The 72089-nt window shown below is 38.4% G+C and overlaps 1 protein-coding gene and 1 pseudogene across 1 annotated transcript; both read left to right on the top strand.

Annotated features, from left to right (window-relative positions):
- Window positions 1-2104: 2104 nt before the first annotated feature.
- Window positions 2105-3032, top strand: LOC126080722 (olfactory receptor 4C16-like; annotated as a pseudogene).
- A 20469-nt stretch (window positions 3033-23501) lies between these two features.
- On the top strand, window positions 23502-44110 carry LOC126080380 (olfactory receptor 4C16-like). The gene is made up of 2 exons (XM_049891615.1): window positions 23502-24374; window positions 43826-44110. The coding sequence occupies exons 1-2, from the start codon at window positions 23502-23504 to the stop codon at window positions 44108-44110; spliced, it is 1158 nt and encodes a 385-aa protein (XP_049747572.1).
- The last annotated feature ends 27979 nt before the right edge of the window (window positions 44111-72089 follow it).

Here is a 72089-nt window from a genome sequence, read left to right as displayed (position 1 = left end):
TCTCATTATGACTAAACAGTTTTTTGATATATTTATTTTAAATAGAATTTCAACTCTAGATATCAAGCATGAAGATTATTCCACTGTTATTTTTTTCAAAGAGATGTGTTTATTATTTTGATAGAGAATTGGTGTTTTTCCTGTATGCCGTCATGAGTTCAGAAACTCAAGAACTTTCCTTCAAATATTGATTGGAATTGAGAGATAACATGTACGTGAGTTCCTTCCCTTTTTTTCCCTTCCATTCCCTTTCCTTTTCTTCTCATCTTTCCTTTCTTTTTTTGCATACCTGAATCCATTAAAAGCTGTCTCTTTGAATATCTGTTGAATCTACTCTTAAAATAATATTTTACCATGAATACACGGAAAATATGACTGATTGTTAAGTATATTTTATAATCTTTAGGTTCTTCTAATTTTGGTCACAGCTTGGAATTTTTATTAGTTTACAAGTCAAAGTAAAGAGAACTGTTCTAATGGAAAACTGGCTCCTAACTTGGGGCTGTTTGTTGCTGGGACAAGTGGCTAAGGGAAACTGTGGAAGGCTTTTTACTCTACTTCAAATAAAACAGAGATGTTAAAAAGCTCTGTATATTTGAAAACATTATCAAATGATTGAATATGAAAAACAATAAGCAAAAAAATAGTAATGATCAAAATATTAATTGAAAATTTTGATTAATTAATAATCAATTTAGTAAAGCTCTTGATTGATATAGATTGATTTTTTAGTGGCTGAAAGATTTCATGAAGACTATACTTCCTCATTTACAGATGAGGAAATAGATGCCAACAGAGTAATCATAATAGTGCCGACCGACCGACCGACCGACCGACCGACCGACCGACCGACCGACCGACCGACCGACCGACCGACCGACCGACCGACCGACCGACCGACCGACCGACCGACCGACCGACCGACCGACCGACCGACCGACCGACCGACCGACCGACCGACCGACCGACCGACCGACCGACCGACCGACCGACCGACCGACCGACCGACCGACCGACCGACCGACCGACCGACCGACCTATGTGGTTGTTGCTGTTGCTGTTAGGTTCCATGAAGCCTGTTCCTACTCATAACCACCCTATGCACAACAGAAGGAAACACTGGTTTCTTTATCTCCAATATCTCCCTGTAGTGTAATAGGGGCCAGAACTACATGAACCTGAAATTCAAATAGTGAAAATTCATGGAATATAATGGTTAGAGAATAGCATCTGTATATACATTTACTAAAGAAATAGAGGAAACAATACGATAACTAAGAAAGAAAAAGTTATGTAAAAGTTCACTGTTGGATTGTGGTTTTGTTTTATTTTGTGTAATTTCTTTCATCATGTAATACATTCTCCTTAAACCATATTAAAATTAATAAATTTTTAATTAACTTTATTAAAGAACTTATAATATAGCCTCCCAATAGAGGAATCACAATGTTTATAACACTAAAATTCCCTTTGGTCATTACGTCCTTTCTTCCCCAGAGGTGAAAATTTCCTTCTACATCGTTTTCGGTGGATTTATAAGCACACAGGTACACACAGGAACTATCTAGCATTCCATATTCTTTTGTTCCAACATATACTGCGGTTATTTTTGTGCAATTTATTAATCTTTAAAGTCATCAATATATCTCAGTGACTTATCCATGTTAGATGTTCATATAGACCCAATATTTAAACTTCTGCCTAATTTTCAGTAGGAGGGACATATTTCACGTTGTCTGCATACTATTAGTGTTAGCTATCTAAATCATTTCCAGTTATCCCAATTCTTAGCAAGGCTGCAATGTACAGCCTTTTGAATTTTTCTTTAGAATAATTCACTAGATTTCATGCCGATTTCCTAAATCATCAGCAAAATATGATGTGGTCTGCTTTTTACAAAACTTAGGAGTATCTCATTTTTAATTGGTATTTCCCTGATTTTAATGATATTGAGTATTTTTATATATGCTCATTGGCCAGTTCATGTGTGTATTGCTTATTCAAACTCTTTGCTCTTTTGTAAAATTATGTGGTGATGGTTGTTGTATTTGTTTTTTTCAGATAAACCATTTCATACTTGTACCTTCTCCTCATTCACGAAACCATGCTGCTGAATAATAATGTGACTGAGTTCATTCTTTTTGGGTTGACACAAGATCCTGTTAAAAGGAAAATAGTGTTTGTTTTTCTTGCTTTTCTACTTAGAGACATTGTTGGGTAACTCACTAATAATTGTTACCATCAAGACCAGCTGGGCACTTGAGAGTCCAATGTACTTCTTCCTTTTCTACTTATCTTTATCTGACACCTGCTTCTCTACTTCCATAGCCCCTAAAATGATTGTAGATGCCCTTCTGAAGAATAGCACTATCTCTTTCAGTGAGTGCATTATCCAAGTCTTTTCACTTCATTTCTTTGGCTGCCTGGCAATCTTGATCCTTATCCTGATGGCCGTTGACCGCTATGTGGCCATCTGTAAACCCCTGCACTACATGAGCATCATGAACCAGCGGGTCTGCAGTGTGTTGGTAGCTATAGCCTGGGTAGGGTCTTGTGTGCATTCTTCAGTTCAGATTTTTCTGACTTTGAGTTTGCCTTTCTGTGGTCCCAATGTGCTTGATCACTATGTATGTGACTTGCAACCCTTGTTGAAACTTGCCTGTACAGACACCTATATGACCAACCTGCTACTGGTGTCCAATAGCAGGGCCATTTGTATAGTGAGTTTTGTATTGCTGATGTTCTCCTATGTTGGCATTTTGTATTCTCTGAGAAACCACAGTGCTGAAGGAAGGAAAAAGGCTCTTTCCACCTGCATCTCCCATATCGTTGTAGTCATTTTGTTCTTTGTTCCTTGTATATTTATATACACACGCCCAGCAACCACCTTCCCCATGGATAAAATAACTGTGTTTTATACAATTGGAACACCTTTGCTTAACCCTCTGATTTATACCCTGAGAAATGCTGAGGTGAAAAATGCCATGAGGAAGCTGTGGAGCAAGAGACTGATTTCAGAAGACCAAAGATAAATGGAAATTCCAAATCCTTCTTCATAGTTTGCATTGACCTACCATAATTCAAGAAAGCATATTATCTTCTTATTGTGGATTTTATAGAATCCTATTTTGTGGGAAAAGTGCTACTTCCTTCAGGAAAATGGGTAGTATAAACACACACACTGGTTAGTGCTGAGTCAGTTTTAAGTAGAGGAAGAGACAAAAGCAGGTACAAACAGGTATGTCTGGCCAACTGCTTTTTATTTTTTACTGTTGTCTCTCTAACTCTCTTGGACAACTAGAACCACTTGCAGTTTTGATCTAGTGTTTTTCTGTCCTTCTTCATGTTGATTTCTGGCGTCACTCCACCACTAATTTAAAGGTTTACGTTCAAATACATTCAATAGCACTACAGAAGAAAGGCCTGGTAATCACTTTCATAAAGAGTACAGCCAAAAAACCCTATGGAAAAATTCTCCTCGGTAACAAATGACGTTGACATGAGTGGTATAAACTTCGTGATTATGGATTTTGTTGCTGTTGTTGTTGGTTTGTTGTTTTTATTATGATTTCAGTTAGCCGTTTATATGCTTAAATTCCTATCCTGGGAAATTTTCAAAAATGAAAGTGATAATCCAGAGGAGGAATTTGAGGCTTTGAAACAGAAATATCTTCTGTCAGAGATAAAAATTTAGTGAGTTTTCAGTATAATCCAGAGAAGAGAATAGTAGAAAGGACTGAAAAGTGAATATGAAATGTATGTTTCTACAGTGAGTTTGGATACCAACGTTTGTCACTATCCACCTGACCCACAGTCTCTAATTACATAATCATTAAGAACCTAATTTCAAATTAATTTATTGTTTTTATTTTTATCCATACAGAAATTTTTATTTAAGAATACTTTATTTTTGTAGTAAATTGTATTAAAGTTACTAAATTTGTATCAATTTTATGTACCAAGAGCTATGACATTTCTTTAGCTTGAGAAAAAGGGTATCTATTTTTCTGTGTAGATACGGAACTGTGGATTCTATGATGAAATGGTGACATAAGCATCACATTTTTTTATTTTTAGTTTCTGTGAATTTCAAGGCAAAATCCATTCCAAGTAGTTTACCACTGACTACAGAAGCTACAGTTTGATTCTGCTATTGTAAGATTTGCATAGTAGTAGTTTCCTGTTGCCTCAGTTTTTGCTGATATCTTCTTGTATTTCAAGATAAGGAAAAGATAAAAAGAGTGCATGCATTTAATCCAATGTAAGGGTCTCCTCAGAAACACTCCATTTATTATGTCTCCTGGAAATGCAGAAATTTTGCTGTAGCTAAGAGTTAGAATTTTATAATAACCAGGGCAGAACTGTAAAGAAGACCGAAGGTGCAGCCTCAGCAGACTTCCTTTGTTGGAACCAGTGTCCTGATAGGGAAGGAATAGGACTCTGGGAGCTAAAATTTTGTGGAGAAAAGTGACAACCACGAATCCAAAAGTTTTTCTGCAGCTCCTTGGTAGGCTTCCCCATGTGAAAAAATAGTCTTTCCTTGCCTTGATCCCATGCAATTACCTCATCTGAAGTAGTTGTCATACAGTGATATTTTTTCTCCCCCAGAGCTCCCTCCTATATCGCATTACTTCCACACATTAACCGGGGTAGGTCTCAGGAAAGCCAAAGCAGTGAAGTATAATTCTTACTCTTTCAGAAATGATTTACATGGGGAATTGCAGTACCCAGCTAATTTACATGGTGACAAATGAAGATTACTATGGGAGAAGATCTTGAAGGTGTTAGCATAGGGGACAGAGTGTAAGTCTGGAAAATGAAAAATTTTTGACATAAGGATTTGGTGTTCTGGCAAGGACATATGGAGCTGACTCTATATGTTTTAAGGTCTTGTGTTAGTTTTCTACTTCTGTTGTAACATATTGCCACAAGTGTAGTGGCTTATAACAACACAAATTTATTGTCTTAACCCATCTAGGTTGGAATTCTGACATAGGTATCACTGGGCTAAAATAAAGGTGTCAGTATGGTTGTGTTTCTTTTGGAGGCTCTAGAATTTTCCAGTTTCTAGAAGCCGCCGACATTCCTTGGCTCATGACCCCTTTCCTAAATCTTCAAAGTCAGCCACATTGCATATATTTGATGATTGTTGCATTATCACAACCCCATGTTTCTCTTCTGCCTCTCTCTTCCCCTTTAAATGATACTTGTGATTTCATTCATTTTACCTGGATAATACATGATAATACCCCTATGATTAGCAACCTTAATTTTGTCTGTAACCTTAATTATAAATACTTAATGGAAATTATTTCTTCAGATATGGATTGCAATGATAAATACTTCAGATATAGGTTGTGCCTTCTGCCTTCGCAGTGCCTCCAACTGTGAATGAGTCTTATAGACTAAGTCATCAATTGACATGGTATTCCATAAACATTGCCTGGGACATAACACCCATTAGTGAACAACAGAAGTGTGAGATTGTTCTTGTGATCTCAGTCTTTGTAGATATTTTCATGTATACCATCACCCATAAGCAGCCAACCTGACAGAAAACAGTAGAGATAGATAGATAACTACTGTTGAATCAACTCCACTCATAGAGATATTATACACAACAGAACAAAATATTGACTAGTCCTGCAACATCCTCAAAATTGCAGGTATGTTCAAGTCAATTTTTTGTGATGATTATGCCAATTCATCTCATTAAGGGTCTTCTTCATCCTTGCTGGCCATCTGATTCACCAAGTATGATGTTCTCTTCCAGTGACTGAACCCTCCTAATGACATGTTCAAAACATGTGAGTCAGACAATACTCTGTTGTAATCCATAAGGTGTTCATTGGCCAATTTTCAGGAATAGATCACCTTTCTTCCCAGTCTTAGTCTATGAGCTCTGCTGACACCTGTTCATCATGGGTAGAAGGGATGTCTCCTGGCTGTGTAGAATACAGACAGTCTCAGGATTACAAAGGAGTTCCATTCCTATATCTGTTTTTAGGTCAAATTTGTAAATAAGTTGGAACGGTTAGGCACAGTTTGTATCCAACATCAGTTACTCAAAAGTTTGTCTTAGTATACAGTGTATAGTGTACTTTTCTAAGCATAAAAAAAGGAAACTCTTCCAAATACCCTAAAACATTTTTAAAAGAATAGTACATTAATAATAAGAATGTTTTGATATTCATTACACAATAGTGCCCACATGTTATTGTGAGCCATTTTACGTACCTCAAATTTTTAATATAATTAGCTTTACCTGGGTTCGTTCATAAGTACTGGTCGTATGTAAGTCCAGTGCCCATAACTCTGGGACCACCTGTATAGCCTAGAAATAAAATAACCCTCCAGTAATCCAGTGTAAGTTTCACCTCTACATTCTGTGAAACATGATGCTTCAAGCATGTAACATCTCAGGAGCTTTCCAGGTGAACTAACTTGCTTCTTTTTTTCTATCCTTCCTCAAGTGCTTGTATCTTCCTCTGTTCTGCTAAGTCAGTTACCTACCATTATGCTTTGAAAAATGCGTGACACTCTTTCAGCAACTAGTATGTCCTGTTTAGTTTTTTTTTTTTTTTTGGTCATTTCCTTCTTCACTTTCATTTCAGTGAGAGTTTAGATGAGAAAGGAAATAAATTTTTATGGATAGCCTTCATGTTTAACAGAAAAGCTGTTTTTTTTTTTTAAATATGAACTTATGGTTTCCTTTTGTATAATACAATGGCATAAAAAGATGAAAACATAGTGTATAATTTCACCATCTGGATGACTCTGTTGACATGAAAATATGAAGTAATGCATGCATAATTTTTGAAAATCCAAACATTTCAAAAATGTACAAAATGCAAAAAAATCTAATTATCTCTTTCTCATCCTTTTGTAAAAAGGTAATCACTATGAATTGCTTATTTCTTCCATTAAGAAAGAACCATATACTTATAGTCATAGGTGGAGTCCCTGGGTGGTGCAAACAGTTAAATGTCTGGTTATTACCAAAAGATCACAGGTTTGAATGCATCCAGAGGAGCCTTGGAGGAAAAGCCTGGCGATCTACTTCCAAAAGATCACAGTCATTGAAACCAATTGTACTGTGGAACACCGGGGGTCATCATGAATCAGAATTGATTCAAGGGCAAAATTTATTTTATAATCATTAGTAGATAAGAATCGAGCTAGAAAATTTCTGAGATAACTGTGGGGGAATATCAGGAAGTGTGCAGCTGCATATACAAGGATTAAGTAAAAGTCTACATAATGAACTGTGGGGTCCTTTCCTCTACCTCCTCCCAAAATTCCAGCCTCCAGGCACACATGACATCACTAATCCACCTCTAGCATGTGCATATCCCAGGTAGCAGATGGGAAGGTGTTGAGGGGCAGGTGAGGTTTTTTTTTTTTCAGGGGAAAATATTTGACCTATATTGCACTACCTGATTATCTGAAAGTTATCTCCCAAAATATACAAATCCTGCCCACAGATTTAGTGATTCCAAAGAGCTTTTTCATTTCTTCACTTTTAAATACAACTTGAGACTTTCTGTTTCTAGGTAGGATGGCAGGATTAGTGAACTGGAAGAAAGGTCAACAGAAATATGTCTTTGAATTTCAATTGAAATTCAGAGTGACTCTTCTGTTTTTCTTAGCAATCAAGGCTAAACTTAAAACTTCAGGCTTTCTATTCCTATTGTTAGTAGACATTTAGCCCTGGTGGTGCAGTGGTTAAGTGCTCAGCTGCTAACTGAAAATTCATTGGTTGAAATCTACCAAGCTGTGGCAGTCTGCTTTCATAAAGATCAAAGCCTTGGAAACCCTGTAGAGCAGTTTTACTCTGTCTTATAGGGTTGCTGTCTATAGAAATCAACTCAACAGCAATGGATTAGTTTTTCTTTTCTTTTTTTTTTTTTTGGTTAGGTTCTCAAAGGTTCTCACCTTAGCTTTCTAAGCAAACTAATGTTATATTTAGGCCTACCACTTATTGTAACCCCCACTTGTCTGTCAATTTGTCATATGTGGGGCTTGCATGTTGCTGTGAGGCTGAAAGCTTTGCAGCCATTATTCAATAACACACAAGCTTAGCCATCACAGTCACCATATTGGAAAGGTTTCAGCTGAGCTTCCAGGCTAAGACAAACTAGGAAGAAGGTCCTGGTGATCTACTTCTGAAAAAAATCAGCCAGTGAAAACTTTATGAAATGTGATGAAACACTGTCTGATATAGTTCTTGAAGTTGAGTTTGTTTGCCTATTTTATTGACTATGCAAAGGCATTAAGCTGGGTGGATCAGAACAAATTATGGATAACATTGCAAAGAATAGAAATTCAGGAACTCTTTACAGTGCTCACATGCTTACCTGCACAAAGAACAAGAAGCAGGTGTTCGAACAGAACAAGGGGACACTGAATGTTTTAATGCCAATAAAGTTGTGCATCAAGTTGTATCATTTGACCATATTTTATTCAATCTGTATGTTGAGCAAATAATCAGAGAAGGTGGAATACATGAAGAAGGAAGGGGCATCTGGTAACAACCTATGTTACGCAGATGACACAACCTTGCTTGCTGAAAGTGAAGAGGACTTCAAGCACTTACTAATGAAGATCAAGGACTATAGACTTCAGTAAGGATTATACCTCAACATAAATAAAACAAAAATCCTCACAACTGGACCAATGATCAACACCATGATAAATGGAGAAAATACTGATGTTTTCAAGGATTTCATTACTTGGATCCACAATCAACACCCATAGAAGCAGCAGTCAAGAAATCAAAAGATGTATGGTGTTGGGCAAGTCTGCCGCAAAAGACCTCTTTAAAGCATTAAAAAGCAAAGACGTCACTTCAAGGGCCAAGATGTGCCTGACCCAATCCATGGTGTTTTCAATCACCTCATATGCATGTGAAAGTTGGACAATGAATAAGGAAGGGTGAAGAATAATTGATGCCTTTGAATTATGGTGTTGGTGAAGAATATTGAATATACCATGCACTTCCAAAAGAAGACAAGTCTTGTGAGAAGTACAGCTAGAATGCCCCTTAGAGGCAAGGGTGGTGAGACTTTATCTCACTTACTTTGGACACCATGCTTGGTAAAGTGGAGTGTCAACGAAAGAGAGGAAGACCATCAACGAGATGGATTGGCACAATGGCTGGAACAACGGGGTCAAGCATAACATCAATTGTGATGATGGTGCAGGGCCGGGCAGTGTTTCCTTCTGTTGTACATAGGGTCACTATGAGTCCAAACTGACTTGAGGGCAACTAACAACAACAAGAATAACTTATTATATAGTTTTCCACTCATTTGCTACTAAAAGTTCATCTCCTATATGCTCTTCATCATGAAAGAATGGTGGGATCAATTAGTTGTTTCACTTCTTGCATGTCATAATAGAATTATAATTGGTATTTTGGAGATCATTTTTACTCTCTACTATGTTCTTTGGAAACCCTGGTGGCGTAGTGGTTAAGTGCTACAGCTGCTAACCAAAGGGTCAGCAGTTTGAATCTGCCAGGTGCTCCTTGGAAACTCTATGGGGCAGTTCTACTCTGTCCTATAGGGTCGCTTTGAGCCAGAATCGAATCAATGGCACTGGGTTTGGTTTGGGTTTTGGGTACTATGTTCTCTGTTTTCTCAAAATGTCTGCTTGCATGTACCTTTGGTTTTCAAGACAAAGGATCTACTTTCATGTATTCTACAAACTTTTATCTCTTCCATCCAACCTGTCAGGTTACCTAGTCAGAATGTCAAAGAGGAAACTTGAATAAGCTTGCTCTTATAATTGAGTAGAGTAGACTAAATTTAGGCGATTGGCCATTTTATGGAGTGTCTGCTCTAGGTCAGAATCCATCCCTGGTACAAACCACTGTGATGAGAAGGGAGGAGGAAAAGGGTAATAGAATCCAAAATGTGACAAACCGGAATATTTGTTTAGCATTGACTCTTAACAGCTAAACATTCTGAAAATATTTCATTAGTTAATCAAAAAAAATTCCCCACATGTCTGTCAGTTTGTGGTAATGTGGTTGCTTTCGTGTTGCTGTGAGGTTGGAAGCTATGCCACAAGTATTCAAATACCAGTAGAGTCACCCTAGGTGGACAGGTTTCAGCTGAGTTTCCAGACTAAGGCAGGCTTAGAAGGACTTGGAAATCTACTTCTGATATACACTTTCCTAATAACCACTCTTTTGTGGAGTAGTGGTTAAGTGCTCCAGCTGCTAACCAAAGGGTTGACAGTTCGAATGCGCCAGGCGCTCATTGGAAACTCTATGGGGCAGTTCTACTCCATCCTATAGGGTCACTATGAGTCGGAATCGACTCAAGGGCACTGGGGGTGGGTTTAGTAACCACCCTTTTTCCCCCACCTTTGGCCTCCTCTGCTCCGCACCAGCCACAGTGTCTTGGTAGGGAGGCAATTACTTCAGTCTGGAGCGCTTGGATTCAGCCTGCCCACACTGGCCAGTTCCCTGATTGCCAGGTGTCTGTTGATGATCTTGCTTTTTGCCATTTATTTTGGTTTCTACTGTGCCTTCCACCACCACACCCTCCTTTCTCTTGAACACCTGGCTCCACATACCAGCTTTGCTTCTTGAAAGGCTGTGAAGTACAGCCCGAACGGGAACCAGTCCCCCTGTCCGTGACACCACACTGGTGGGATTCCTGGGCCTTTTTTTTTTATCTTTGTTTTGTTTTTCTTTTCATGGCGTAGGAGCCCTTTCTAGCTGTGTTGCACTGTATGGCTTAGGAGCCACTTCCCCAGTCTGTGCAGCCCCTGGGAGCATTTATTTTTTCTCTCTTTTTTCCTTTCTGCCTGTCTTCATTTCTCAGTTCTGGTCTTTCTATACATACCTTCTTTTCCTGTGTCCCAAATAACCAGCACTGTGTGACATCTATACTCCCTCCTAGCCAGGCTATACTGTGCAGCCTAGGAGCCACTTCTTCAGTCTTTTCAGCTGCACTAGTGGGACACCTGGGGGCTTTTCTTTATTTTTTTCCATACTTTTTAGTTACTTATTTTTTTCTATTTCCCTTTTTCTTTTCTTTCCTTTTTGTTTTTCTCCACTTTTCAGTTTCTCATCTCTCCACTCTAACAGCAAGCTCCCTCACCACATTTTTTTGTTTGTTTCTTTCTTTCTTTTTGGCTCCTGTTTCTCTTTCCTCTCTCCTCTTTCCCATACCCATATTAACTCACATCAAAAACTCCCCCTTCCTTTCTTCCTACCTACACCATGTGCTAAAAATAACACCCCTACCAGCACAGGCATGGGCTACTGGAACCTGCCCAGCACTGATTCCTGTCCTGAATTGTGGCCCTAGTACATGCCACAAACAACCCATCCCAGCACCTACGTTTCAGCTGGACCTTACCCGATGTACTGTAGCTGAGCAGTTGGCCCTGGCTATTGGAAAAGGGGGTGAAAACTATCATGACCACAGACAAGGAAACAACAAAGAAGCACAGCTCACCTCAGACACAACCTAATAAAACAAAAAAAAAAAGTAGGATGAAACAAACAGATCTACAATCCCTAAATGAAGAAAATAATTACTGAATGTCCTGAAGACAGCAGACATCAAAACATAAAAAAAAAAAAAAAGGACAGAATGGTACCAGTAGGCATCAAAAATAAAACACAGGATGACTTTCCAGTAGAAGAAAAGGCACTAGAAATACCTGACAGGGAATTCAAATCTCTAATATTCAGAGCTATCCAAGAGTTGAACAAGATGCAGACAAAAATGAAGAAAAAATACACAAATTTTTGGAAAAGGCAGGAAAATTCATGGAAAATACAGACAAAAAATTAAAGAATTCAGGAAAATTATATAGGAACCAAATGCCAAAATAAATTTACAACTAGAAATCATACAAAAGCAACAATTAGAATTCCAAAGGATAAACAGCAAAATTTCTGAAATGGACAGTGTCGTAGAAGGGCTAGGAGTAGGTTTTAAATGATGAAAGGTGGAATCAGTGAAATTGAAGAAATCCTGAGAATTATGTGAGGTGTAATCCAAAGCAAAAATTTGGGAGGGATCGGAGTTCCAGAACAGGAGGAGAAAATGGAAAACACCGAAAGGACCCATGAAGAATTGCTGACAGAAAACCTCCTTAATATCAGGAAAGATGAAAAGCTGACCATTTGAGAAGCTCAACGAACCCTACACAGGCTAGACCTTAAAAGAAAATCACCAGGGCAAATCATAATCATACTCGCTAAAACCCAAAACAAAGAAAATAACCTGAGAGCAGCTCGAGAAAAATAAAAAGTCACGTACAGAGGAGAAACAATAAGACCAAGCTCTGATTATTTGGCAGAGACCATGCAGACAAGAGGGCAATGGGAAGACATATATAAAGCCTTGAAAGAAAAAAAAACAAATGCCAACCAAGAATAATATATCCCACAAACTCTCACTCACATATGATGGTGAAATGGGGACATTTCTGGATAACAGAAATTAGGGGAATACATAAAAACCAAACAAAAGAATTACTGAAGGGAATCCTTCAGTCTGAGAACAAACAATATCAGACTACAGCCTGTATCTAGGATGCAAGATTGTACCAGCCAGATAACAACCTAGGAAATGAACTTTCAAGGACTACCCCAAACCAAAAGAATTGCAAAAGGGAACCAGAGAGGTTAATCTGTAAATGACAACAACGTCAGAACAATAAAAGAGGGAATAAACGGTATAGGTATAGAGCTGTCTAATGGAGAGGAAGGCAAGGTGATACCAAGTAACAATAAACTGGTTCAAACCTAGGAAGATAAGGGTCAATACAAGGTAACCACAAAGAAAGTTAACAAATATACTCATCAAAATAAGGAAGAAAACATAAAATCTCGATAAAAACAAAATCTACAAAAAGAAATCCACAAACAAAGGGAAATCAGCACAGAAGAGTAACAGGAAGAAAGAAAATGTGAGCATCACAAAAAAAGCATTACAAAATGACAGCAATAAACCTACACCTATCAACAATTACACTGAATATAAATGGTCTAAATGCACACATAAAGAGACAGAGGGTGACAGAATGGATTAAAAAACAGGATCTATCAATATGGGTCTACAAGAGACACCTTAGAAACAAAGACGTAAATTTATTAAAAATCAAACGACGGAAAAATATATATCAAAAAAATAACTACCAAAAGGAAGCAGGAGTGGCAATACTAATTTCAGATAAAATAGGCTTAAAAACAAAATTCACCATAAAAGAGAAAGAAGGGCACTCACTATATGAGTAAAGGAATGATCCATCATGAAGACTTAACCATGATAAATGTCTGTGCACCCAATGACAAGGCTCCAAAATACAACAAACTCTAACAGCACTGAAAAGGGAAATTGACAGTTCCACAATAAAAGTAGGAGATTACATCACACCACTCTCAGTAAAGGACAGAACATCTAGAAAGAAACTCAACAAAGATACAGAAGAGCTAAAGGGTACAATCAGCCACCATAACCTCATAGACATATATAGAACAATCTACCCAACAGCTGCAAAGTACACACTCTTTTCCAACGCACATGGAACATTCTCCAGATTAGTTAGACCACATCTTAGGCCACAGAACAACCCTCAACAAAATCCAAAAAATTGAAATAATGCAAATTATCTTCTCTGACCACAGCACCATTGAAGTAGAAATTAGCAACAGGAAAAGCAAGGAAAAAAAAAATTCGATTACATAGAAACTGAATAACATTCGGCTTAAAAACCACTGGTTTTTTAATTGATGAAATAAGAGATGGAATCAAAAAAATTCCTAGAGTCAAACTACAATGAAAACACATCGTACCAACACCTTTGGGAAACAGCAAAGGGAGTCCAGAGAGGTCAGTTTATAGCAATAGATGCACATGTCAAAAAAGAAGAAAGGAATGAAAACAAAGCATTATCTATACAGCTTGAAAAAAATAGAAGGAGAACATCAAAAGAAGCCCACAGCCACTAGAAGAAAGGAAATAACAAAGATCAGAGTGGAAATAAATAGAGAATAGGAAAACAATAGAAAGAATCAACAAAACCAAAAGTTGGTTCTTTGAAAGGATCAATAAAATTGACAAACCACTGGCCAACTGACAAAAGAAAAACAAAAGAGGATGCAAATAACCCAAATAATAAATGAAATGGGGCAGGGTGGAGGGAGGTATTACAACTCACCCAACTGAAATACAAAGGATCGTAACAGAGTATTATGAAAACCTGTACTCCAAAATTTTTGAAACCAAGAGGAAATGGATGAATTTCTAGAAACATACTACCTACCCAAACTAACACAAAGTGATGTTGAAAATCTGAACAGACCCATAACAAGAGAAGAAATTGAAAAGATAATACCCGCCCCCCCACGCCACCACCCCAAAAAAAAGCCGCGGCCCAGATGGCTTCACTGGAGAATTCTACCAAATATTCAAAGAAGCACTTATACCAGTACTGCTCAAACTCTTTCAGAATATAGAAAAGGAAGCAATACTTCTGAATTCATTCTATGAAACCAGCATAACCCTAACACCAAAGCCAGGCAAAGATGCCACAAAAAAGAAAAATTATAGACCAATATGTCTCATGAGTGCAGTTGTGAAAGTTCTCAATAAAACTCTAAGCAATAGAACTCAGTTTATTATCAAAAAAATAAGACACCATGACTAAGTAAGGTTCATACCAGGTGCAAGTATGGTTCAACATTAGAAATTCAACCAACACAATCCACCACATAAATCAAAGGAAAGAAAAGAATCACCTGATCATCTCAATCCAGGCAGAAAAGGCATTCGACAAAATCCAACACCAATTCCTGATAAACACTCTCAATAAAATGGGTATAGAAGAGAAATTTCTCAACATAATAAAGGGCATCTATGCAGTGGCCAACATCATTCTTAATGGAGAGAGGGTGAAAACATTCCCCCTGAGAACAGGAACAAGACAAGGACGCTCTTTATCACCACTTCTATTGAACATTATGCTGGATGTCCTAGCTAGAGTAATAAGGCAACAAAATGAAATAAAGGACATCCAAATTGGTAATGAAGAAGTTAAACTGTCCCTATTTGTGGGTGATATGATACTATACATAGAAACTCAAAAGAGTCCACAACTACTGGAACTAATAGAAAGATTCAGTAGAGGAGCAGGATACAAGAAAAACATACAAAATCAGCTGGATTCCTATACACCAATAGAGAATGATGAAAAGGAAATAAGGAACTTCATACCATGTATAGTAGCCCCTAAGAAAACAAAATACTTCGGAATAAATCTAACCAGGAATGTAAAAGACCTATACAAAGAAAACTACCAAACACTACTGCAAGAAACCAAAAGAGATCTGCATAAATGGAAGAAGATACCATGCTCATGGACAGGCAGACATAACATTGTGAAAATGACAATTCTACCCAAAGCAATTTACAAATACAATGCAATCCCGATCCAAATACTGACAGCATTCTTTAAAAGAGTTGGAAAAATTTATCATTAACTTCATATGGAAAGGGAAGTAGCCCTGGATAATTAAAGCACTATTGAAGAATAAAGTAAGAGGACTCATACTACATGACCTCAGAACCTACTATACAGCTATGGTATTCAAAACAGCATGGTACCGGTACAACGACAGATGCATTGACCAATGGAACAGAATTGAGAACCCAGATGTAAATCCATTCTCCTATGGTCACCTGATCTTCAACAAGGGTTCAAAATCCATTGAATGGGGAAAAGACATCCTTTTTAACAAATGATGCTGGCAAAACTGGATGTCCATCTGCAGAAAAATGAAACAGGGCCCATATCTCACACCATATACAAAAACTAATTCAAAATGGATCAAAAACCCAAATATAAAGCCAAAAACTATGAAGTTCATAGAAGAAAAAATAGGTCCTATGCTAGAGGCCCTAATACACAACATTAACAGGATGTTAACCAATAACACATGAACTCCAGATGATAAGCTAAATAACTGCATCTTCTAAAAATTAAACACTCATGCTCATCAAAAGACTTCACCAAAAGAGTAAAAAGAGAACCTACAGACTGGGGAAAAAAAAAAATTGGCTATTACAAATGGGACAAAGGTCTAATCTCTAAAATCTACAAGAAAATCCAACACCTCTACAACAAAAAGACAATAATCCAATTAAAAAATGGGCAAAGGAAATGAACAGGCATTTCACCAAAGAAGACATTCAAGCAGCCAACAGACACATGAGAAAATGCTAGCAATCACTAGCCATTAGAGAAAAACAAATCAAACCCGCAATGAGACAGCATCTTACCCTGGCCTTACATGAATCAAAGAAACAGGAAATAACAAATGTTGGAGAGATTGCAGGGAGATTGGAACTCTTATGCATTGCTGGTGGGAATGAAAAATGATACAACGGTTTTGGAAAACAATATGGCACTTCCTTAGAAAGCTAGAAATAGAAATACCATATGATCCAGAAATATATCTTAGAGAAATAAGAGTCGTCACACGAATAGACATATGGGCACTCATGTTCATTGCAGCATCGTTCACAATAGCAAAAAGATGGAAACATCCTAGATGCCCATCAATAGTTGAATGGATAAACAAACTGTGGTACATACACACAACAGAGTATTACACAACGATATAGAGCAACATTGAATCTGTCAAATCTGGAGGTCATTATGCTGAGTGAAATAAGTCAATCACAAAAGACAAATATTTTGAGACTACTTCTGTAAAAACTCATGAAAACGTTTACACACAAAATAAACAATTTTTTATGATTACAAGGGAGGGGAGGGGCGGGTATGGAAAAATAGCTAATACACAGTAGGTAAGTGCTAACTTTGGCGAAGGGTAAGACAGTACACAATACTGGGGAAGCCAGCACAACTTGTACAAGGCAAGGTCATAGAAGTTTCGTAGACACATCCAAATTCCCTGAGGGACTGATTTGCTGGACTGGGGGCTGTGGGGACCATGGTCTCAGGGAATATCTAGCTCAGTTGACATAATATGGTTTATACAGAAAATGTTCTACATTCTACTTTGGTAAGTAGTGTCCAGGGTCTTAAAAGCCTATGAGTGGTCATCTAGGATACTCCACCGGTCTCCCCCTTTCAGAAGCAAAGGAAGAATGAAGACAACTAAAGACACAAAGGAAAGATTAGTCCAAAGGACTAATGGGGCCACATCTAGCGCAGCCTCCACCAGACTGAGTCCAGTACAACCAGATGGTGCCCGGTTACCACCACTGAATTCTCTGACAGGGATCACAATAGAGGGTTCTGGACAGAGCTGGAGAAAAATGTAGAACAAAATTCTAACTCAAAATGAAAGACCAGACTTGCTGGCCTGACAGAGACTGGAGAATCCCTGAGAGTTTGGCCCCCAGACACACTTTCAGCTCAGTAATGAAGTCACTCCTGTGTTTCACCCTTCAGGCAGAGATTGGACACACCCATAAAACAAAACAAGACTAAAGGGATACGCCAGCCCTGGGGCAAGGACTGGAAGGCAGGAGGGGACAAGGAAGCTGGTAATAGGGAGCCCAAGTTTGGGAAGGGAGACCGATGACATGTCATAGGGTTTTTAACCAATGTCATAAAACAGTATGTGTCCTGTTTAATCAGAAACTAGTTCTGTAAACTTTCACCTAAATTACAACAAAAAAATTAAAAAAAAAAAAAACATTTCAAGATACATCCTGAAGTACAACCGTGTTGCTGACAGGATGATATCCATATGCCCACAAGGAAGACCAATTAATATGATTATCCAAATTTACACACCAACCAGTAATGCCAAAAATGAAGAAATTGAAGATTTTTACCAAGCTCTGCAGCCTGAAATTGATCAAACATGCAGTCAAGATGTATTGGTAATTACCAGCAATTAGAATGGAAAAGTTTAAAACAAAGGGGAAGAATTGTTGTTGTTGTTGTTAGGTGCCGTCGAGTCAGTTCCGGCTCATAGCAACCCCATGCACAACAGAATGAAACACTGCCCGGTCCTGAGCCATCCTCGCAATCCTTGTTATGCTTGAGTTCATTGCCGCAGCCACTGTGTCAGTCCACCTTGTTGAGGGTCTTCCTCTTTCCCTCTGACCCTGTACTCTGCCAAGCATGATGTCCTTCCCCAGGGACTGATCCCTCCTGACAACATGTCCAAAGTACGTAAGACGCAGTCTCGCCATCCTTGCTTCCAAGGAGCATTCTGTTTGTACTTCTTCTAAGACAGATTTGTTCGTTCTCTTGGCAGTCCACGGTACTTCTCAGAATCAGAATCTTCTAGATTCTGATTTAAAAAAAAAAAAAATTATCTTAGCCCTTGAGTTTGAGAAAAATATTTTGAAATTTTCCTCCCAGTTTGAATTTATATATTTTCCCTCAAAGGGATGCTACTGTACTGTGACAAATATCACTCGATTTATTGTTGTGAACTGCTGTTCAGTAAAGCTCCACACAGATTGTATCATTGTGACCCATAGGGTTCCGTTGGCTGATTTTCAGAAGGAGATCACCAGGCCTTTCTTCCTAGTCCATATTATCTGAATGATTCCCTGAAATCTGGGCAGTATCATAGCAATATACAAGCTTCCACTGAGAAATGGGTAGTGGCTGTCCATGAGGTGCTTTGGCCAGAAATCAAACCAGTATCTCCTACATGGAGGGTAAGAATCCTGCTACTCAATCACACATATCTACCCTTGCACCCACCAGGATATCTATTTAAAAAAGGAAAATAGCAAGTGCATTTAAGTTTGACTTTATGTGCATTAAAAGAGAAGTATAAATGCAGTACAAATAAATCGTCTGCTTTGGTAGTTCAAGCATTAGGGTTTATTCCCTGCATAGAATGAAATAAGGCTATTTTTTTTTTTTAATTTTTTGGTCATTGGTCTTAGAACCTAAATATTTAACATTATATATTTGATACCATTTAAAAGAATTTTAAAAAGCACATTTAAAAGCTAAGCCAATAAACAACTTAAATAACAACAACAAACAGTTTATTTTTCCTAGTCTCGTCTAAGACCTACCATAGGGAATACCGGTGGGATTGCACTCAGCTTCCTCAGGTGCCTTTAAATGCTCCTCCTAACGCTGTCAGCGCAGTTTCTCCAGGAGCCCCCAGACCCCACGCACATAGTGAACTGGTGCTCGCTGCTCAGTGCTGTATTGAAGCAAAGAAAGCAAGCGCAAAAGGCTCAGCTGCGTCTGACATTTCCCTGAACTTTTGTTACATAGGTCTGATTCTCAATATGACTAAACATATAGCATTTTGACATACTCATTTTAAATATAATTTCACATCTAGATATCAAGCATGAAGATTTTTTCACTGTTATTTTTTAAAAGGCATTTATTTATTATTTTGATTTGGAATTTTCTTTTTTTTTTTTTTCTGTATGCTGTCATGAGTTCAGAAACTCAAGAATATCCCTTCAAATGTTGATTGGAATTGACAGGCACCATAAATGTGAGTTTCTTCCCTTTTTTTTCCTTCCATTCTCTTTCCTCTTCCTCTCTCCTCCTTTCCTTTCTTTTTTTTTTTTTTTTTTTGGGTAGCTAAACCCATTTAAAGCTGTCTGTTTCAATATCCATAGAATCTACTCTTAAAATTATATTTTTCCATGAATACTCAGAAAATCTACCTGGTTGTTAAGTATATTTGTAATCTTTAGATTCTTCTAATTTTGGTCACAATTTGGAATGTTTATTAGTTTACAAGTCAAAGTAAAGAGACTTGTTCTAATGGAAAGCTGACCATGGGAATGCTATCTTGAAATCCTGGCTCCTAACTTGGGGCTGTTTGATGTGGGGACAAGAGGCTAAGGGAAATTGTGGAAGGCTATTTACTCCACTTCAGATAGAATGGCAATGCTAAAAAGCTATGCTTATTTGAAAACATTGTCAAATGATTGAATGTTACAAGCAATAAGTAGAATAAAAAATAGTAAGGAAATGATGAAAATATTAATTAATAATTTTGGTTAATCAATAATTGACTTAGTAAAGCACTTGATTAATAAAGATTAATTCTCAGTGGCTGGAAGATTTCCTGAAGACTACACTCTCATTTAGTGATGAGGAACTGGATACCCACACAGTGATCATGATAGTACCTACCTATCTACCTATGTGGAAACCCTGGTGGCGTAGTGGTTAAGTGCTACGGCTGCTAACCAAAGGGTCGGCAGTTTGACCAAAGGGTCGCCAGGCGCTCCTTGGAAACTCTATGCGGGCAGTTCTACTCTGTCCTATAGGGTCGCTATGAGTCGGAATCGACTCGATAGCACTGGTTTTTTTTTTTTTTTTTTCGGTACCTACCTATGTGGTGGTTGTTGCTGTTAGGTGCCGTGAAGCCTGCTCCTACTCATAACCACCCTATCTACAACAGAAGGAAACACCAGTTTCTTTACCTCAAATATCTACCTGTAGAGGAATAGGGTACAGAAATGTACCTGGCTAGTGATACTGACGTTTTATATGAACCTGAAATTCAAATAGTGAAAGTTCATGGAATACAATGGTTGGAGAATACCGTCTACATATACATTTACTAAAGGAATAGAGGAAACAATACAATAACTAAGAAAGAACAAGTTATGTAAAAGTTCACTGAATTCTGCTACTGGATTGTAGTTTCTGTTTTATTTTGTGTATTTCATTCATCATATAATGCATTCTCCTTAAGCCATACTAAAATTAATGAATTTTTAATTAACTTTAGTTATAAAAGTAATATCATAATCTCCTAATAGAGGAATCACAATATTTAGAACACTAAAATTCCCTTTGGCCATTACTCCCTTTCTTCCCCAGAGGTAAAGATTTCCTTCCACTTCTTTTTCAATGCATTTATAAGCACACAGTTACACATAGAGACTATATAGCATTCTCTATAGATTTTTGTTTCAACCTACAACTTATCATACTGTCATTATTTTTGTACAATTTATCAATTTTTAAAAGTCATCAATATATCTCAGTGATTTATCCATGTTAGATGGACATATAGATCCAATATTTAAACTTCTGCCTAATTTTTAATAGCAAAGACATATTTCTTGCTATCTATATAGTCTTACTGTTATGTATTTAAATCATTTCCAGTTATCCCAATTTTTAGCACAGCTGCAATGTATATCCTTTTGAATGCTTTCTGGGGGTATTTTACTAGATCTCATGCTGATTTCCTAAATCATCATCAAAATTTGATATGGTCTGGTTTTTACAAAACTTATGAGTCTTTCATTGTTGTTCAATTGGTGTTTCCATGATTTTAATGAGTTTGAGTATTTTTATATGTGCACATTGACCACTTACAATGTTCTTTTTTGTATTGCTTATTCAAATGCTTTGCTGTTTGTAGAATTGTGTGGTGGTGGCGGTCGTTGTATGTGGTGGAGTCGATTCTGACTCATAGTGATCCTTTGTGACTGAGTAGAACTGCTCCATTGGGTTTCTTAGGCTGAAATTTTTATGGGAACAGATCCCAAGGTCTTTTCTCTGCAGAGCCATTGGGTGGGTTTGAACCACTGACCATTAGGTTAGCAGCTGAGGACTTAACCAATGTGCCTACAGGGCTCCTTAAAGTTGGGTTACTAATGTTACTAATGTTAGTCTTTATATTACTGACTTGTAGGAGTTGTAAATATTTAATCCCATTCTGCCTCTTTTTAAAACTCTTTGTTCGTATTGAGTTTTGTCATACAGAAGTTTTAATGTATTACAATTTTTCTTTATGAATTTGCTACCCTAAAATATAGATTTTCTTCCAAATTTTTTTTCTAATTTGGTTTGATACATTTGTACCTTTCAACCATCTGGAATATATATCTTTTTGAATAATGAGGTAATATTTTTTTTTTCAGATGGAGATTCAAATTCCTAACATCAGTTACCAAAAAGTCCACTATTTCACATTAATAAGAAACGTCAACTACAACAGAAAATTTTTCCAATATTTATACTTGTGTTTGTTGACCGTCTGATTCTATACCAGGTGCCTGGTATGTCTGGTGACACCCCCACTCCTATTGCCCCCGATCTAAAATGTTTAAGCAAAAAACCTTTATTGTGAAACATGAACTATCAAGCTATCATCTTCCACTTGTAATTTCAAAATGTAACCTCAGGGACTTTGAGTGCTCTAAGAGGTGCTTTTCAGAAATTGGAAGAAAAAAATAGAAATAGAGATATTTGAAATACCTCCTTCCAAACTCACTGCCATTCAGTCAATTCCAACTCATAATGACCTTGTAAGACAGAGGAGAACTGACCCATAGGGTATCCAAGGCTGTAAACCTTTATGGAAGCTGACTACCACATCTTTCTCCCACAGAGTGGCTAGTGGATTTGAAACACTGATCTTTTGGGTAGCAGAGGAGTGCTTTAACCATGTACCATTGGGACAACTAGATATCTTTTGCAAATTATCGAAGAACATTCTTTTATATTTTTTAAAATATATCAAGTACTAAATATCATTAAGGTGTTTGAGGTAAAAGCAGATTATTTAAAAGGCGGTGTTTATAGGGTTGCTATGTTCAGAACTGGCTCCACAGCAATGGGGTAAATAAGTGTTTCTTGCTCCCTTTTTCAAGCTGGAATATCTGGAAATGAGTGTTCAGTAATTACTGGGTCGTATATTTGTTGATCCCTGGGTGGTGTAAATGGTTTGTACTCAACTAGTAAACTAAAGATTTAGGATTCAAACCTACTCACCACCATTGAGGAAGAAAGCCCTGGTGATGTTTCCATAAAAATTATCTCCAAAAAAAAAAACCCTGTGGAGCAGTTCTACTCTGTAACACATGTGGTCTCCATGAGTAGAATCCACTTTGTGGCAATATTTTTGTTTGTTTATTATGTATTTATAAGTAAAATACATTTATATACATATGTATCACAAATATGTAATACATAAATAGATGAAGAAATAAGACATTATATTGACAGGAACAGTGTGTGACTTTATATCTATAATCTTAAAATCAAAAAGAAGACAAATATATCCTAAATGCTGCCTGATAAACCAACACTTCAAAGGATGGGTCCCAAGGTCTATTGAATGTGAAAACTATTAAGTAAATAATATACTGGCATCATATCCACTGATTTTTTATTTATCAAATAAATCAAATTAATAAGAGCAGAAATATGTCAAATTAACAAGAAGTTGCATTTTAAGAGTGATATAGGAAGTATCCTTCCTAACTTATTTGAGATTTAAAATGACCTTATGAAGTGGTTATTAAAAATTGAGGGACAAAGAAATGAAGTGACTCATTAAGACAACAGCTAGAATGTCCCTGATGAGGAAAAATTTTTTTACTCAAAATATCCCGTAACATCACATAGCACCACAAATTAATTTGCATAAGACATTTCACACTGTTGCACAGCACCATACATTAATTCCTGTATTTTTTATTTTTTTCAGATAAACGATTTCACACTTGTGCCTTCTCCTCATTCACGAAACGATGCTGCTGAATAATAATGTGACTGAGTTCATTCTGCTTGGGTTGACACAAGATCCTGTTAAAAAGAAAATAGTGCTTATCCGTTTCTTGCTTTCCTACTTAGGGACATTGTTGGGCAACTCGTTGATTATCATCACCATCAAGACTAGTCGGGCGCTTGGGAGTCCAATGTACTTTTTCCTCTTCTACTTATCCTTATCTGATACCTGCTTCTGTACTGCCATGGCCCCTAGAATGATTGTGGATATCCTTCAGAAGACCATCACTATCTCTTCTAGTGAGTACATTATCCAAATCTTTTCATTTCATTTCTTTGGCTGCATGGAGATCTTGATCCTTATTCTGATGGCCGTTGGCCGCTATGTGGCCATCTGTAAACCCCTGCACTACATGAGCATGATGAACCGGCGGGTCTGCAGTGTGTTGGTAGCTCTAGCCTGGGTAGCGTCCTGTGTGCATTCTTCAGTTCAGATTTTTCTGACCTTGAGTTTACCTTTCTGTGGTCCCAATGTGATTGATCACTATTTATGTGACTTGCACCCCTTGTTGAAACTTGCCTGTACAAACACCTATGTGGCCAATCTGCTGCTGGTGTCCAATAGTGGGGCCATTTCCATAATGAGTTTTGTAATGCTGATGTTCTCCTATGTTATCATCTTGCATTCTCTGAGAAATCAAAGTGCTGAAGGGAGGAAAAAAGCCCTTTCCACCTGCATCTCCCATATCATCGTAGTCATCTTGTTCTTTGTTCCTTCTATATTTGTATACACACGCCCAGCAACCACCTTCCCCGTGGATAAAATGATAACTGTGTTTTATACAATTGGAACACCCTTGCTTAACCCTCTGATTTATACACTGAGAAATGCTGAGGTGAAAAATGCCATGAGGAAGCTATGGAAAAAAAAACTGATCTCAGAAGACCAAAGATAAATGGAAATTTCAAATCCTTCTTCATAGTTTACGTTGACCGAGCATAATTCTAGAAAGCATATAATAGTCTTACTGTGAATTTCATAGAAACTTAACTTGGGGAATAAGTGCTACTTTCTTCAGGAAACTGGGTAAAATGAACACATACGCTGGTTAGTGCTGAGTCAGTTAGTGTTGAAACAAAAGCAGGTACAAACAGATATGCCAGGCCAATTTAGATTTTTCACTACTGTTTCTCTACCTCTCTTGGATAACTAGAACCACTTGTGGTTTTGATCTGGTATTTTTTCTATCCTCCTTCACGTTGATTTCTGGTGTTGCTCCCCTATTACCCTAAGACTTACATTCGAATCTACTCAGTAGCACTACAGAAGAAAGGCCTAGCGAATCACTTCCATAAAGATTACAGCCAAAAACCCCTGTGGAAAAATTCTCCTTAGTAACACGTGAGGTTGCCATGAGTGGGTATCAACTTGAAGACAATAGATTTTTTGTTAGTTTATTTTATTATGATTACAGTTAGTCCTCTATATGCTTAAATTCCTATCCTGGTGGAATTTCTCTTCTCAAAACTGAATGTTTTAGTCCAGTGGAGGAATTTTGGGCTTTGAAACAAATTTGTCGTGTTACAGATGGAAAATTTTAGTGAGTTTTCAATACAATCCAGATAAGAGACTAACTTGAATAGAGAGTATTGAAACATGTATATGAAACGTATGTTTCTGCAGTGGGAATGTATGCCACTTTGTCACTATCCATCTGACATTACAGTCTGTAGTTACATAATCATTAAGAATCTAATTTCTTATTTATATTTTTATCCATACAGAAATTTTTATTTGAGAATTCTATATTGATTTTTTGTAGCAAATTGTATTAAAGTTACTAAATTTGTGTCAGTTTTATGTACTAAGAGCTTTGACATTTCTTTAGCTTGAGAAAATACGTATCTCTTTTTTCTGTGTAGATATGGAACTGTAGATTCTCTAATGAACTATAGTGCCATATACACATACTTTTTTAAATTTTTAGTTTCTGTGAATTTCAAGGTAAAATCTATCCCAGGTAGTTTACCACTGATTACAGAAGCTACAGTTTGATTTAAATATTGAAAGATTTGCAAAATAATATTTTTCAGTTGGCTGAATTTTAGCTGATGTCTTCTTCTGTTTCACAGTAAGGAAAAGATAAAAAGGGAGTGTGCATTTAATCCAAGGTAGGTGTCTCCTCAGAAACACTCCATCTATTATGTCTTCTGGACATGCTTTTTATATAGAACCCCTGCTACCACTGCCACCAAGTCTCTTGCAGGCATTGTGCTCTAGATCAGAGTCAGAATTTTATAATAAACATGGCAGAAGTGCAAAGAATACTGATGATGCAGACACAAGAATTTCCATTGTTGGATACAGTGTCCTGAAAGAGAAAGAAAAGGACACTGAGAGCTAAAATTTTGTTGAGAAAAGTAATAACCATGAACCCGAAAATTATTCTCTATCTTCTTGGTTGGCTACCCTATGCGAGAGAATAGTCTTCCCTTCCCCTCATCCCATGCAATTACCTCATCTGAAGCAGTTGTCATACAAAGGTATTTTTTCTCCCCCCGAGCTTCCTCCTAGATCTCATTACTTCCAAACAGTAACTAGGGGCAAGTCTCAGCGAAGCCAAAGCAGTAAAGTAAAATCCTTGCTCTTTTAGAAATGATATGCATGGGGGAATTGCAGTAACTAGCTAACACACATGGTGAGAAATGAGGAGACACTTTACTGTGGGAGTTTATCTTGGCGGCGTTAGCACATGACAACAGAGTATAAGCATGAAAATTGAAAAATTTTTGACATGAGGGAATTCACCAATAATTTGAGATTTGGTGTTCTGCCAAGGGCATCTGCAGTTGACTCTTTAAATATATGTTTTAAGGTCTTGTACTAGTTAGCTACCTCTGCTGTAACATATTGCCACAAATGTAGTGGCTTATAACAACGCAAATTTATTGTCTTAAGTCCTCTAGGTTGGAAGTCTGACACAGGTCTCACTGAGCTAAAATCAAGGTGTCATATGGTTGTGTTTCTTTTGGAGGCTCTAGGCTTTTCCAGATTCTAGAAGTCACCCACATTCCAAGGCTCATGACCCCCCTTCTAAATCTTCAAAGTTAGCCACACTGCATATATTTGACAATTCTCCCATTACTACATCCCCCTTTCTCTTCTGCCTCTCTCTTCCACCTTTAAGGATAGTTGTGATTACATTCATTTTACCTGGTTAATGCAGGATAGTATCCCTATTGAAAGTTAATTATAGATATACTTAATGGAAATTATTATTTCTTCAGATATAGATTGTGCCTTCTGTGTCTACAGTGCCTCCAACAGTGTTTGAGGCTTATAAACTAAGCCATCCATTGACATGGTATCCCGTAAACATTGCTTAGGACATAACACTTATTTGTGAACAATGGATGTGTGAGATTGTTCTTGTGATCTCAGTCTTTGTAGATATTACCATGTATCCCATCACCCATAAGCAGCCAACCCGAAAGAAGACTGTAGAGGTAGATAAATAACTACTGCTGTATTCACTCCACTCATAGAGACCTTATATACAACGGAACAAAATATTGCCTAGTCCTGCATCATCCTCACAATCGTAAGCATGTTTGAGTCCATTGTTGTGATTATTTTGTCAGTCCATCTCACCAACGGTCTTCCTCATCCTTGCTGGCCCTCTACTTCACCAAACGTGATGTTCTCTTCCTTTATCGAACCCTCCTGATGACATGTCGAAAGCATGCGAGTCAGACAGTACTCTGCTGTAATCCATAAGGAGTTCCTTGGCTGATATTCAGAAACAGGTCACGTTTCTTCGTAGTCTTAGTCTACGAACTCTGCTGAAGTCTATCCATCATGGGTAGAAGGGATGTCTCTTGCCTTTATGGAATACAGGCAATCCCAGGATTGCAAACGAGTTCCATTCCTAAATCTGTCTTTAAGTCGAATTTGTAAATAAGTCAGAACAGTTAGGTACATTTCTTATCTAACATCAGTTATTCAAATGTTTGTCTTCTTATACAGCATATAGTGTACTTTTTTTTAATAATTTTTATTGAGCTTTAAGGGAACGTTTACAAATCAAGTCAGTCTGTCACATATAAGCTTATATACACCTTACTCCATACTCCCACTTACTCTCCCCCTAATGAGTCCGCCCTTCCAGTCTCTCCTTTCGGGACAATTTTGCCAGTTTTTAACCTTCTCTACCCTCCCATCTCCCCTCCAGACAGGAGATGCCAACACAGTCTCAAGTGTCTACCTGATACAAGTAGCTCACTCTTCATCAGCATCTCTCTCCTACCCATTGTCCAGTCCCTTCCACCTCTGATGAGTTGTCTTCGGGAATAGTTCCCGTCCTGGGCCAACAGAAGGTTTGGGGACCATGACCGCCGGGATTCCTCTAGTCTCAGTCAGACCATTAAGTCTGGTCTTTTTATGAGAATTTGGGGTCTGCATCCCACTGTTCTCCTGCTCCCTCAGGGGTTCTCTGTTGTGCTCCCTGTCAGGGCAGTCATCGATTGTGACCAGGCACCATCTAGTTCTTCTGGTCTCAGGATGATGTAAGTCTCTGGTTCATGTAGCCCTTTCTGTGTCTTGGGCTCTTTATTACCTTGTGTCCTTGGTGTTCTTCATTCTTCTTTGCTCCAGGTGGGTTGAGACCAATTGATGCATCTTAGACGGCCGCTTGTTCGCATTTAAGACCCCAGATGCCACCTTTCAAAGTGGGATGCAGAATGTTTTCATAATAGAATTATTTTGCCAATTGACTTAGAAGTCCCCTTGAGCCATAGTCCCCAAACCCCTGCCCTTGCTCCGCTGACCTTTGAAGCATTCAGTTTATCCCGGAAACTTCTTTGCTTTTGGTCCAGTCCAGTTGAGCTGACCTTCTGTGTATTGAGTATTGTCCTTCCCTTCACCTAAAGTAGTTCTTATCTACTAACTAATCAGTAAATAAACCTCTCCCATCCTCCCTCCCTCCCCCCCTCGTAACCACAAAAGTATGTGGTTCTTCTCAGTTTACACCATTTCTCAAGATCTTATAATAGTGGTCTTATACAATATTTGTCCTTTTGCCTCTGACTAATTTCATGCAGCATAATGCCTTCCATGTTCCTCCATGTTATGAACTGTTTCACAGATTCATCACTGTTCTTTATCGATGTGTAGTATTCCATTGTGTGAATATACCACAATTTATTTAGCCATTCATCCGTTGATGGATACCTTGGTTGCTTCCAGCTTTTTGCTATTGTAAACAGAGCTTCAATAAACATGGTGTGCATAAATCTGTTCATGTGAAGGCTCTTATTTCTCTAGGGTTTATTCCGAGGAGTGGGATTTCTGGGTTGTATGGTAGTTCTATTTCTAACTGTTTAAGATAACACCAGATGGACTTCCAAAGTGGTTGTACCATTTTACACTCCCACCAGCAGTATATAAGAGTTCCAGTCTCTCCGCAGCCTCTCCAACATTTATTATTTTGTGTTTTTTGGATTAATGCCAGCCTTATTGGAGTGAGATGGAATCTCATCGTAGTTTTAATTTGCATTTCTCTCATGGCTAATGATCGAGAGCATTTTCTCATGTATCTGTTAGCTGCCTGAATATCTTCTTTAGTGAAGTGTGTGTTCATATCCTTTGCCCACTTCTTGATTCGGTTGTTTGTCTTTTTGTTGATGAGTTTTAACAGAATCATATAGATTTTAGAGATCAGGCACTGGTGGGAGATGTCATAGCTGAAAATTCTTTCCCAGTCTGTAGGTGGTCTTTTGACTCTTTTGATGAAGTCTTTAGATGAGCATAGGTGTTTGATTTTTAGGAGCTCCCAGTTATCTGGTTTCTCTTCGTCATTTTTGGTAATGTTTTGTATTCTGTTTATGCCTTGTATTAGGGCTCCTAACGTTGTCCCTATTTTTTCTTCCATGATCTTTATTGTTTTAGTCTTTATGTTTAGGTCTTTGATCCACTTGGAGTTAGTTTTTGTGCAAGGTGTGAGATATGGGTCCTGTTTCATTTTTTTGCAAATGAATATCCAGTTATGCCAGCACCATTTGTTAAAAAGACTATCTTTTCCCCAATTAACTGACACCGGGCCTTAGTCAAATATCAGCTGCTCATATGTGGATGGCTTTATATCTGGGTTCTCAATTCTGTTCCATTGGTCTATGTGCCTGTTGTTATACCAGCACCAGGCTGTTTTGACTACTGTGTCTGTATAATATGTTCTAAAATCAGGTAGAGTGAGGCCTCCCACTTTCTTCTTCTTTTTCAGTAATGCTTTGCTTATCTGAGGCTTCTTTCCCTTCCATATGAAGTTGGTGATTTGTTTCTCCATCACATTAAAGAATGTCATTGGAATTTGGATCGGAAGTGCATTGTATGTATAGATGGCTTTTGGTAGAATAGACATTTTTACAATGTTAAGTCTTCCTATCCATGAGTAAGGTATGTTTTTCCACTTAAGTAGGTCCTTTTTAGTTTCTTGTAATAGTACTTTGTAGCTTTCTTTGTATAGGTCTTTTACATCTTTGGTAAGATTTATTCCTAAGTATTTTATGTTCTTGGGGGCTACTGTGAATGGTATTGATTTGGTTATTTCCTCTTCGATGTTCTTTTTGTTGATGTAGAGGAATCCAAGTGATTTTTGTATGTTTATCTTATAACCTGAGACTCTGCCAAACTCTTCTATTAGTTTCAGTAGTTTTCTGGAGGATTCCTTAGTGTTTTCTGTGTATAAGATCATGTCATCTGCAAATAGAGATAATTTTACCACCTCCTTGCCAATCCGGATGCCCTTTATTTCTTTGTCTAGCCTAATTGCTCTGGCTAGGACCTCTAGCACAATGTTGAATAAGAGCAGTGATAAAGGGCATCCTTGTCTGGTTCCTGTTCTCAAGGGAAATGCTTTCAGGCTCTCTCCATTTAGAGTGATGTTGGCTGTTCGTTTTGTACAGATGCCCTTTATTATGTTGAGGACTTTTCCTTCAATTCCTATTTTGCTGAAAGTTTTTATCATAAATGGGTGTTGGACTTTGTCAAATGCCTTTTCTGCATCAATTGATAAGATCATGTGGTTTTTGTCTTTTGTTTTATTTATATGGTGGATTACATTAATGGTTTTTCTAATATTAAAGCAGCCTGCATAAAACATACCTGGTATAAATCCCACTTGGTCGTGGTGGATTATTTTTTTGATACACTGTTGAATTCTATTGGCTAGAATTTTGTTGAGGATTTTTGCATCTATGTTCATGAGGGATATAGATCTGTAATTTTCTTTTTTTGTGATGTCTTTACTTGGTTTTGGTATCAGGGATATGTTGGCTTCATAGAATGAGTTAGGCAGTATTCCATCATTTTCTAGGCTTCGAAATACCTTTAGTAGTTTTGGTGTTAACTCTTCTCTGAAAGTTTGGTAGAACTCTGTAGTAAAGCCATCTGGGCCAGGGTTTTTTTTTGTTGGGAGTTTTTTTAATTACTGTTTCAATCTCTTTTTTTTTTTTTTTATGTGTCTATTTAGTTGTTCTACTTCTGATTGTGTTAGTTTAGGTAGGTAGTGTTTTTAATTCATCCATTTCTTCTAGGTTTGCAAATTTGTTAGAGTACAATTTTACGTAGTAATCTAAAATGATTCTTTTAATTTCATTTGGTTCTGTTGTGATGTGGTCCTTCTCGTTTCTTATTTGGGTTATTTGTTTCCTTTCCTGTATTTCTTTAGTCAGTCTGGCCAGTGGTTTATCAATTTTGTTATTTTTTTCAAAGAACCAGCTTTTGGCTTTGTTAATTCTTTCAATTGTTTTTCTGTTCTCTAATTCATTTAGTTCAGCTCTAATTTTTATAATTTGTTTTCTTCTGGTGCCTGATGGATTCTTTTGTTGCTCACTTTCTATTTGTTCAAGTTGTAGGGACAGTTCTCTGACTTTGGCTCTTTCTTCTTTTTGTATGTGTGCATTTATCGATATAAATTGGCCTCTGAGCACTGCTTTTGCTGTGTCCCAGAGGTTTTGATAGGAACTATTTTCATTCTCGTTGCATTCTATGAATTTCTTTATTCCCTCCTTGATGTCTTCTATAACCCAGTCTTTTTTCAGGAGGGTATTGTTCAGTTTCCAAGTATTTGATTTCTTTTCCCTAATTTTTCTGTTATTGATTGCATTTTTATGGCCTTGTGATCTGAGAAGATGCTTTGTAATATTTTGATGTTTTGGATTCTGCAGAGGTTTGTTTTATGACCTAATATGTGGTCTATTCTAGAGAATGTTCCATGTGCACTAGAAAAAAAAGTATACTGTGCAGCAGTTGGGTGGAGAGTTCCGTATAAGTCAATGAGATCAGGTTGGTTGATTGTAGTATTAGGTCTTCCGTGTCTCTATTGAGCTTCTTACTGGATGTCCTGTCCTTCTCTGAAAGTGGTGTGTTGAAGTCTCCTACTATAATTGTGGAGATGTCTATCTCACTTTTCAGTTCTGTTAAAATTTGTTTTATGTATCTTGCAGCCCTGTCATTGGGTGCATAAATATTTAATATGGTTATATTTTTCTGGTCAATTGTCCCTTTTATCATTATGTAGTGTCCTTCTTTATCCTTTGTGTTAGATTTAACTTTAAAGTCTATTTTGTCAGAAATTAATATTGCTACTCTTGCTCTTTTTTGCTTATTGTTTCCTTGATATATTTTTTTCCATCCTTTGAGTTTTAGTTTGTGTCTCTAAGTCTAAGGTGTGTCTCTTGTAGGCAGCATATGGACGAGTCGTGTTTCTTTATCCAGTCTGAGACTCTCTGTCTCTTTACTGGTGTGCTTAGTCCATTTACATTCAGCGTAATTATAGATAAGTATGTGTTTAGTGCTGTTATTTTGATGTCTTTTTATGTGTGTTGTTGATAATTTCATTTTTCTACTTACTTTTTTGTGCTGAGACTTTTTCTTTGTAAATTGTGTGTTCCTCATTTTCATACTATCTGACTTTATGTTTGCTGAGTCGTTATGTTTTTCTTGGTTTTTATTTTGAGTTATGGAGTTGTTATACCTCTTTGTGGTTACCTTAATATTTACCCCTATTTTTCCAGGTAAAAACCTAACTTGTATAGTCCTATATCGCCTTGTATCCCTCTCCATATGGCAGTTCTATGCCTCCTGTATTTAGTCCCTCTTTTTGATTATTGCGATCGTTTACATATTTACTTCAATGATTCCCTGTTTTGAGCATTTTTTTTTTAATTAATCTTAATTTATTTTCGTGATTTCACTATTTGAGTTGATATCAGGATGCTCTGTTCTGTGACCTTTTGTTGTGCTGGTATCTGATATTATTGGTTTTCCGACCAATTTCCTTTAGTATTTCTTGTAGCTTTGCTTTGGTTTTTGCAAATTCTCTAAGCTTATGTTTATCTGTAAATGTCTTAATTTCACCTTCATATTTCAGAGAGAGTTTTGCTGGATATATGATCCTTGGCTGGCAGTTTTTCTCCTTCAGTGCTCTGTATATGTCATCCCATTGCCTTCTTGCCTGCATGGTTTCTGCTGAGTAGTCTGAACTTATTGATTCTCCATTGTAGGAGACCTTTCTTTTCTCCCTGGCTGCTTTTAAAATTTTCTGTTTATCTTTGGTTTTGGCAAGTTTGATGATAATGTGTCTTGGTGTTTTTCTTTTTGGGTCAATCTTAAATAGGGTTCGATGAGCATCTTGGATAGATATCCTTTCGTCTTTCATGATGCCAGGGAAGTTTTCTGCCAACAGATCTTCAACTATTCTCTCTGTGTTTTCTGTTGTCCTTCCCTGTTCTGGGACTCCAATCACATGCAAATTATTCTTCTTGATAGAGTCCCACATGATTCTTAGGGTTTCTTCATTTTTTTTTTAATTCTTTTATCTGATTTTTTTTTCAGCTATCTTGGTGTTAATTCCCTGGTCCTCCAGATTTCCCAGTCTGCATTCTAATTGCTCGAGACTGCTCCTCTGACTTCCTATTGTGTTGTCTAATTCTGTCATTTTATTGTTAATCTTTTGGATTTATACATGCTGTCTCTCTATGGATTCTTGCAACTTTTTAATTTTTCCACTATGTTCTTGAATAATCTTTTTGAGTTCTTCAACAGTTTTATCAGTGTGTTCCTTGGCTTATTCTGCATTTATCCTAATTTCATTTGTGATATCGTTAAGCATTCTGTAAATTAGTTTTTTATCTTGTGTATCTGATAATTCCAGGATTGTATCTTCATTTGGGAAAGATTTTGATTCTTTTGTTTGGGGGGTTGGAGAAGCTGTCATGGTCTGTTTCTTTATGTGGTTTGATATGGACTGCTGTCTCCGAGCCATCACTGGGAAACTAGATTTTGCAGGTAATCAGCTAAAAAAAATGCAGTCAAATCCCTATCTGAATTCTCCCTCTGGCTCCAGGTATTCGGATGTTAATGGGGCCGCCTGGGGAGGGTGCGGGAGGGATCAGAGAGCTAGGAGTGTAGCACCACAGAGTATAGAGCTGATCACCGCGTTCACGCTCCGCCCCCGTCCGCCAAAATCCGGGCGGGACGGCTCCCCGGTTGGGATGCTACTCTCCCCACTCCGAGACCAGTCACTTCCTCCTGGGGACTCCTCCCTCCAGTGCGCGACACTGCTCCCGCGAACTGGGTGGGCGCCACCTGCACGACCAGGTGGGCCCGCCCCCTGGGTCAATTCAGCGAAATATAATTGGACCCTGCGCTCACGCCCCGCCCGCTTCCACCAAAATCCCAGCGGGACGGCTCCCCAGCTAGGACGCTGCTCTCCCCACTCCAAGACCTGTCACTTCGTCCCGGGGACTTCTCCCTCCGGTGCGCCGCGCCACATGGGAGAACCGGGTGGGCGTCCCCCTGCACGAACTTGTGTGTCCTGCCCCGGGGTGGCTTTAGAGAAATATAGCTGACCCCCCCCGCTCGCGCCCCGCCCACTTCCTGCCAAACTCCCGGCGGGATGGCTCCCGGGACACTGCTCTCCCCGCTCCAAGATCAGTCACTGCCTCCCGGGTGCTTCTCCCTCTGGCTGCGCTGCTACGCTGCCCGCGCCAACCAGCTAGACTCTCTCCCGGGTTGGGTTCGGGGGGGGTAGGGCTGGGCCCCTTGTCTGTGCCATCTGCACCCCTGGGCTCTGCCCCAGATCGGGCTCCGAAGGTCACCTGCCTGGTATGCTGGCTCCTAGTTCTGAAAAAGGTCGCTGTAGGCCTGTATTTGTTCATTTTCCGTCTCTAAGTCTGTGCTTGTTGTTCAGAGTTCGTAGATTGTTATGTATGTGATCGATTCACTTGTTTTTCCGAGTCTTTGTTGCAAGAGGGATCCGCGGTAGCGTCCACCTAGTCCGCCATCTTGGCCCCGCCTCCCTCTGAATGCATTTTTAAGATAGTGACAATGATGAACACATAAGAAGTAAGGATGATGAGTAATGTACTCACCTCATTAAAAGTAACAACGATGAAAAGCAGTAACTGGCTTAGAGAAGTATCAGAGCAAGAAAGAGACAGAAGTGAGGAGAACTCACAGAAGTGATTGTGTTGGGACCACAAAAAGATAATTTCAAAGCAGAGCATGTGAGTATCAAGGAACACCCTGCTCCCCATGCATATGATCCCACCACCAGCATAGCACAGAGTCCTTGGGACATGGCAACTGTGTAGAGCAGACGGTTGCAAATGGCCACAAAGCGGTCATAGGCCATTACAGCTAATAAAAAGATTTCAGTCACCACAAAGGTACAAAAGAAAAAGAATTAAACTACGCATCCTAATAATTAAATGGTTCTGTCTTCTACAACTAGGTTTCCCAGCATTTTAGGAGCAACGATGGAAGAACAGCAGAAATCCACAAATGAGAGGTGGCTGAGGAAAAAGTGCATGGGGGTGTGCAGTATGGGATTAATTTTAATGATTATAATCATTCCAAGATTCCCTACAACAGTGACACTGTAGATGGCCAGAAATACCAAGAAAAGAGGAACCTGCAGTTCTGGGTAATCTGAGAACCCTAAAAGGGTGAAAGTGGCCCCACTTTTATTTCTCTCCGACAATAACATGGCTTCTGTTTGTCAAAATCTGAAAGTCAGTCCTGGAAATGAAAATATACATATATATTAAAGAGAGTAAGGATATAGGAAGCTTAGTCAACTAACCCTTGGCAAAACTGGAGAAGATATCTTTTTCAGAATCTCTTTATTTGTTTATTAACCAAGGTATGTCAGTGGTTAAGCTTTTGACAGCTAACCAAAAGATTGGCAGTTCAAATCCACCATCTGCGCAGTGGAGATCCTAGGGACAGTTCTACTCTATCTTATAGGGCCGCTCTGGGTCAGAATGGACTAGACAGCAATGGGCTTTTTTTTTTTGTCCCATATTGTTTTCAAGTAGTGGATGATGGATTGGAACTGCTGACTTTTTTGGTTACCAGCCGTAGCATGCTGTAGCTCTTAACCACTGCACCAACAGGGCTCCAAGGTTTGATAAACTTCGAAAATTTTAAAACATGACAACCATTCTTTTTTAAAAATTTTCTTAAGTAAAACAAATAAAACCATTAAACTGAATTTTGCTTAAGTTCTCAACTTTAATTTTTAGTACTTACAAATACATAAAAATGAGATTTAAAGATTATATGATAATTTTAAATAAAATTTTCACATAACACTTCCAGTCCTCCTTCAATGCTTTAAGTGCATAAAAGACAAGCTTAGCTTGAGGCAGTGACAGGTTATGTCAGCTCTACAGTCAATAATAAAAGATAGGAAAGTCTAAATTATTTTATTTGTTATTTCACATTTATACACCATGCTTATAAACAATAGACAGCCTTAACACTTCCCATTTGTGTTTTTATTGTTAATTTTGTATAGTACTCTAAACTTTGCTTTTTGTTCTGACACAGTAAATCTGATATTGAAATAAATCTTGATTATTTTTTAATAGCCTGTGTGGTGCCAATGGTTAATGCATAGGGCAGGAAACCAAAAGTTTGGAGGTTCTAGTCCACCTAGGGGAACCACTGAGAAAACAACTGGTGATCTACTTTTGAAAAATCATCCATTGAAAACTTTTTGGAGCACACCTCTACTCTTACACACGGGGTCACCATGATTCCAAGTTGACCTGTTGACAATTTTTTTTTTTTAATGTTCCCCAAATCGAAGGAGTCCTAGTATTCAATTCTTCCTCATTTCTTGAGGAATAATAATAATAAAAAAATTAGAACAGATGATAAAGATTATCTAGTCTATATCCTTATTCTAGAGGCAACATAACAGAACCCAGAAGAAGCCTTGGCTTTCACAGTGACGTGCAGATAAAGACCAGTCTATGATCCCCAGCTATGTATATATTTCTCTACCCTAGACCCTGGTCCATCTTATATATCTACCTACTAATACATTTTCTTTGTTAACGCTCACCCCCTTTAATTTAGAGCAAACTAGAGACTGTGAAACTATGGAAAATATTCCAAAGACACTGTTATGTGCCACAGAGATATACTTGAGGGCAGCATCCAGATGAAACACAGAAGAATGGGACTTAGAAATGTTACACACCAGGAGGGGCCCTGGTGGCTGAGTGATTACGAGCTTGGCTACTAATCAAAAGGTCAGCAGATCGAATCCACCAGGGGCTCCTTGGAAATACTATGGGACAGTTCTACTCTGACCTATATGAGTTGGAATCAACTCGAAGGCAACAAGTTACACACCAGGAATAACTAAAGACTCTTTGACTTAGAAATTCCCTTTTCCAATGTCTTTCCTACTCATTCCTCTTCTTTCAGCATGCCTAGGATACTCATTCTCTCCATGTATGATGCATGTATAAGAATTTGAAAAATGGACTAAAAAAAAAATCTGTTGCCACTGATTCGATTCCAACTCACACCGACCCTATAGGACAGAGTAGAACTTCCCCATAGGGTTTCCAAAGAGGAGTTGGTGGACTTGATCTGTCAACATTTCAGTTAGCAGTTGAGCTCTTAATCACTGCACCACCAGGGCTTCATGGAATAGTAGTGCACAATTAAGTCATTTCATGAGGAAACATTAACTCAAAAGAATGATTGTATTTCTAGAATAGGTGCCCAGTACCTCTCAGAACCCAAGGTACTGGGAACCTCTTTCTCTGTCGTGATTTCTGGTAAGTTTATTTTTGATTCTGATACCCAGCAAATCATTTTCATATGACCCAGAAATAAAGATGTCAGGTCATGTGCTAGACTGAGACCCTCAATGGCCCTATCCTGTTCCTGTATAAATCTAAGTATTGAAGAGAACCTCAAAAGGCAACCTAACGCACAAATAGTCATTTTAATTATCACAGTTTTTTTTTTTTAACACCATGTTTCACATATCTAAGGCATTTAAAAATTGACTTTAATCAAGTATGTGTTTAATGTAATGGCTCTTCTCTGTCCCAAATGTTGATATTAAATTGATGATAAATTTATTCTCTCATTTAGTCCAAGAAATGGGATAGCTAATAATTTCCTCCCTTTTTATTGTTCTTTTAATCTCTAGGGGCTCATGTATTCCCTGCTTTTTGTTTTGTAACCTTAATTAAAGCTAAAGACTGGTAGATAGATTAATGTAGAGATAGATTTTTCTTTCTAAAGATTCTATGCAATCTTTTATTATTCCACTCTGCATAAATACTTGTTTATTCTACCTTCACATCTGCACCTAAAATTTACAAAAGTGAGAAAATACACATTCTGAAACTCAAGGCTCTCCTATTCCCCCACTTCAGGTACCTGTCATCCAGGTCACTATAATTAAGGAGCTCTGATGAACCAGATCCTCTATGCAAAGCTGGGCATAAAGGGTGTACATCTTGTTCTTTGCATTTTCAGATATGTACCTTTCACAAAATAGTACCTTTTGCAATGGCTCAGTGGTCCTCAAGAACTCTCTACATCTAAAGATTAAGTTTTCCCATTTTCAGGTTACTTTCTAGGTACCCTACATTGACGTTAAAGTCTTTGTCTTTAAAATCTTAAAAACAAACCTGCTAATGGCAAAGAGAAGGCCTCTCCTGCCTCTGGTAAACTTGGTTGGGAATCAAGTATATGCACCTTATATTTGTAGTCACAACCTTGGGACATGAACCCTAGAGACTCTCTGTTGCCCCATTCTCTAGAGGACGAAAGTCAAACAATTAAAATTAACTACCTTTCTCAGCTGTACTAGAAAACCTAGAGAAAAATTATAGTAAAATTAGGAACATTTTATATGAAACAATTTATATTTTAAAGTCATCTTCCCCAGTCTCCTGAACACTCCAATACTTTCCCATATTTATCAAGAATATGTATCTATTGGAGACACAATTATCAAATATTAATTGCCTTATTACTATGTGCCATTCTGATAGGTGAGATACGACATCTCATGGTAGTTTTCATTTGTGTTTCTATTATTACGAGTCTGATTGAACAACTCTTCATATCTTTTAGAGCTATTTGTATTCATTTAATGAGAACTTTTTAACCATAACTTATGTCCATTTTTCTACAGGACTAATTGTCGTTTCTCCTCCATTCTATGTGATATAAGTGGTAATTTTTTTACTCAGTTTATTTGTCATTTTAAGTTATGTTCTTTTGTTTTTGCTGTGAAGTTTCTGTATATTTATGTAATTTAAATTAAAAAAAAAAACTTTGTTTTCAGAACCTGTTTTGATGTGTGGGACAAGAAAGAGATCCAATGTTATCTCTTACTCATATGGCTACGGAAAGATGCCCATTTGGCTTTTTAACATCCGCGTGTCCCAATAATACACGATCTTAATAATAACACCAAAGAAATACAAACCCATTGTTGTTGAGTCAATTCTGACTCACAGTGACTCTAAAGACATTTTAAACTTTATTTTAAACTATGTAGGATTAGCCTGTTTACCCCATGCATCTGTCAGTTTGTTGTGCTTGCTGAAGATGAAGAGGACTTGAAGCACTTACTGATGAAGATCAAAGGTCACAGCCTTCAGTATGGATTGTACCTCAACATAAAGAAAAAAATCCTCACAAATGTACCAATAAGTAACAGCATGATAAATGGAGAAAAGATTGGAGTTGTCAAGGATTTCATTTTACTTGGATACACAATCAACACCCATGGAAGCAGCAGTCAAGAAATCAAAAGACACATTGCATTGGACGAATCTGCTGCACAGGACCTCTTTAAAGTGTTGAAAAGCAAAGATGTCAACTTGAAGACTAAGGTGGCCTGACCCAAGCCATGGTGTTTTCAATTGCCTCAATATGCATATAAAAGCTGAACAATGAATTAGGAAGACCAAAGAAGAATTGATGCTTTTGAATTGTGGTGTTGGCAAAGAAAATTGAATATACCATGGGCTGCCAAAAGAAGGAAAAAATCTGTCTTAGAAGAAGTACAACCAGAATACTCCTTAGAAGCAAAGATGGTGAGATTACGTCTCACATACTTTGGACATATTATCAGAAGGGATCAGTCCCTGAAGAAGGACATCATGCTTGGTAAAAGCACAGGGTCAGTGAAAAAAAGGAAGACCCTTAAGGAGATGGATTGACACAGTGGCTGCGACAATGGGCTCAAGCATAGCAACAATTGTGAGGATGGCACAGGACAGAGCAGTGTTTCATTCTGTTATGCATGGTGTCACTGTGAGTGGCAAATGACTCTATAGCATCCAATAACATCAACAGGATTAGCCACCTATTCTAATTTGATTTTTTTTTGTCTTTTTTTTCCTGAATATCTGTGATTGTTTATTCTTTTTGTATGAACATTAAAGCAGAAGTATTGTAGTATGACTCCTTGAGAATCCCAGATGAATTTTGTATTACACTTATCCTGGTCCTAATAAATGTGAACTAAATAGAGCAAAATCTTAAAAATATTTCCAGACCTGATACTACCAGTAATGATACTTTTGAGTAAGTAATATTTAAGTATAATCTAGGAATATTGAAATGGCCTCAGAGATTGTCTTTTCTGAAAGGCAATTTAATATTCATGACCTCTCAGACAGACAGCCTCAGAGATAACAGAGCCAAAGTACAGTAGAATTAGAGTCAGAAGAGCTAAGTTTCTGTCCTAAACCAGTCATTTCTGGTTATGTGAAATTTCTGTAAATCAGGAATTCCTTGGGCCTCTGTATCATCATCTATGCAATGATATGATTCTTTTCACCTCTGCTTTTCAACATGATCTGATTGTTTCAATTGCAAGGCTTCTCATTCATAGAATTCACAGAACCCGAGGAACAAAGTTGTCAAAAAGAATTATTCCCCTTTTCCCACACAGCACATCTTCTGTGTCTCCCAACAGAAACCCTCTCTCTCCTCCACATATTTGAAAACCACCAGTGACACACAACAGAAATAACTTTAAATGCAAGTCACTCAATGCCATATGAATTAAGAAATAAGAAAAAACTTTTTCTATAGTGTGTTGGCATCATCCTCTCAATATCTTTATTGCCCACATTTAATTGAGAGAGAAGACAATGCACTCAGTCATAAAATTCATTGATCTTCTGGGTGATAGTTTAAGCAGATCTATTTAAAAGCATCCTTAGATGAAATAGAATTCAGTGTATTTGTTCAGACAGGCAATAAAGAGACAAGGCATTGTGTCTCCTAGAATACACTAGCCTTCATGATACAGGTTTATTACAAGCCCGATGCCAAGGTTTTGGAATTAGTTCATTCCAAAATAATTATCAAAATCACTTTGGTTAGCAACAAAACACTACCAACTCATTGCTTTGTCAAATATACTATTAAGTTGAATAAAAATAAATTCAATAATTAAGCACACCACCACCAAAGGATGTGAATAGACATTTCACCAAACGGCCACCATACACATGAAAAGATGCTTGATGTCATCAGTCATCAGAGAGATACAAATCAAAAACAAAATGAGATATAATTTCATTCCCACTAAGATTGCTAATGGAGTCCTGTTGGTGAAGTGGTTAGCAGCTTGACCGCTAACCATGAGTTCAGCAGTTTGAATCCACCAGTCTATCCTTGGAAATGATGGTGCATTTGTACCTACCTTATAGGGTCACTTTGAGTCAGAACTGACTAGACAGCAACAGGTTTGGTTTTTGGTTTAAGATGGCTAATATAAAGAAAAGGCAAATATTGGCAAGGTTATGGGAAAATTGGAAACTTTATCCATTACTGGCGGAAATGTGAAATTGTACAGCCTTTGTAGATAATGGTGTGGTGGTTCCTCAAACAACTGAAACTAGAACTATCATATGACCTAGCAATTCCACTCCTAGGTGTATACCCAAAAGACTTGAAAGTAGAGACTTGTACAGCAGTATTCATTGCAGCAATATTCATAATAAGCAAGAGGTGGAAGCAAACTAAATGTCCATTAACAGACGAAGAGACAAAAAAAAAAGGTACATACATACAATAGAATACAAGTCAGAAAGAGATATAATGTCTTGATACATGCTACAATATGGGTGGAGCTGGAAGACATTAACCCAAGCTGTTTGAAATCAGTCAACCACAAAAGGACAAATACTGTATTACCTCTACTATGTAAAAAGACAAGAAAAGACAAATGCATAGAAAGCAAAGTTTATTAGTGATTATCAGGTGAGGGAGGGATGGGAAAAGGGTTAATGGTGATGGAAATATCTCTTGACGAATGGTAAATTTGTACAGCCGATTATTGTAATTGCTCTTGATAAGTTGTACACCTGTAAAAAATTGAATTGGCAAAAGTTCTGCAATAGATACATTTACAACAATGACAAAAAAAAAAAGAGTAGCTGCTGAGGCTGATTATATACAAATGAAAATTCATAGGATTTGATTCCTTTTTTTGGAGATTTAGGGTCATGGATACAAGGGAGATTTCAGTTAATTAGCCAAATGACATATTTAATGTTTCCATTCTACTCCCTGGCTTGGTGCACAGTGCCTATGATATAAAAAACAGGCAAGTGGCCTTCCAAGCCATGATTGGTCTCTTTTTATCTAGAATAATAGAAGAAAAAGGAGAAAGAAATGGAATCTGTGGCTAATTGCTTCCTTGAACAACTGCCTCCCTTGCCATGAGACTAGAAAAAAACTGGATGGTTTCTGGCTACTATTGCTGAACATTTTAATCAAAAATTCTTTAGAAAAATTCTGATCAAACGGGGGAAAATTTAGGACAGAATTTAAATTCTCATGGACTCCAGATTTTCTGAAGCCTTGTAGGTTGAATGAACACCAGCACTATAACCCTGAGATAATTTATAAACCTTAAGACCAAAATATCCCCTAAAGTCTTCTTAAAACCAAACAATAGTTTAGTTTAACTATTAAAAAAAAGTTTTCCTTGAGATTATGCTTTTTTTAAGAACTATCTATATTGAATCAAAGTGACAACAGCAACACAAAAGATTACATAGGAATCTTAGGGGGTGGTAAGTTTGTTAGTAAGGGAGGAAAAACAAAGAAAATGAGAATGGTTGCATATTTCAAAGAATGTAATCAATGTCTGTCTTAGTTACCTAGTGCTGTTATAGCAGAAACACCACAAGTGGATGGCTTTAACAAAAGAAATTTATTCTCTCACAGTTTAGGAGGCTAGAAGTTCAAATTCAAGGTGCTAGCTCCAGGGGAAGTCTTTCTCATTTTGTAGGCTTTCGTGGAAGATCCTTGTAATCAGTCTTCTGTTCTAGGAGAGCTTCAGCTCAGGATCTCCAGGTCCAAAGGATGTGCTCTGCTCATGGCACCGATTTCTTGATAGTTTTAAGTCTTTCTGTCTCCCTGCTTGCCTCTTTTATACCTCAAAAGCGATTGACTCAAGAAACAACCTAATCTGGTAGACTGAGTAATGCCTCATTAACGTAACTGCCTCTAATCTTGCCCCATTAATATCATAGAGGTAGGATTTACAACACATAGAAAAATCACATCAGATGACATAATGGTGGACCATCACATGAAACTGGCAATCATGGCCTAGCCAATTTGACACACATTTTTGGGGCACACTATTCAGTTCATGACATTCCACCATTTTGTTCCCACAAATTCATGTCCTTGCCACATGTAAAACATGTACTCCCCCTCAGATCATAGGAGAAGTCTTAAATCAATTCCAAGTCCAAAATCCAAAAATTCCTGTTCATCTGTAAAATCAAATACACAAGTTATCTACTTCCAAAGTACAGTGGCGGAACAGGCACAAGCTAGACATTTCCATTACAAATGGAAGAAATTGGACAGAAAAAGGAATAACAGGTACCACACAAGTCAGCAGAACACCTTACATTAGCTCCCAAGTCCTAAAAATTTTCCTCTATTCTCTGAGACCATTTAGGCAATCACCCTGCCCTCCAGACTCTTGGTGCTGGCCATACTGTCCAGATTCTGTGCGGAGGCCCCTTGGCTCTAGGTTTCAGCTCCACTTTCCAAGCCCACCAAAAAGACAAAGCTACCCCCTTGGCTACGGGCAGCTACATTTTCCTAGCACCTCTGAGTGGTAACCCTGCCAAGTCTGCCCCAGCAGGCCCTGCCATTCTTCTGCCCCTTGTGCATGGCAGCCTCATCCCCTCAGCTTTGAGCAGTAGACCTGGCCCTATCCCACTGACAGTCATGAACGGCACCAAGCTGATCAGGATCTGACTCTTTGATACCTAGAAAGCTGTGGCCCTATCCTTAGAAACTCCAGAAGTGGTGGACCTACTCTTTGAAACAGAGCCAGCTTTGCTTCCTATTTTCCTAGTCTTTTCAGCTTCCGCTTCCATGGTTCCTTGACCTCTCAGCCTCTCAGGCCTTGCCACCTGCATCTTCCCTGCTATGGCAGGTGTTCCAAAGCTCTTTAGCTCCACCAATAATTGCCATTAGGCACCTCACTCTGCCAATAACCTTGGGAAGGCTCTCAGCTTTCTTGCTCCATAGGTTAGTAAACTTAGCTTCACCAATAAGTGGCCAATGGCACCTCATTCTTCCAGAAAGCCTACAGTGCAAAGACACTCAGCTCTTTCACTCCTCGGGTCAGCTCCAATGCTGTCTCTCACCAGTCTCCTGGGTCTGCTACTGTTTCTCAACATCTGCACCATCTCCAGTGTAACAGCTCTCCTCATTTCCTTCTGAGTCCTCAGCAGAATTGTCTTGACTTCCATAATCCTAACAACAGTCCCTTTAAGGCAACCTAGACTTTTACTACTAGGGACTTCAAAAATCTTCCAGCCTCTACCCATTCACAGTTTCAAAATAGCTTCCACATTTTAGGTATCTGTTAGAGAAGCACCCTACTCTCAGTACCAAATTCTTAATTTTCTAGTGCTGCTATAACAAAAATACCACAAGTGGATGGCTTTAAGATAAATTTATTCTCTCATGGTTTAGGAGGCTAGAGTCAGAATTCATGGTGCCAGCTCCAGGGAAGGTATTCTCCCTCTGTTGGCTCTGTTGTCATCAATCTTCTTCTGGTCTAGTTGCTTTTCGGCTCAGTGACCCTCAGTCAAAAGAATGCATTCTGCTCCTGGCAATACTTTCTTGGTGATTTGAGGTCCTTCTGTCTCTCTGCTTGCTTCTCTCTTTTATATCTCAAAAAAGATTGACTCAAGGCACAATCTAATATTGGAGATTGAGTCCTGCCTCATTAACATAACTGCCTTTAAACTTGCTCATTAACATCATAAAGGTAGGACTTACAACACATAGGAAAATCACATCATATGACAAAATTTTGGACCCTCACACAATTGTGGCAATCATTGTCTAGCCAAGTTCACACACAATTTTGGGGGACACAATTCAATCCATGACAATGCCTGAACTGTACATATAGAAACTATCGAACTGTTGTATGTTCTCCTCTGTATATTTTCAATCACAACAAATCAAAATAAATAAGTTTTATTTTTAATTCCTAAAGTCAAACGAAAATAACACTCAAAATATCAAAACTTTTTGGTATGATCAGGGTAGATATAAATGAAATAGAAGAACAACAAAAAGAATTGACTAAACCAGAAGATGGTTTCTTAAGGGCATATGCCAAGAATTAATAAAATAGACAAACCACTAGATAGATTGAAAAAATAAAATAAAATGGTCAAATAACCAAATGAAGAAACTGATGACATTATAACTGACCCAACAGAGATAAAGAAGATCATAACTAACTACTATGAAAAAATGTACTCCAAGAGATTTGAAAATATAGATGAAAGAGACAAATTCCTAGAAAAGCACTACCTACCCAAACTAACACAGAGAGGTAGAAATTTTAAACAGACCCATTACAAAGAAGAGATAGAAGACACTACTAAAAAAGGGAAGAAAAAAAAAAAAGCCCATGACCAGATGGAACACTACCAAACATTCAAAGAGTTGACATCAATCCTACTTAATCTTTTCAAAAATATAGAAGTGGAAAGAATACTACTAATTTCTCCAATTTCTTTCTGTGAAGCCAGCATAACTCTGATACCTAAGCCACTCAAAGACATCACACACACACACACACACACACACACACACGATACACACCAATATCCTTTATGTACATGTAACCAATTTTTTCTGTGAATTCTAGCCAAGAGACTAAAAATTACCATGATTAAGTGGGTTTCATACCAGGATTACAAGGGTGGTTCAACATTAGAAAATCAATCAGTACAATCTCCTGTGTAAGCAAAAGAAAGGAAAAGAATGACATGATCATACCAGTTAATGCAGAAGAGGCATTTGATAAAAATTCAACGTTTTCCTGATAAAAACTTTTGGCAAAATAGGAATAGAAGAAAAAATTCTCAACATGATTAAGCACATATGCAATATATGCAAAAACAGAAGTCAACCTTATAGTAAAAGGAGAAAGACTAAGAGTCTTCTGTTTAGAATGAGCATGAAACAAGGATGCCCATTATCACCACTCTTATTCATCATTGTACTGGAAGTTCTAGCCAGAGCAACAGGAAAAGAAAGAGAAATAATTGTATCCAAATCAGAAAGGAAGAAGTAAAATGATCTGTATTTGCAGATGACATGATCCTATACATACAAGACCCTAAAGATTCCATTAAAAAAAAAAAAAAAAAAAAACCTGCCAGAATTAATAGAAAGATTTAGCAAAACTGCAGGGTACAGGATCAACGTGTAAAAATGACTTGGGTTCCTCTATACTAACAAAGACAACTCTGCAAAATAAAATAAGAAAACAAAACAATTTGCAATAGTATCAAGTCAATAAAATACCTGGGAATTAACCTAAAGAAAGCCATAAAAGACTTACACAATGATAATTATAAAACATTATTACAATAGATTGTAAAGACCTACAAAAATGGAAGAAATTCCATGCTCACGGATTGGAAAGCTTAAACTGAAAATGTCAATTCTACCTAAAGCGATCTATGGATACAAGGCAATCCCAACACAAATCCCAACAAAATTCTTCACTTAAATGGAATAACTAGTAACCAACTTGGTGTGGAAAGGAAAAAAAAAATAAGAAACCCCAAATAGCCAAAACAATGCAAAGAAAAAGAACAAAGCAGGAGGCCACACACTCTCTGATATCAAAAGATAGTATACAACCACTGTAATCAAAACAGCCTGGTACTGGTTCAATGATAGACACACAGACCCATAGAATAGAATTGTTGTTGTTGTTGTTAGGTGCCGTCGAGTCGATTCTGAATCATAGCGACCCTACGCAAAACAGAATGAAGCACTGCCCAGTCTTGCGCCATTCTTACAATGGTTCTTATACTTGAGCTCATTGTTGCAGCCACTGTGTCAATCCACCTCGTTGAGGGTCTTCCTCTTTTCTGCTGACCCTGTACTCTGCCAAGCATGATATCCTTCTCCAGGGACTGATCCCTCCTGACAACATATCCAAAGTATGTAAGATGCAGTCTCGCCATCCTTGTCTCTAAGGAGAATTCTGGCCGTGCTTCTTCCAAGACAGGTTTGTTCATTCTTTTGTCAGTCCATGGTATATTCAATATTCTTCACCAACACCACAATTCAAAGGCGTCAACTCTTGTTCGGTCTTCCTTATTCATTGTCCAGCTTTCACATGCATATGATGTGATTGAAAATACCATGGCTTGGGTCAGGTGCACCTTAGTCTTCAGGGTGACATCTTTGCTTTTCAACACTTTGAAGAGGTCCTTTGCAGCAGATTTGCCCAATGCAAGGCGTCTTTTGATTTCTTGACTGCTGCTTCCATGGCTGTTGATTGTGGATCCAAGTAAAATGAAATCCTTGACAACTTCAATCTTTTCTCCATTTATCATCATGTTGCTCATTGGTCCAGTTGTGAGGATTTTTGTTTTCTTTATGTTGAAGCGTAATTCATACTGAAGGCTGTGGTCTTTGATGTGCATTAGTAAGTGCTTCAAGCCCTCTTCACTTTCACCAAGCAAGGTTGTGTCACCTGTATAATGCAGGTTGTTAATGAGTCTTCCTCCAATCCTGATGCCCCATTCTTCTTCATATAGTTCAGCTTCTCCTACTATTTGCTCAGCATACAGATTGAATAGGTATGGTGAAAAAGTACAACCCTGACGCACACCTTTGCTTACTTTAAACCAATCAGTATGCCCTTGTTCTGTTTGAACAGCTGCCTCTTGATCTATGTAAAGGTTCCTCATGAGCACAGTTAAGTGTTCTGGAGTTCCCCTTCTTTGCAGTATTATCCATAATTTATGATCCACACTGTCGAATGCCTTTGCATAGTCAGTAAAACACAGGTAAACATCCTTCTGGTATTCTCTGCTTTCAGCCAGGATCCATCTGACATCAGCAACGATATCTCTGGTTCCACGTCTTCTTCTGAAACCAGCCTGAATTTCTGGAAGTTCCCTGTTGATATACTGCTGCAGCCATTTCTGAAGGATCTGCATCAAAATTTTGCTTGCAGGTGATATTAATGATATTGTTCTATAATTTCCACATTCGGTTGGATCACCTTTCTTGGGAATAGGCATAAATATGGATCTCTTCTAGTCAGTTGGCCAGGAAGCTGTCTTCCATATTTCTTGGCACAGACGAGTGAGCACCTCCAGCGCTGCATTTGTTTGTTGAAACATCTCAATTAATATTCCATCAATTCCTGGAGCCTTGTTTTTTGCCAATGCCTTCAGAGCATCTTGGACGTCTTCCTTCAGTACCATAGGTTCCTGATCATATGCCACCTCTTGAAATTGTTGAATATCGACTAATTCTTTTTGGTATAACGACTCTGTGTATTCCTTCCCTCTTCTTTTGATGCTTCCTGCATCATTTAATATTTTCCCCATGGAATCCTTCACATTGCAACTCTAGGCTTGAATTTTTTCTTCAGTTCTTTCAGCTTGAGAAATGCCAGGAGTGTTCTTCCCTTTTGGTTTTCCATTTCTAGCTCTTTGCACATGTCATTAGAATACTTTGTCTTCTTGAGAGGCCCTTTGAAATCTTCTGTTTGGTTCTCTTACTTCATCAATTCTTCCTTTTCCTTTAGCTGCTAGACACTCAACAGCAAGTTTCAGAGTCTCCTCTGACATCCATCTTGGCCTTTTCTTTCTTTCCTGACTTTTCAGTGACCTCTTGCTTTCTTCATGGATAATGTCCTTGATGTCATTCCACAACTCATCTGGTCTTGGGTCACTAGTGTTCAATGCATCAAATCTATTCTTGAGATGGTCTCTAAATTCAGGTGGGATATACTCAAGGTCATATTTTGGCTCTTGTGGACTTGCTCTGATTTTCTTCAGTTTCAGCCTGAACTAGCATATGAGCACTTTATGGTCTGTTCCACAGTCGGCCCCTGGCCTTGTTCTGACTGATGATATTGAGCTTTTCCTTGTCTCTTTCCACATGTAGTCAACTTTATTTCTGTGTGTTCCATCTGGCGAGGTCCATGTGTATAGTCGCCATTTATGTTGGTGAAAGAAAGTATTTGCAGTGAAGAAGTTGTTGGTCTTGCAAAATTCTATCATTCAATCTCCAGCATTGTTTCTATCACCAAGGCCATATTTTCCAACTACTGATCCTTCTTCTTTGTTTCCAACTTTTGCATTCCAATCGCCAGTGATTTTCAATGAATCTTGATAGCATGTTGGATCAATTTCAGATTGCAGCAGCTGATAAACATCTTCTATTTCTTCATCTTTGGCCCTAGTGGTTGGTGTGTAAATTTGAATAATAGTCGCATGGGTATTATCCTGTTACTGACAGCGATGTACTTCAGGAGGGATCTCAAAACGTTCTTTTTTGGCAATGAATGCAACACCATTCCTCTTCGCGTTGTCATTCCCAGCATAGTAGACTATATGATTGTCAGATTCAAAATGGCCAATACCAGTCCATTTCAGCTCACTAAGGCCTAAGATATCAATGTTTATGAGTTCCATTTCATTTTTGATGATTTCCAATTTTCCTAGATTCATACTTCATACATTCCAGGTTCCGATTATTAATCGATGTTTGCAGCTATTTCTTCTCATTTTGAGTCTTGCCACATCAGCAAATGAAGGTCCCTAAAGCTTTACTCCATCTGTGTCATTAAGGAGGCAGCTTTTCCCTGGTTGTCTTTTGAGTGCCTTCCAACCTGGGGGGCACATCTTCCAGCACTATATCAGACAGCGTTCTGCTTCTATTCATAACGTTTTCACTGGCTAATGGTTTTCATAAGTAGACTGCCACATCCTTCTTCCTAGTCTGTCTTAGTCTGGAAGCTCAGCTGAAACCTGTCCTCCATGGGTGACCCTGCTGGTATCTGAATACCGGTGGCATAGCTTCCAGCATCACAGCAGCACACAAGCCCCCACAGTATGACAAACTGAGAGACACGTGGGGGAGAATAGAATTAAGAACTCAAATTTAAACCCAACTATCTATGGATAACTGGATTTTTACCAAGAGATCAAAGTCCACTCTATGGGGGTAAAAACAGTCTTTTTAGTAAATGGTGCTGCCAAAAATGAATATCCATCTGCAGAAAAATGAAACCGAACCCATACCTCACACCATACAAAAAACTACCTGAAAATTCATCAAAGATCTAAATGTTAAACTTAAAGCCATAGAATTCCTGGAAGACAGTATAGGAAGAAAACTATGGGACATAACCTTTTGTAATGATAGGATAACAAACATTACAACAAATGCACAAATAGAAGAAAACAAAATAGATGAAAGGGAGCTCATAAAAAATTAAAAACTTATGCTCTTTAAAAGACTTTATAAAGGAATAAATAAACCTACCCAGAAACCCAACCCAGCGCCGTCGAGTCGATTCTGACTCATAGCGACTCTATAGATGGGAAAAAATCTTCAGAAATGAATTATCTGATGAGGGTGGTGATGGATAAAGTTGTGTGTCAACTTGGCTAGGCCATGATTTTCAGTGGTTTGATAGTCATGTGATGGAGTGATCACTTCCATGATGAGATTTGATGTTATGTGACCACCTCCATGATGGGGTCTCCTTTAAGTAGCCAATCATTTGAAAGGGAGCTTCCTTGGGTGTGTGGCCTGCTTTGAATATAAGTGCATATATTCTGGCAGTGTTCGTGGGTTTTTGTTCATTCTGGATCCTGCAGCTGGCTCCTGTTCATCTGATCTCTGGTTCTTGGGACTTGAGCTAGCAGTTCACACGCAGTCTTGCCTGCTGATCTCTGGGATTCATTGATCTTCACAGCCCCAGTGGCTATGTGCATCAGGAGAAGCCTCTATTGTGGCCCATGGACTTGGGACGTTCCAGCCTCTACCACCACATGAGCCGTTTCCTTGATATAAATCTCTCTCTATACATATATTTATATGTTTTACTGTTTTTGCTTATCTAGAGAACCTAGTTTAAGGCAAGGGCCTAATGTCTAAAATCTATGGAAAAGTACAAAAACTCACCAAAACAAGACAAACAACCCAATTAAAATATGGGCAAAGGACATGAACAGAACCTTCACCAAAGTTGATATCAGGATGTTCTGTTTTGTGACCTTGTGTTGTGCTGGTATCTGATATTATTGGTTTTCTGACCAAACAATATCTTTTAGTATTTCTTGTAGCTTTGGTTTGGTTTTTGCAAATTCTCTAAACTTGTGTTTATCTGTAAATATCTTACTTTCACCTTCATATTTCAGAGAGAGTTTTGCTGGATATATGATCCTCGGCTGGCAGTTTTTCTCCTTCAGTGCTCTGTATATGTCATCCCATTGCCTTCTTGCCTGCATGGTTTCTGCTGAGTAGTCTGAACTTATTGATTCTCCCTTGAAGGAGACCTTTCTTTTCTCCCTGGCTGCTTTTAAAATTTACTCTTTATCTTTGGTTTTGGCAAGTTTGATAATAATATGTCTTGGTGTTTTTCTTTTTGGATCAATCTTAAATGGGGTTCGATGAGCATCTTGGGTAGATATCCTTTCATCTTTCATGATGTCAGGGAAGTTTTCTGTCAGCAGATCTTCAACTATTTTCTCTGTGTTTTCTGTCCTCCCTCCTTGTTCTGGGACTCCAATCACACGCAAATTATCCTTCTTGATAGTGTCCCACATGATTCTTAGGGTTTCTTCATTTTTTTTAATTCCTTTATCTGATTTTTTTTCAGTTATGTTGGTGTTAATTCCCTGGTCCTCCAGATTTCCCAGTCTGCATTCTAATTGCTACAGTCTGCTCCTCTGACTTCCTATTGCATTGTCTAATTCTGTAATTTTATTGTTAATCGTTTGGATTTCTACATGCTGTCTCTCTATGGATTCTTTCAACTTATTAATTTTTCCACTATGTTCTTGAATAATCTTTTTGAGTTCTTCAACTGCTTTATCAGTGTGTTCCTTGGCTTTTTCTGTAGATTGCCTTATTTCATTTCTGAGGTCATCCCTGATGTCTTGAAGCATTCTGTAAATTAGTTTTTTATATTCTGTATCTGGCAATTACAGGATTGTATCTTCATTTGGGAAAGATTTTGATTCTTTAGTTTGGGGAGTTTTAGAAGCAGTCATAGTCTGCTTCTTTATGTGGTTTGATATCGACTGCTGTCTCCGAGCCATCAATAAGATATTGTAGTGATTTATTCTATATTTGCTCACTGAATCTTATCTTGTTTTGTTTTCTTTTAATATACGTAGATGGGCTACTAGATTGCACTGTCTTGAGTGTTGTAGCCCTTGACTCACTTATGTCCTTTTACCAGCTGGTTTGGGCTGTTACCAGATATATAAGCCTGAGTCCATTCACTATTCTTGAGTAGAATCTGATTTCGGGTCATCAAGTGTGTGATGCAGAATGTCACCTATCCACCTCGAGAAGTAGTGGTGATAGTTGTGTGCACCAGATTCTAGTAGCAGCTGGGGTTCACACTCCGGCGGGGGGGGGGCAGGATGCTGACAGGCTTCCCCCAAATGTCAGTAAGGTAGGTGTGTCTCTATTCCTAAAGCACCTTGGTGGGAGGGCTCTGTAGCTGTACCTTAGGCCCCCAATGCAAGTACCTCTACAGATTGGTAGGTGTCACCCTCCTTAGACCCCTAAGGCAGGAGGCTAGGTGGTCTAGGGGGAGCTTCAGTCCTCAGTTCCCTGTTTTGGGTCAGTGAGGTCTCTGTTGAATACGCAGAGATTTCAGACCTGGGAATCTTGTCTTTCCAGTAAATCCGCTAAAACAATTGCAGTCAGATCCCTATCAGGAACGCCTTTGCATTATAATAGCCACCTTGTTCCCTGTAGGGATAAAAGCCCAAGACATATGCTTGGCTGAAGCTGGTTCTGTGTTTTCAGTCCAATTAGGGAAGGATTTTTGGTCCCTGGGTTTTTTGTAGTTGCTTCTCTCAGGCCAGGAGAATGGGTTAGGAAAAGACAAAAAGAAAACAAAAGAAGGAAAAAACGCAGAGCAGTTTACTCTCTGGCTCAGGAAATTCCAATGTTAACGAAGCCACCTGGAAAGGGGAGGGGAGGGTTCAGATAAATAGGAGAGAGTAGTACCCCTGAATATAGACAAAGTTACTTATGTTGGTTGGGATGATTGTTTTATCAGAGATTGCCAAGGGGCGCATCATCGACTGTGTGCGCTGGCTGTGTAGAGATTGCCCACGAGGGTCAGGCCCACATCCTGTGCTTGCGCTGTCTCAGAAGCCGCTGTTAGTTCCTCTGCTCCCAGTCCAAAGCCCAGCGCCAAGTTTCCCCGGCAGGGACGCCACACTCCCGGCTCCAAAACCAGTCGCTGCCTCCCGGTGACTTCTCCTCCTGTCAGCTGCATCACTGCACTGCTTGCGTGCACTGGCTGGGCTTCCCCTGAGGTCAGTTTAGGGGGTTAGGGCTGCGCCCCGTGATTGTGCCGTCTCAGGATGCCGTGCTCAGCTCACCTGCACCCAATCCAAAGCCCGGTGCCAAGGTTTCCTGACTGGGACGCTGGCTCCAGGCTCCGAAAACAGTCGCTGCTTCCCTGTGGTTGTTCGTTCTCAGTCTCTGTCACTCAGGTCAACTCTTTAAATCTGTGTTTGTTGGTCAGGGTTGGTAGATTGTCAAGTATGTGATTGATTCACTTGTTTTTCCGACTCTTTGTTGCAAGAGGGATCCGAGGTAGCGTCTACCTAGTCAGCCACCTTGGCCCCGCCTCCTATAGTGTACTTTTTTAAGGATAAAAATAATAAAAGAAATTCTTCCAGATAGTCTGAAACATCTTTAACAGAATTATACATTATTAATAAGAATGTTTTGATATGCATTGCACAACAGCATTATTGTGAACCATTTTATATACCTCAAATTTTTAATATAAGGGCTTTACGGAGCTTGGTTCATAACTACTGGCTGTGTGTAAATCCAATGTTCATAACTCTGGGACTGCCTATATAACCTGGAAAATAAAATAATCCTCCAGGAATCCAGTGTAAGTTTCACCCATGCATTCTGTGAAACCTGTTGCTTCAAGTTTGTAACATCTTGGGAGCTTTCCAGGTGAACTAACTTGGTTTTTTCACTATCCTTCCTCAGATAGTTGTAACATGCTTCATTCTCTTAAGTCAGTTACCTACCATTATGCTTTGCAGCATGTGACACTTTTTCAGCAACTGGTATTTCCTGTTTTGTTTATTTATTCATTTTTGTCTTTGTGGGCTAATACATAATTTCCTTTTTCACTTTTATTTCACTGAGAATTTAGAAGAGAGAGTAAATAAATTTTTATGTATAGCTTGCCATGTTTAACAGAAAATGCTGTTCATTTTTAAAACTATGAACTTATGGTTTACTTTTCTATAATAAAAAAATTTTTTTTATACAAGGGCATAAAAGACAAAAACACAGAACATAATGTCTCCATCTAGATGACTCTGTTAGCATGAGAATATGAAGTAATGCATGCATAAGTTTTGAAAATCCAGACCTTTCAAAAATAATGAAAGAAATAAGAAACAATTCATAATGATTATGTTTTTACAAAAGGATGAGAAAGAGATAATAAGATATTCTTCATTTTGTATATTTTTGAAAGGTCTGGATTTATATGCTCATAGCCATAGGTGTAGTCCCTGGGTGGTGCAAACAGTTAAGTGTTTGGCTATTACCAAAAAGATCAGAGGTTTGAATGCATCCACAGGAGCCTTGGAAGGAAAGCCTGGCAACCTACTTCTAAAAGATCACAGCCATTGAAACCCTATGGAAAACAATTCTACTCTGGAACACATGGGGTCACCATGAATCAGAACTGAATCAAGAGAAACATTTTTCTTTTTTTTTTTGAATAATCAATAGTAGATAGGAATTGAGCTAGAAAATTTCTGGTATAACTGTGGGGGAAAATTAGGAAGTGTGCAGCTTCGTATACAAGGGTAAAGTGAAAGTGTACATAATGAACTGTGGGGTCCTTTCCTCTCTCTGCTCCCAGAATTCCCGCTGCAGGCACATACTACCTCACTAATCCACCTCTACCATGTGCAGATCTCAGGTAGTGGGGGGGAGGGCGAAGGGGGAGGTTTTTTTTTTCAGGAGAAAATATGTGTCCTATATTATATTGCCTGATTATCTGCAAGTTATTTCCCAAAATATACAAATCTTGCCCACATTTATAGATTCCAAAGAGCTTTTTATTTCTTCATTTTTAAATACAACTTGAGACTTTCTGTTTCTAGATAGGATGGCAGGATTAGTGAACTGGAAGAGAGGTCAATAGAAATTTTTCCTTGAATTTAAATTGATATATTCGGGTAGTGACTTTTCCACTTAACAATCAAGGCTAAACTTAAAAATCTGGGCTTTCTATTCCTACTGATAGTGGGTACGTAGTCCTGGTGGTCCAGTGTTTAAGTGCTCAGGTCCTCACTAACAGGCCATTGGTTCAAATCCACCGGGCACATCACAGGAGAAAGATGTGGCAGTCTGTTTTCATAAACATCAAAGCCTTGGAAACCCCATAGAGCAGTTCTACTCTGTCCTATAGGGTTGCTATGAATAGAAATCGACTCAACAGCAATGGATTTTTTTGGTTAGGTCCCCAAATGTCACGTCACCTTTCATTTCAAGCAAATTAATGTTGTATTTAGGCTTACCACTTATTGTATCCCTTGCGTTTTGTCAATTTTTCATATGTGAGGGCTTGCGGGTTGCTTTCAGACTAAAAGCTATGCAACCATTATTCAAAAACACACAACCTTAACCATGACAGTCACCCATGGTGAAAAGGTTACAGTTGACTTTCCAGGCTAAGACAAACTAGGAAGAAGGAACTGGAGGTCTACTTCTGAAACAAATGAGCTAGTGAAAACCTTATAAATAGTAGTGAAGAATTGTCTGATATAATGCTGGAAGAAGAGCTGTATTTGCCTGTGTTTTATTGACTATGCAAAGGCATTCAACTGTGTTTATCATAACAAATTATGGATAACATTGACAAGAATGGAAATTCCAGAATGCTTATCTGTGCTTTTGTGCTTATCTGTATAAAAACCAAGAAGCAGTTGCTCGAAGGAACAAGGGGATACTGCATGTTTTAATGTCAGGAAATGTGTGCATCAGTTTGTATCATTTGACCATACTTATTCAATCTGTATGTTGAACAAATAATCCAAGAAGTTGGACTACATGAAGAAGAAAGGTGCATCAGGTAACACCTGCTTCATGCAGATGACACAACCTTACTTGCTGAAAGTGAAGAGGACTTGAAGTACTTACTAATGAAGATTGAGGACTACAGACCTCATCATAAAAGAAAACAAAACAAAAAAATGGAAATCCTCACAACTGGACCAATAAGTAACATCATTGTAAACAGAGAAAATATAGAAGTTGTCAAGGATTTCATTACTCGGATTCAAAATCAACACCCAGGGAAATAGGAGTCAGGAAATCAAAAGATGTATGGCATTGTGCAAATCTGCTGCAAAAGACTTCTTTAAAGTGTTAAAAAGCAAATAATTCACTTTAAGGGCTACGGTGTGCCTGACCCAAGCCACAGTGTTTTCATTCACCTCATATGCATGTGAAAGTTGGACAATGAATAAGAATGTTTGAAGAAAAACCGATGCCTTTGGATTATGGTGTTGGCGAAGAATATTGACTATACCATGCACTGCCAAAAGAACAGACAATTGTGGCTTGTAAGTACAACCAGAATGCTCCTTACAGAAAAGGATGGCGAGACTTCACCTCATATACTTTGGACCTGTTAACAAGAAGGACCAGTCCCTGGAAAAGGACATCATGCTTGGTAAAGTAAAAGGTCAACAAAAGAGAGGAAGACACTCCACAAGATGGGCTGATAGAATAGCTGTAACAATGGGCTCAAGCACAGCATCAATTGTGATTATGGAACGGGACCAGACGATGTTTCATTCTGTTGTACATAGGGTCACTCTGAGTCCAAACTGACTCGACGGTACCTAACAACAACAATAACTCATTATATAGTTCTCTACTCATTTTCTAGTAAATGTTCATCTCCTATGTGCTCCTAATCAGGAAAGAATAGTGGGAGCAATTAGTTGTTTTACTTCTTGCATGTCATAATAAAATTACAATTGGTGTTTTGGAGATAATGAATCAGGTAGTAGGTTTTGGTCAGACCTATTTAGTGATTTTGTAAAATCATGTTAATCATAAGACCCCTCAAAGACTTCAGGTAAACTAGAAAGTCTCTCAGGATGTTGGTAGTACTAGTGTGTTATCTCTTGTGTTCTGTGTGTTTTTCCATGATTTGCCTTTTTCTCTTACCTTACTTTTTACTCTCTACTATCTTTATGGTCTCTCTTTTCTCAAATGTCTGCTTGCACGTGACTTTAGTTTTCAAGACAAAGGATGTCCTTCCATGTATTCTACAAGTTTTCCCTCCTCCCTCCAACCTGTCAGGTTACCTAGTCAAAATTCCAGAGAGGAAATTTGAACAAGCTTGCTTGCATAATTGATTAAAACCAAAAAGCGAAACCTGTTGCTGTCGAGTTGATTCTAACTCATAGTGACCCTATAGGTTAGAATGGAACTGCCTCATAGGGTTTCCAAAGAGCACTTGTGGATCTGAACTGCCGATGTTTTGGTTAGTAGCCATAACACTTAACTACTATGCCACGAGGGTTTCCTATATTGAGTAGAATAGACTAAATTTAGGTAATTGGCCATTTTCAGAAATGTCTGCCCTGGTTCAGCATCTGTCCTTGGTACAAACCACTGTGATTAGAAGGGAGGAGGAAAAGGGAAAAGAACCCAAAGTGTGACAAATCACTATGTTTGTTTAGCATTAACCCTTAACAGCCAAACATTCTGAAAATATTTCATCAGTTAATAAAAAAAAAAAATTCCCCATGTGTCTGTCAGTTTGTGGTAATGTATTGGCTTTCGTGTTGCTGAGAGACTGGAAGCTATGCCACAGGTACTCAAATACCAGTAGAATCACCCTTAGTGGACAGGTTTTAGCTGAACTTCCAGACTAAGGCAGTTTTAGAAGGACCTGGGAGTTAACTTCTGAAGAAAAAAAAAAAAAAATAGCCAGTGGAAACCTTATGAATAGCAGCAAAACATTGACTGATATAGTGACAGAAAATGAACCCTCAGGCTTGAAGCCATTCAAAATATGACTGGGCAAGAGCTGCTACCTCAAGGTAGAGTAGACCTTAATGACATGGATGGACTCAAGCTTTCAGGACCTTCATTTGCTGATGTGGCACAACTCACAATGAGCAGAAACAGCTGCAATTACCCATTAGTGATAGGATGTGGAATGTACAAAGTATGAATCTAGGAAAATTAGAAATCATCAAAAATGAAATGGGATGCATAATAACTGATCCTAGCCATTACTAAGCTGAAATGGACTGGTATTGGACATTTTGATGCAGATAACCCATGGTCTACTATGCCAGAATGATAAATTGAAGAGGAATGGCATTGGATTCATTGTCGAAAAGAACATTTTGGACTTCCGGCCAATGCGGAGCCATAGACAGAAGCACCACACTGTCCCTCCACAGCAAAGACCCAAAAAACTAAGTAAAACAGAGCCAAACGTCATTCCTGGAACCTGAAGTGTCAAATGAAGATATAAAGAACCCAGCCAAACACCAAATGCCGTAAGAAACTGACAGAGAACAGAGAGCGAGGAGAGGTATGTGCAGAGGTCTCCTATCAACTAACGCAGCACAGTTTCACCATCTTGTACTCCTATCAGAGCTTGGCAGACAGGGAACATGGGAAAGCAGCTTTGTGGAGCTACCAGGAGACAGAGCACTCAGCAATCAGCGATATATCCTTTCGCAACCCCTAAACTTTCCTCACTGACCTACCTTTGTGCTTCCTTGCTGGCTTCAGTGGCTTGGCTGGCTGGGAAGTGCAAAGTCTATACCACTTGGATTCACCCCATCCACATCGGAGATCGGCAGACAAGGAATATGGGAGAGCAGCTTCACAAAAGTTCCCAGCAGGAGACAGAGCACCTGATAACCAGTGACATATGCTTTCCTAACCACCACTTTTCTCCCCAAATCCCACCTTCGGCCTACTCTAGTTCCTACTGGCCACAGATTCTTGGTAGGGATGCAACTGCTTCAGTCCCGAGCCACTTGGGTTCACCCTGCCCACACTTGCCTGCTCCCTGAGCTGCCAACCATCTGTTGTAGGTGTTGCTTTTTTTCATTTCTTCTATGTCTCCCACCATCTCCCCGTCCTTTCTCTCAAACACCTGGCACCATGTGTCAGCTTTGCTTCTTCTTGAAAGGCTGTGAAGTGCTGCGCGACTGGCGTACTACCCCCCCCCCCCGTTTGCAACACACAACTCTGGTGGGATCGCTGGAGCTTTTATTTATTTTTTTTTTTTTGGCTTTGCTTTGTTCTGTTTTGTTTGTTTGTTATCTTTTTCTTTTCACAGCTAGGGAGGCCTTCTAGCCGTGCTGCACTGTACAGCTTAGGATCCACTTCCCCAATCTGTGCAGCCCCTGAGGGCATTTCTTTTTCCTTTTTTTCCTCTCCTTTTTCCTTTCTGTCTGTCTTCATTTCTCAGTTCTTGTCTCTCTACAGTTAGATTCTTTTCCTGTCTTCTGAATACCTGGGACTGTGTGACACCTATACCCCCTATAACCAGGCTATACTGTGCAGCCTGGGGGCTACTTCATCAGTCTTTGCAGCTGAACTGGTGGGACCCCTGGGTGCTTTTCTTCTCCAAATTTTCAAATTTTCCTTTTTTTTAATCCATTTCTCTGTTTCTCATCTCTCCACTCCAACAGGAAGCTCTCTTAGCACTTTTTTTGTTTGTTTCTTTTTGACTCCTGTTCCTCTCTGCTCTCTGTCTTCTTTCCCATACCCATATTAGCTTCTTACATCACAACCTCCACACTCCTTCCTTCTTACCTGCACTGTGTGCTGAAAATCACACCCCTGACCAGCATAGGTACAGCCTACCAGAACCTGCCCAGCGCTGATTCTTGGCCCGACATGTTGGCCTTAGTACATGCCATAAACAACCCATCCCAGTTGCTCCCCTTCAGCTGAACATGCTGTGCTGCACCATAGCAAAAGGACTGGCCCTGCCTACTGAATGAGGAGGTGAAAAGTATCGTGACAACAGGCGAACACACAACAAAGAATGCACAGCCCATCTGCTCAGACATAACCAAATAAAACAAAAAAGCAGAATGAAACAAACAGTTCTACAATCAATAAAAGAAGAAAATAACTATTGAATGTCCCAAAGAAAGCAGACAATATCAAAACATATATTAAAAAAAAAAAAGGACAGGATGATATGAGCAGGCATCCTAAATAAAACATAAGATGACTTTCCAGTTGAAGAAAAGGCACTAGAACTACCTGGCAGGGAAATTGAATATCTAATATTCAGAGCTATCTGAAAATTAAGGCAAAAAAAAAAAGACAAAAATGAGGAAAAAATAGACAAATTCATGGAAAAGGCGGACAAATTCATGGAAAACACAAAGAATGGATGAATTCAGGAAAATAATACAGGAACAAAATGCAAAAATAAATTCACAACTAAAAATCATACAAAACAACTATTAGAAACCCAAAAGATAAACAACAAAATTTCAGAAGTGGGCAGAGTCATAGAAGGGCTGAGGAGCAGGTTTGAAATGATAGAAGACAGGTTCTGCGAAACTGATGACAAACACTTGGATACAATTCTGATGAAAAATTAGAAAAAAGAACAAAGAAAAATGAAGACACCCTGAGAAATATCTGAGGTATACTCAAAAGCAAAAATTTGATTGCTCAGAGTTCCAAAACAGGGGTAGAAAATGGAAAACACAGGGAGGATCGCTAAAGAATTGCTGATTGAAAGCTTCCCCAACATCATGAAGGATGAAACAATGGCCATTCAAGAAGCTCAACGAACCCCATAAGGTTAGGCCCCAAAAGAAAATTACCGAGGCAAATCATAATCACACATGCTAAAATAAAAGACAAAGAAAAAATCCTGAGAGAAGCTCCAGAAGAAAAAAAAAAGTCACATGCAGAAAAGACGCAATAAGACTAAGCTGCAGAAACCATGCAGAAAAGAAGGCAATGGAATGACATATATAAAACCTTGCAAGAAAGAAAGAAAATGCCAACCAAAAATAAAATGTCCTGCAAAACTCCCATTCAAATTGACAGTGAAATGAGGACATTTCTAGATAAACAGAAATTAAGGGAATATGTAAAAAACAAACAAAATTTACAAGAATTATTAAAGGAAACCCTTTGGTCTGACAACAAACAACATCAGACCACAGCTTGAATCTAGGATGCAAGATTGTATGAGCCAGATACCAACCTAGGGAACACAATCTCAAGGACAATCCAAAACCAAAAGAAATGCAACAGGGAACTACAGAGGTTATTCTGTAAATGACAATAGCATCAGAATAATAAAAGAGGGAATAAGCAGTGTAGTTATAGAACTTTCCAAAGGAAAGGAAGGCAAGGCAATACCAGGTAATAACAGACTGGTTCAAACCTAGGAAGATACAGGTCAATTTCAAGGTAACCAAAAAGAAAGTTAACAAATGTACTCATCAAAATAAAGAAGAAAAACATAAAGTCTCAATAAAAACAAACTCTAGAAAAACAAAAGAAATGGAAAACAAATCCACAAACAAAAAGAACTCAGCACAGGAAAGTAAAAGGAAAAAAGAATATGTCAGCACCACGAAAAAAGCACTACAAAATGACAGCAATAAACTTACACTTATCAATAATTACACTGAATGTAAATGGCCTAAATGCACATATAAAGAGACAGAGAGTGACAGAATGGATTAAAAAACAGGATCCATCAATATGTTGTCTACAAGAGACACACCTTAGAAACAAAGAGGTAAATTTATTAAAAATCAAAGAATGGAAAAAATATATATATTAAGCAAAAAACTACCAAAAAAGAGCAGGAGTGGCAATACTAATCTCAGATAAAATAGACTTTAAAACAAAAATCCATCATAAAAGAAAAAGAAGGGCGCTATATAATGATTAAAGGGATGACCCATCATGAAGGCTTAACCATAATAAACATCTGCGCACCCAATGACAGGGCTCCAAATTTCATAGAACGAACTCTAACAGCACTGAAAAGAGAAAGCGACAGTTCCGCAATAACACTAGGAGATTTCAAAACACTCATCTAGGTAAAGGACAGAACATCTAGAAAGATACTCAACAAAGATACAGAAGTTCTAAAGGCCACAGTCAGCCAACTTGAGCTCATAGACACATATAGAACACTCCATCCAACAGCTGCAAAGTGCACATTCTTTTCTAACACACATGGAATGTTCTACAGAACAGACCACATCTTCAGTCACAGAGTAACCCTCAACAAAACAAAAAAGAAGAAATAATACAAAATATCTCCTATGACCACAACACCATCAAGGTAGAAATTAAAAATAGGAAGAGCAAGGAAAAAAAATTGATTACATGGAAACTAAATAACACCCTTCTTAAAAATCCTTGGGTAATAGATGATATCAGAGATGGAATAAAAAAATTCCTAGAATCAAATGAGAAGGAGCACACATCATACCAACACCTTTTAGACAAAAAAGCAGTCCTCGGAAGTCAGTTTATAGCAAGAGACACAAAAATAAAAAAAAAGGGACAAAACCAAAACATTAGCTACATAACTTGAACAAATAGAAAGAGAACATGAAAAGAAGTCCAAAGCCACCCGAAGAAAGTAATAAAGATCAGAATGAAAACAAATGAAATAGAAAATAAAAAAAAAGAATCAACAAAATCAAAAGTTGGTTCTTTGAAAGGATCAATAAAATTGACAAACCACTGGCTAAACTGACAAAAGGAAAACAGGAGAGAATGCAAATAACCCAAATAAGAAACGAAATGGGGGACATTACAACAGACCCAACTGAAATAAAAAGGACCATAACAGAGTATTATGAAAAACCATACTCCAAAATATTTGATACCTACAGGAAATGGAAGAATTTCTAGAAACACACTACCTCCCAAACTAACAGAAAATGATGTTGAAAATCTGGAAAAACCCAAACAGAAGAGATTAAAAAGGTAATAAAAAACTCCCAACAAAAAAGCCCCAGCCCGGATGACTTCGCTTGAGATTTCTACCAGACTTTCAGACAACAGATTATACCACTACTACTCAAAGTATTTCAGAACATAGAAAAAGGAGCAATATGTCTGAATTCATTCTATTAAGCCAGCATAACACTGATACCAAAACCAAGCAAAGACACCACAAAAAAAGGCAATTAAAGACCAATGTGTTTCATGAATGTAGATGCAAAAGTTCTCAATCAGCGTAATCGAACACATAAATAAAAGGAAAGAAAAAAAATGATTATCTCAATTAATGCAGAAAAGGCATTCAACAAAGTTTAAAACCCATTCCTGATAAAAACACTCAATAAGTAGGTATAGAAGGGAAACTTCTCAACATCATAAAGGTCTTCTATGAAAAACCTATGGCCAACATCATTCTTAATGGAGAGAGGATCAAAACATTGCCCTTGAGAACGGGAACAAGAAAAGAACGCTCTTTATCATCACTACTATTTAACATTGTGCTGGGAGACCTAGCTAGAGCAATAAGGCAAGAAATAGAAATAGAGATCATCCAAATTGGTAATGAAGAAGTTAAACTGTCCCTATTTGCAGATGATATGATGATATACATAGAAAACCCAAAAGACTCCCTGAGACAGCTACTGGAACTAATAGAAAGATTGAGCAGAGGAGGAGGATGCAAGATAAATATACAAAAATCAGTTGGATACCTACACACCAATAAAAAGAACAATGAAAAAGAAATAAGGAAAACAATATCACATATGATAGCGCCTAAAAAAATAAAATACTTCGGAATAAATCTAATGAGGGATGTAAAAGACCTACAGAAAGGAAATTACAAAACACTGCTGCAAGAACCAACAGAGATCTACATAAATGGAAAAGCATACCATGCTCATGGATAGATAGACTCAACACTGTGAAAATGACAATTCTACCCAAAGTGATTTACAAGTACAATGCAGTCCCAATCCAAATACCAAGAAGATTCTTTAAAGAGATGGAAAAAAAGTTATCATTAACTTTATATAGAAAGAGAAGAAAACCTGGATAAGTAAAGCACTACAGAAGAAGAAGAATAAATTACTAGGACTTATACTACCTGACCTGAGAACCTACTATACAGCTATGGTAGTCAAAACAGCATGGTACTGGTACAATGACAGATGCATTGACCAATGGAACAGAATTGAGAACCCAGATGTAAATCCATTCACCTATGGTCACCTGATCTTCGACAAGGGTCCAAAGACCATCAAATGGGGAGGAAAAAAAAAAAGTCTTTTTAATAAATGGTGTTGGCAAAACAGGATGTCCATCTGCAAAAAAAGGAAACAGGAACAATACCTCACACCGTATACAAAAACTAATTCAAAATGGATCAAAGACCTAAATATAAAGCCAAAAACTATGAAGTTTAGAGAAGAAAAAATAGGATCAGTGCTAGAGGCCCAAATACATGGCATTAACAGGATACAAACCACAACAAACAACACCCAAACTCCAGATGATAAGCTAGCTAACTAGGATCTTCTAAACACTAAACACTGATGCTCATCAAAAGACTTCACCAAAAGAGTAAAAAGAGAACCTACAGGTTGGGAAGAAAATTTTGGCTATTACGAATCAGACAAAGGTCTAATTTCTAAAACCCACAAGAAAATCCAACACCTATACAACAAAAAGACAAATAGTCCAATTGAAAAATAGGCAAAGGAAATGAACAGACACTTCACCAAAGAAGCCATTCAAGCAGCCAACAAACACACGAGGGAATGCTCAAGACCACTAGCCATTAGAGAAATGCTAATCAAACTCACAATGAGAAACCATCTCTCCCCAGCATTTCTTGCATGAATCAAAAAAACAGGAAATAGGAAGAGGGCGGAGCCAAGATGGCGGACTAGGCAGACGCTACCTCGGATCCCTCTTACAACAAAGACACGGAAAAACAAGTGAATCGATCACATACATAACAATCTACGAACCCTGAACAACAAACACAGATTTAGAGACGGAGAACGAACTAATACGGGGAAGCAGCGATTGTTTCCAGAGCCTGGAGCCAGCGTACCAGTCAGGTACGGCACAAGCACAGAGACCTGCTCCACCCCCCTGAACTAACCCCGGGAGGGGGACTAGCCGGTTCCACGGGCGGCGTGGGACGCAGCCGTTAGGAGAAGTCCCCGGGAGGCAGTGACTGATCTTGGAGCAGAAAGAGCAGCATCCGAGCCGGGGAACCGTCCCGCAGGGATTTGGACTGCACGCAGGTACGCCATAAACACGGAGAGTTGCTCCACCCCCTGAACTAACCCCGGGAAGGTGACCAGCCGGGTCGCGCGGGCGGCGTAGGACGCAGCCGGTAGGAGAAGTCCCCGGGAGGCAGCGACTGGTATTGGAGCGGGGAGAACAGCGTTCCAGCCAGGACACTCGGTCGCGGCACAAGCACGGGGAGCTACTCCACCCATCTGAACTAACCCCGGGAGGGGGCACACCTGGTTCACGGGGGCGGCACGGCCAAGCGGCTGGAGGAACGAGAAGTCCCCGGGAGGCAGCGACTGATTTTGGAGTCGAGAGTGCACCGTCCCAGTAGGGGAGCCTTGACGCTGGGCGTGGGGCTGGAAGCGGAGGATCTGACCGTGACTCCAGCGGGCCAGACCCCTGGGGGCAATCTCCACACAGCCAGCACACATAGGCGACGCGCCCGCGGGAATCTCAGATATAATAGTCATTCCAAGCAAGACAAGCAACTCTGGCTATATTCTGAGGTGCTACTCTCCTATCTCTCTGTTCCCTCCCCCACCCTCCCCAGGCGGCTTCATTAACATCTGAATAGCCTGAGCCAGAGGGAGAACTCTGATAGGGATCTGACTGCTGTTTTTTTTTTTTAGCGGATTTTCTGGAAAAACTAGTTTCCCAGTGATGGCTCGGAGACAACAATCCATATCAAACCACTTAAAGAACCAGACCGTGACAGCTTCTCCAACCCCCCAAACAAAAGAATCAAAATCTTTCCCAAATGAAGATACAATTTTGGAATTATCAGATACAGAATATAAAAAACTAATTTACAGAATGCTTAATGATCTCACAAATGAAATTAGGATATCTGCAGAAAAAGCCAAGGAACACACTGATAAAACTGTTGAAGAACTCAAAAAGATTATTCAAGAACATACTGGAAAAATTAATAAGTTGCAAGAATCCATAGAGAGACAACATGTAGAAATCCAAAAGATTAACAATAAAATAACAGAATTAGACAACACACTAGGAAGTCAGAGGAGCAGACTCGAGCAATTAGAATGCAGACTGGGACATCTGGAGGACCAGGGAATCAACACCAACATAGCTGAAAAAAAATCAGATAAAAGAATTAAAAAAAATGAAGAAACCCTAAGAATTATGTGGGACTCTATCAAGAAGGATAACCTGCGGGTGATTGGAGTCCCAGAACAGGGAGGGGGGACAGAAAACACAGAGAAAATAGTTGAAGAACTTCTGACAGAAAACTTCCCTGACATCATGAAAGACGAAAGGATATCTATCCAAGATGCTCATCGAACCCCATTTAAGATTGATACAAAAAGAAAAACACCAAGACATATTATCATCAAACTCACCAAAACCAAAGATAAACAGAAAATTTTAAAAGCAGCCAGGGAGAAAAGAAAGGTTTCCTTCAAGGGAGAATCAGTAAGAATATGTTCTGACTACTCAGCAGAAACCATGCAGGCAAGAAGGGAATGGGACCACATATACAGAACACTGAAGGAGAAAAACTGCCAACCAAGGATCATATATCCAGCAAAACTCTCTCTGAATTATGAAGGCGAAATTAAGATATTTACAGACAAACACAAGTTTAGAGAATTTGCAAAAACCAAACCAAAGCTACAAGAAATACTAAAGGATATTGTTTGGTCAGAGAACCAATAATATCAGATATCAGCACAACACAAGGTCACAAAACAGAACGTCCTGATATCAACTCAAATAGGGAAATCACAAAAACAAACAAATTAAGATTAATTAAAAAAAAAAAATACACATAACAGGGAATCATGGAAGTCAATAGGTAAAAGATCACAATAATCAAAAAGAGGGACTAAATACAGTAGGCATTGAACTGCCGTAGGGAGAGTGATACAAGGCGATATAGAACAATACAAGTTAGGTTTTTACTTAGAAAAATAGGGGTATATAATGAGGTAACCACAAAAAGGTATAACAACTCTATAACTCAAGACAAAAACCAAGAAAAACGTAACGACTCAACTAACATAAAGTCAAACACTATGAAAGTGAGGATCTCACAATTTACTAAGAAAAACGCCTCAGCACAAAAAAGTATGTGGAAAAATGAAATTGTCAACAACACACATAAAAAGGCATCAAAATGACAGCACTAAAAACTTATTTATCTATAATTACCCTGAATGTAAATGGACTAAATGCACCAATAAAGAGACAGAGAGTCACAGACTGGATAAAGAAACACGATCCATCTATATGCTGCCTACAAGAGACACACCTTAGACTTAGAGACACAAACAAACTAAAACTCAAAGGATGGAAAAAAGTATATCAAGCAAACAATAAGCAAAAAAGAAGAGGAGTAGCAATATTAATTTCTGACAAAATAGACTTTAGACTTAAATCCACCACAAAGGATAAAGAAGGACACTATATAATGATAAAAGGGACAATTGATCAGGAAGACATAACCATATTAAATATTTACGCACCCAATGACAGGGCTGCAAGATATATAAATCAAATTTTAACAGAACTGAAAAGCGAGATAGATACCTCCACAATTATAGTAGGAGACTTCAACACACCACTTTCGGAGAAGGACAGGACATCCAGTAAGAAGCTCAACAGAGACACGGAAGATCTAATTACAACAATCAACCAACTTGACCTCATTGACTTATACAGAACTCTCCACCCAACTGCTGCAAAATATACTTTTTTTTCTAGCACACATGGAACATTCTCTAGAATAGACCACATATTAGGTCATAAAACAAACCTTTGCAGAGTCCAAAACATCGAAATATTACAAAGCATCTTCTCAGACCACAAGGCAATAAAACTAGAGATCAATAACAGAAAAACGAGGGAAAAGAAATCAAATACTTGGAAAATGAACAATACCCTCCTGAAAAAAGACTGGGTTATAGAAGACATCAAGGAGGGAATAAGGAAATTCATAGAAAGCAACGAGAATGAAAATACTTCCTATCAAAACCTCTGGGACACAGCAAAAGCAGTGCTCAGAGGCCAATTTATATCAATAAATGCACACATACAAAAAGAAGAAAGAGCCAAAGTCAGAGAACTGTCCCTACAACTTGAACAAATAGAAAGTGAGCAACAAAAGAATCCATCAGGCACCAGAAGAAAACAAATAATAAAAATTAGAGCTGAACTAAATGAATTAGAGAACAGAAAAACAATCGAAAGAATTAACAAAGCCAAAAGCTGGTTCTTTGAAAAAATTAACAAAATTGATAAACCATTGGCTAGACTGAGTAAAGAAATACAGGAAAGGAAACAAATAACCCGAAGAAGAAATGAGAAGGACCACATCACAACAGAACCAAATGAAATTAAAAGAATCATTTCAGATTATTATGAAAAATTGTACTCTAACAAATTTGAAAACCTAGAAGAAATGGATGAATTCCTGGAAAAACACTACCTACCTAAACTAACACATTCAGAAGTAGAACAACTAAATAGACCCATAACAAAAAAAGAGATTGAAACGGTAATCAAAAAACTCCCAACAAAAAAAAGTCCTGGCCCGGACGGCTTCACTGCAGAGTTCTACCAAATTTTCAGAGAAGAGTTAACACCACTACTACTAAAGGTATTCCAAAGCATAGAAAATGACGGAATACTACCCAACTCATTCTATGAAGCCACCATCTCCCTGATACCAAAACCAGGTAAAGACATTACAAAAAAAGAAAATTATAGACCTATATCCCTCATGAACATTGATGCAAAAATCCTCAACAAAATTCTAGCCAATAGAATCCAACAACACATCAAAAAAATAATTCACCCTGATCAAGTGGGATTTATACCAGGTATGCAAGGCTGGTTTAATATCAGAAAAACCATTAATGTAATCCATCACATAAATAAAACAAAAGACAAAAACCACATGATCTTATCAATTGATGCAGAAAAGGCATTTGACAAAGTCCAACACCCATTCATGATAAAAACTCTTACCAAAATAGGAATTGAAGGAAAAATCCTCAACATAATAAAGGGCATCTATGCAAAGCCAACAGCCAATATCACTCTAAATGGAGAGAACCTGAAAGCATTTCCCTTGAGAACGGGAACCAGACAAGGATGCCCTTTATCACCGCTCTTATTCAACATCGTGTTGGAAGTCTTAGCCAGGGCAATCAGGCTAGACAAAGAAATAAAAGGTATCCGGATTGGCAAGGAAGAAGTAAAGTTATCACTATTTGCAGATGACATGATTATATACACAGAAAACCCTAAGGAATCCTCCAGAAAACTACTGAAACTAATAGAAGAGTTTGGCAGAGTCTCAGGTTATAAAATAAACATACAAAAATCACTTGGATTCCTCTACATCAACAAAAAGAACACCGAAGAGGAAATAACCAAATCAATACCATTCACGGTAGCCCCCAAGAAGATAAGATACTTAGGAATAAATCTTACCAAGGATGTAAAAGACCTATACAAAGAAAACTACAAAGCTCTACTACAAGAAATTCAAAAGGACATACTTAAGTGGAAAAACATACCTTGCTCATGGATAGGAAGACTTAACATAGTAAAAATATCTATTCTACCAAAAGCCATCTATACATTTAACGCACTTCCGATCCAAATTCCAATGTCATATTTTAAGGGGATAGAGAAACAAATCACCAATTTCATATGGAAGGGAAAGAAGCCCCGGATAAGCAAAGCACTACTGAAAAAGAAGAAGAAAGTGGGAGGCCTCACCTTACCTGACTTCAGAACCTATTATACAGCCACAGTAGTCAAAACAGCCTGGTATTGGTACAACAACAGACACATAGACCAATGGAACAGAATTGAGAACCCAGACATAGATCCATCCACGTATGAGCAGCTGATATTTGACAAAGGACCAGTGTCAATTAACTGGGGAAAAGACAGCCTTTTTAACAAATGGTGCTGGCATAACTGGATATCCATTTGCAAAAAAATGAAACAGGACCCATACCTCACACCATGCACAAAAACTAACTCCAAGTGGATCAAAGACCTAAACATAAAGACTAAAACGATAAAGATCATGGAAGAAAAAATTGGGACAACCCTAGGAGCCCTAATACAAGGTATAAACAGAATACAAAACATTACCAAAAATGATGAAGAGAAACCCGATAACTGGGAGCTCCTAAAAATCAAACACCTATGCTCATCTAAAGACTTCACCAAAAGAGTAAAAAGACCACCTACAGATTGGGAAAGAATTTTCAGCTATGACATCTCCGACCAGCGCCTGATCTCTAAAATCAACATGATTCTGTCAAAACTCAACCACAAAAAGACAAACAACCCAATCAAGAAGTGGGCAAAGGATATGAACACACATTTCTCTAAAGAAGATATTCAGGCAGCCAACAGATACATGAGAAAATGCTCTCGATCATTAGCCATTAGAGAAATGCAAATTAAAACTACGATGAGTTTCCATCTCACACCAGCAAGGCTGGCATTAATCCAAAAAACACAAAAGAATAAATGTTGGAGAGGCTGTGGAGAGATTGGAACTCTCATACACTGCTGGTGGGAATGTAAAATGGTACAACCACTTTGGAAATCTATCTGGCGTTATCTTAAACAGTTAGAAATAGAACTACCATACAACCCAGAAATCCCACTCCTCGGAATATACCCTAGAGATACAAGAGCCTTCATACAAACAGATATATGCACACCCATGTTTATTGCAGCTCTGTTTACAATAGCAAAAAGTTGGAAGCAACCAAGGTGTCCATCAACGGATGAATGGGTAAATAAATTGTGGTATATTCACACAATGGAATACTACGCATCGATAAAGAACAGTGACGAATCTCTGAAACATTTCATAACATGGAGGAACCTGGAAGGCATTATGCTGAGCGAAATGAGTCAGAGGCAAAAGGACAAATACTGTATAAGACCACTATTATAAGATCTTGAGAAATAGTAAACCTGAGAAGAACACATACTTTTGTGGTTACGAGGGGGGGAGGGAGGGAGGGTGGGAGAGGGTTTTTTATTGATTAATCAGTAGATAAGAACTGCTTTAGGTGAAGGGAAAGACAACACTCAATACATGGAAGGTCAGCTCAATTGGACTGGACCAAAAGCAAAGAAGTTTCCGGGATAAAATGAATGCTTCAAAGCTCAGCGGAGCAAGCGCGGGGGTCTGGGGAACATGGTTTGCGGGGACTTCTAAGTCAATTGGCAAAATAATTCTATTATGAAATCATTCTGCATCCCACTTTGAAATGTGGCGTCTGGGGTCTTAAATGCTAACAAGCAGCCATCTAAGATGCAGCAATTGGTCTCAACCCACCTGGAGCAAAGGAAAATGAAGAACACCAAGCCCACATGACAACTAAGA

Source organism: Elephas maximus, chromosome 7, assembly GCF_024166365.1.
Source record: "Elephas maximus indicus isolate mEleMax1 chromosome 7, mEleMax1 primary haplotype, whole genome shotgun sequence".
Classification (NCBI taxonomy): Eukaryota; Metazoa; Chordata; class Mammalia; order Proboscidea; family Elephantidae; genus Elephas; species Elephas maximus.
Note: the sequence above shows the minus strand (reverse complement) of the source record. Positions and strands in the feature narration are given on the sequence as shown.

What these genes read in the sequence shown, in the direction of transcription:
- LOC126080380 (XM_049891615.1), top strand. Translation starts at nt 23,502, where the DNA reads ATGCTGCTGAATAATAATGTGACTGAGTTCATTCTGCTTGGGTTGACA. An exon ending in ATACACTGAGAAATGCTGAG is followed by an intron (nt 24,375 to 43,825) that starts GTGAAAAATGCC and finishes CCTGCCCTCCAG; the next exon opens with ACTCTTGGTGCTGGCCATAC.